General features: G+C 28.8%; 1 protein-coding gene across 1 annotated transcript; it reads right to left on the bottom strand.

The window, feature by feature from the left end:
- Positions 1-11,074: 11,074 nt before the first annotated feature.
- LOC119678218 (protein Optix) lies at positions 11,075-45,633 on the bottom strand. Its single transcript, XM_038089930.1, has 4 exons — positions 45,191-45,633; positions 33,300-33,418; positions 29,766-30,015; positions 11,075-12,477 (listed from the first exon to the last, which is right to left on the bottom strand). Exons 1-4 carry the CDS (start codon positions 45,472-45,474, stop codon positions 11,796-11,798), a joined length of 1,335 nt encoding a protein of 444 aa, XP_037945858.1. The 5' UTR covers positions 45,475-45,633; the 3' UTR covers positions 11,075-11,795.
- Positions 45,634-59,323: the final 13,690 nt, after the last annotated feature.

Genomic DNA, 59,323 nt, shown 5'->3' with positions numbered 1-59,323 from the left:
TTTACAGTGTAAAGAATATACTAAGTTTCATAAGTTTCATAGAAATTGCCAATGGAGAAAGTTCGTATTCAGATCTGGTGATATATCAGTGACTGAAATATTTAGTTAATTCATCATTGAAAAAATATAATCCATGAACTTATAATAATAGCCCTACAGTAAGTAAAATCAAAATAATTAACTGAAACTCGTTTTACTGAAATAAAATACAAAAAATCTAGACATATGATATGAGTACCAAACATCGATATAGTACAATTTCATTACCATGAATGACAATATCTGTTGTGTTTGTACATATATATATGGTTTTACTCAGTTTATATATTTCCACAAATCATTTCAGTTGCTTAAGAAAATTAAAGAAAAGTCATGCGCCATAATGTAAACCATATTGTCCAGAGCGATTTCTTTCTCGTTTTCATTAAACAGTGCTATAAAATCTAATTTTAAAAATAATCCGCTAAATTTATTATCAAAGTTAATTCTTATAAAAAAGTCCTGATATAAAAACTATCAGGACTTCAATATTATTGTTGTGATATTTGGCTTATATAACATTAACATTTATTAATGAAATATATGAAAATATATTGACAGATAATAATATATCAATATGAGAATATTTGATATTGATACGATATTATTTAATATTAATATTAATGTATTTAAGAATAGCTTTGAATCAGTTAGAGTTTCTGTAATCCATAGTACCCAATTTATATATCATTCTTTTTGACATCTTTAATTAAAAATTTTGTCTTAAAGTGCCATCAGCAATTTTGATCATCTAACAATATAGCCTGTTATCTATTATTTTCTCCTGCAACATCTACAACTCGCTATCGGAAATTGGACCTTCGACTTAGCAGACAAAATACGTTTCATTATTAAATATTACTTCGAATACATTACTAGAAAACTGGAAAGAGGAAGAATAATGAAATATGTGTCGCTATAGTACGATCATGAATAGGCCGTTGTTATTATTCCATTGTGGTTTGTTTGTATCAAAAACTGTTTTATTGTCGGCATTAAGGTTGTTACTTTTGAATCTTTATGGTTTAGCAAAATAAGTTTACAAGTCTGTTTAAGTTTCTCGGAAGTTTACAAAGTCTACTAAGTAGAGTAGAGCTCCTAATATGTACTACTTGATTTGAGTCATAGTGGGGAAATCTGTAATTAATCCAGCTTTGCATGAAACTGGGTTATGACGTGTAGCCATGGGCGTACCAAGGGCCGAAATTAGGGGGGCCCTGATATACTGATATGATATTAATATATATTTTAAAGTTATATATATATAATATATATAATTTGCACGTATTGCACGTATAATAACAATCAAAATAAAAATCAGTACATATACTATGCAAACTATCTTTCAATTTTATGTATTTTATTTTATTTTAAATATATATATATTATAGTAAATAGAAAAAATTATACAAATTTTATAACTGTATATGTGTCTATATACATATATACATGCTTATATCTGTCTATTATAAATATATATATGTAAATAAGAAGGTGCATTTTCCAATTTCATTGATAATTTTAAAAGATATAAATAATAATAGAAAAAATGTGTCAAAATATTTAGTATTTAAATTGTTTTTACAAAAACAAATGAAAAAATACTTGAAATATCTTAAAGTATCCTTTAGGAATATTAAATGTTAACAGTCTCGAAGTGTTTTATTGACTTAAACACGTTTTTTTTATTAAAAGTGTATTCCTTTTTAAGTAATTTGTTGTAAATATGGCAAATAAGAAGACAAGTGCATCCTTTTTAAGCTCCACCAGGAAAAGAGCAAATCTAACCACTTGTAACGTCGATAGGTCGTTATTTGCATTAGATTCTTCAATAAAATTAAAATATGCGCTTTTAACAGAAAGTTGAGTTAATCGAGCAGTATGCAAAGTGGAAGAGATGTGAATTAAAGGATTTGTTAAAAGGGGTTTTTCCAAATACAAGAAAAAAAAACAACCTCATTGAATAGTAGTAAATATTTACAGTTCATATTTACATTTGCCTTCTGACAGTCTGCCACAAATATTCGCTAGGAATAACAAACATTTTGCCTAGGGTGGTGTTTTGACACATTTGGGGAATATTGAGGTTATAAATGCTTAATAACAATAGAATAAATAATATGATGAATTTTTTTCAACATATGTAAAAAACTTAACCATTGCGGATGTATCAGCGAAAGTTTCATATTTCAGTCGTAAGTGTTAAGGATATAAGTATGAAGTCGTTGCTATTATCGGTAAAGCTATAAACTTAACAAATTTAATGGAAGTTATATGTATTTATGTGTGCCTATATTTAAAATATATTCTCTGTATATTTTATTAGATCTAATTGTCATGCTAACATGATGAATGGTTGAATAGTAATTATTATTATGTGGGGAATACTATGTACCGCGAATCAAGTGGTCCATTGTGCTAACCCCCATATCTTTAATAAACCTTGGTCTCTTAATGAATGCAAAAATTTTAGAAATTTAACGCTGTATCAATGAAATTCAAACATATTATTGCAAAATGGTCATGCAAAATTTGGACGGAAGAGTATGTTCTTGTCATCAAAGCTCTATCCTGTATGTAGCTTATCGAGTTTGTCTGAAAGGTGGATAAGTATGCTGATGCTTACTTACGGGACATTTACAGGAAATATGTTTAGGCGTTTCAACATCTTTTTCACAGACGCAGCAGATATTGGACTGTTTGAGAAATCTTGTTAATTTTGTTAAGACGCAATTTTTTGTTAGAAACCGTCTGAGAGTTTTAATATGTTCTTTACTACATAATATATAAGACTTTGTTTTGATGGGTTAATAAATATTTTAGCCTTTCTTTCATAGTTGATCAAGTCGTTTTTAAGTTTCAATTTTTTTAGTACATGTTTTTTCACAATATACCCTCTTACAAAACTACAGAATAGATCAAATCCAGCTAATTGACGTTCGGATGCTCGCTGAAGATATATTTAACTGATATAATATTGACTTGACTAATATTACTGTATTAACTGGCTGACTGTATAGTAAGAAAACTGACTGTATAGGCAGTTTTTGTTAAAGAGTAATTTAATTAATTAGTGTTTATATTAGAACTTTTAAACATAGTTTTTGGCATATTAACCACAATAAAAAATGGTATGATGCTTTGTTACTGTATATCTGCTATAGGAATCGATCTATACTTTGATTACAGGTTACAGTACTTATATATATATATATATGATTACAGATTACCTTATATACTTTGTTATAAGGTTACAATACTGCTATTACACTAAGAAGGGCTAGTGTCTGTTTTGATCAGCTCATTGCGGGTTGTAATATGATCTGTCATGCATCAGATGCATGAACTATATAGGATTATAGATCGGATAAACCTTAACCCATGCAGTCACTATTTTTGAAAAGTATCAATAGAAAAATACTCTTCCTTACAAACATCCTTTTACTGTATTGATAAATCCTTTACTTCATAAGTTAAATTAGTAATGCTTAGATTGTCTGAAATTTTAAGGAGTTTGAGCATTGTGTAGCAAGCCGTTAGATAAGAATGACAGTCCATATCTCAATAAGTCGGTCTATACAAGTTAAGTAAGATATACGTCTTTGGCTTCATATGAGTCCCAGATTGATTATGAGAGTTCCATGTTAAATGATTAACTCGCAATAATCTAAAAATTTTAAATATGCAAATACCTATAATTTTTTCTGTTATACATAAAATGGTACATAATTATTTTCCCGCTGAATGTAGGGTACATAAAAAACTCATTTGCACCATTAATCAGCGACAATAATCACAATGTTGAGATAACACATTTTTGTAAGTGTTAAATTGTGCAGAAAACAACCATATTGATGTGAAGTGAAGGGGTGTTTTAACTGCATTCTACACAGGTTATTCGTATTGGTTTGCCATTCCGTTAAACATTTAATCCGTTCTGTTGACAAAAGATGCGACAGCTGAAGTGGGAATGTTGACATTTCATTGTTAAATCTTTTTAGGGTTTCATAGCGATTCTTTTCGATTTATTGCTTGATTATACTCAAATGATATCTGATATACTGTGTCTGATAATATCAATTTAATTATTATAATATATTGCACATGCAGAAATTTAAAAGCAATAAAATACTAAATACTTCAAATGTTTTAAACAAGACATATATTCTTCATAATGTGTTTATTTCGTATATTTTATCCTACTCAAATGTCAAACTATAACTTGACATTATATTCTATTTTATGGTATTCCAGCATTTTGTCCATTATTCAAATATATCTAAAAATATTTCTAAAGTGTTACAAATGATGCTCCCATTTTAAAATTTAGTCTCAATACGTACCAAATAATATATATGAATGTATCTTTTCATTATTGTTGTATTCAGCACGCATTCATTTGTGGTTATTTGCACTAGATTTATTCATTTAATAATGGGTTGTACTTCTGCTCTCGTTTTTATCTTCATTAATGCTTTTACAACGTATTTGCTTCTATCAATAAAGCCACCAAAAAGTCTCTTTTAACAAATTTTCTGCGTAGCGTAAATGATTAAGCCTTTAAAGTTTGTTGATACTGTTTTATGTTAACTTTTTGCCATTTCTTTATAACATTACAGGTACAGTGGAACAAACCAATAAAATTTCAAATTGTTTACAATTAGTTGTATATATCATATGCTATCATTTTATTATGAATTAACTCAAATGTTAGTCAAAACATAATTAATTCTTCGCTGTCAATCAAATTTAAAACATGTACCTGAAATTTAAACTACCAATAATAAGATTAAATTTAATACATTAATTTGGTAATACCACTAGTGCCACCATTTACAAAGGCCAATCTAACAATTAAGTTAAAAATATCTAAGCATAGCTAAACAAATTTGGGCAGATGAAACCTTCTGCCAAATCTCAAGATAAACCTGGTCCAAACTGAACAAGAAACGTACTAGTTATCTGCTTCAACAGAAGCGTACCCTGCTTAGCACTTCGGTATCGGTATTGACAGATTACTGCGTACTAGAAAAATATGTCATGAGATTTGGTCTACCCTATAATGACTTTTGCAGCGGTTGTAGCTCTGCGAATGAGGAGAAGACTATACTTCACCTCGTGTATCAGTATTCAGCGTTGAGTAGCAGATTTAAAATCTTTGAGTACCTTTTCTTACCGACCTGACAGAACTGTTATCTTGCAAAATTCGGGACTTGGCCAAGTTTCGCGATATGCTTCGTAAGACTATTTATATGTTTAACATCATGACTATTTTAATAGTTAAACTTTTTTAAATTGCTAAATTTATCTGAGAGCTTTCCCGAACTAAATTTTTAGCTATGGGCTCGCTTACATTTTTCATAATACTAACAGTAATACTAGTATTAAACGTGAGTTTTAGAACTTTATAGTAATATTAAATAATATTAATTTGATTTTAATGTCAGGTATGAGGGTAGTGACTATTTTACTTAATAGAAACTTTCATATTTAAGAGAGAGGTTTCGAAAAAAAGTGAAGTACAACAACAAAAATTATTTTTGTATTATTTTAATTAATAGAATTTTTGATTGACCATACAGCTGTTTCGAGTTTTGCCAAATACCCATCACCGCTGGTCTTAAATATTTCCTAAATAATTTTTTTTAATAATAACTAATATTTCACGCGTGCATGGGAAAGTTATCACTACATGCATTTATAAGTCTACAGATCCTCAAAATAATATGATATATTTTTATTTTTCGCCACTGTGAGAGTTTTTATATAAATCAACAAATTTTTCGAAATTATTTTCGAGGGTGCATAAATTGAATTTTAAATAAACCTTTTTGAGCTTTTATTGTATTTTGTGGTTAAACTAATTGAGTCGTGCGTCTTTTACATACTTACAACCTTTTTATTGCATTACACGCTCGTACATAAGCTTCTACGTAAAGTCACACAATCACTCTTTTTGTCACCCTTACAAAATCGTCGATGTGATGTGGATTCGTGAATTAATTTCATAAAACAACAGAAATTATTTTTTCAACCTATTTTACAAGATACAGAGGCTTGCCAATCTGTCAGTTTTGTTGGATTGAAATATGCCTCTCTGTTCAGTTGTATGTCTCCAAAGTTTGTGTATCTAACTGTTCCTCACACTGTCTCATCGATTAAAGCTATGTTCGCAAGAGCTGAATTGCTGCTTATTGTGTTGTATATTAAACGTCCGGGAACTTACACACAATATGAAGTGGTAGCTGCCATCACTCCCCGAGTGACAATAATTTGCGTCACTGAAACGTGAATGACGAGGACATATTATGTTAAATACTCGAGGAGAGTGTAAAGTCAATTATTTAGCATTACCATTACATTTCGATAAGAATGCGCATTTGTTTTGTCACCGCACATAGTTGTTTAGTGTTTTGCCAGTTATCATTGCAGTGGCTTGTTGCACTTTTGGGATGTAGATTGGTGAATTCTTGACAAAGCCCTTGCATACCAAAGCAGTGGTTGGATGAGAGTCTCACTAGCGTTTAAATAAAATGAACAACATATTGACTGGGGCTTGTGTGGTAATACGTAGTCAATTATGAGTCGACTGAGTTCCTCGTTTAGTATATGCATATTCACTATACTTTTTTCCACTTGTGGCTAATTGGGCATGAAGAAGGCGTTTCTACTGGCGTAGCTGTGTTGTACAAACATAAGAAAATTGTCGCTCACCAAAAGGTGACATCGATTCAACGACTACAGATGAGAGTTTGCTTCTTTTTTTTTTTAATTTCGCAAAGCAATGTTCACATTATGGAATTGACAAGACACTTCAACAATGTAAAGGAAAGTAAAAATGTCATATCATTCACCCAGCCATAATGATGCAGTGAGTTTTCAAATTTAAATTATAGTTATGGATACGCGCCGATGTGCTCACAATACAAAATTACCTGCCTAAAATATAATAAATTTAGTTTAGATGATTTTGGAGTTAAGTCTATTTCAGATAATTGCTTACTTATGAACCTCAAAATACAAACATATACATTCGTATATGTTAAGATACACAGTTGGCGACTGTTAAAGTGAATGGCTGCTGCTGCTGCTTCTGCTGCTTCTGCTGACTGGTTGTAGTTGATTGGGTGAAGCACTCAAGAGTGCGACTCACCTTGTAATTTGAGCCTAAATTTACAAAATTAAGAAGGAAGCACTTATGTGCCAAGTGAATTGTGATTATTTTGTAAAACATGAAAAATATTGTAAAATAACAAGTCTACTCTGTACTTTCCACGGAATCACAATGAGCCATTGCCTGCCATCAGTGCAGACGTGTATTATTTTTTGATCTAATCGACACAGATTGTAACTCAGATATCAAATAGCTGAAATGGATTTGAAGATCGACTACAGAAGCTTATATGAGCACAACTAAACAGCTAAAATATACAAATACAAACTAAATACAAATGCGTACATACATACCTAAGCATTCATTCAACTAACCTGACAATCTTCCCATCTTCATCAGAAGCAGAATACTCGTATATTGACAGTGACGCGTCACTTTTGGTGCATTTAACAGAAGATCTTAGTGATCATCGATGACGTTTGGCCGCATTGTATTCGAAGTATTTTTATAAAGCAGCTAAGTAAACCAACCACTCAAGTAGTAGGACAACATCATTATCATCATCATTATCTTGACGTTGCAGTTTTTCATAAATGTTAATTGTATTTAAAAATGTATACGCAGACAAAAATGGTGTTGAGAACGGAACGGAGTCATAGCCACCAATGCCGGACGTGTCATCGTTGGCGCCAGAAGCTATATTAGAAATGTTTGAGAAATTTCGATTTCTGCCATTTGTGCGAGTTCTTGACGTTTTGGTACGAATCCAGCATATGATAATGAGCATGTGTTTGTTGTTGATGTTTACACAGAAATTGATATTTTATTTCAAAATATAAAATGAAAATAAAATTAAAAAGTCAGATATTCTCTTCGGCACATCAATGTCTCTGAAATATATGTAAAAATACATATAGATATGTGTATATGTATATATATTCACAGTACAGTACTCAATATATATTTAACTTTGTGACGCCAGAGATATTAGATATAATTTTAAATACTTAATAGGTTTCTTATGTTTATTCAGGAGTATTTCAAAACTCTGATATTTTGAAAATACTACTTATGTTATATCACTTTGGTTACAAAAGAATATGGTTATATAGTAATTTAATTAAAATTGATTTCAGTTAAAATCCACTATTTATTTTGATATACATTTATTACTAGGTTTTGTATTCTTGTAATTCATGCTTCAATTCCTATTATAGTTATATTAAGGCTACATATCTCACCAAATAAGCTAATAAAATTTTTTATTATTATTTAATTTTTTAATGGTTAGTTCTCTTAAATGGCTTTATTATGATAATTCAAATTATCATTGGCATTACTATTCATTTAAGAGATTGTAATGAGTTTTATAAAACTAGTTATACAGAGACGGTACAAAATGGGTAAGCTGTAATGGGCGCATCAGTTAAAGAAAGCCCAAATTATTTATTTTATTAAATATCTCCGGTCCAAATTATTAGAATGCACTAATAATTCCTAAAGTACGTATAAAGTCTGTTAATTTAAAAATATTGTGTCAAAAATTGTGAAATCCATACTTTGTTAAATTGGAGCCAAGAGCTCTTTTCATGCCAATGTCAAGTGGAGTAGAAACCTTGCATATGTTTTGTTCTAATATTAACGAAAACTACAGCTTTAACACTCTATTTTTATTTCTAATATAGTCCATACATATTGTCTAAATTGTTTATCAAGTATGAAGGTAGATCTGACATATAGATAACTGAAAATATATCTAATCTATAAGTTCTGAATTTTAAACATAAAACCTTCACGGTCCTTATTTTATGTGGTGGAGCTAGTTGTCTTTAAATCTTGTGAAAACTGCTGAATGTTTAAAAATTAATTAATTTCAAATTTTCCACTCTTTCAACATTTACTTAACTCGTTAAAAGCAATAATCTATACAACTTAGCAGACATCGAACTCTGTAAGATTTTAAACTAACATTGTCAGTTATACTTCTAGTTATAACATGTTATATAGACACTTAAATACCGCCGTAATAACGTAATAACAGATCTAATTTTCTGTGCACCGATATTAAAAAAAGGTATCTAATATAACTTGGACCAATCGTTTGTGACTTACTAGGACCACATACTAAGATCTTGTATGATCTTATATGAGAACTATGAGTATTTGAATACTCACGTTTATTTGAAATATGTTAACTATAGTTCAACTTAAGATCGTTTATTTTAATGAGAGTAATAGTTGAAACTAATCAGATTAATAGAGTATTAGCTCATAGTTAAATTTACTAATATGCTAAAATAGCATATACATTGTCACCTAAGTCCGAAATAGTCTAGGTAAAGTTTTTTTTTAAGGTATATTATTTGGAAGTAGTTTGATCATGAATGAAGATTTTTTGTGAACAATCGATGTTTTAATATAACATTTACATATTATACTATAATAATTAGTTAGATAGCCTACTTCCGAAAAAGTTTGACTTATTTGGCTCACATTAGACAAGTTCTTCAAGGCAAGTTCATTTTATGATTTTAGTTTTTGTAGTTCAGAAGTTCATTTTTGCTTATGTTAGCTGTGGGTAGCTCAAAATTTGAATAAACCTTTTTAGTCCAGTACTTATTTTCAATTCAAACTCCAAATTTTATTGCGTTATAGAAAGTCCATAAGACTATTTTCAATTCAAAGTCCATTTTGCTTCTTTATGAAAAGTCAATTAGTAAATAAATAGATCCACAACTAAAAATTGTTTTTGGAAAAATTTTAAAAATATTTAGTCTTCACATATTATTAAAAGTACTTATGTAAAAATATTTATTAATTATAGTAATTATAACATTAATTCTGTAAATGGGATGAGTATTTAACATCCATTAAATTTACTTTAAAATATCAAGGCAGTTTAAATTTTAGTTTTTTATTATATGTCTAATACTCTTTTACGCAATTTACCTAGTACTCTACAGTTTTACAGATTTGATTATTATCATAGTTTCTATCTCTGAAAATATTGTATTTACCTTGAAAGTCACATAAGATGAATCTACAGGATCCACTAGTATCAGATATTTTAATTCGTGTATATTAGATCTATCTACAATAACATAGTAGGTAATTTAAAAAAATAAAAACTCCTAATGATTCTCTCTCATTCAGTTTAAACAGATATAGTATATACTCACATATTTTATTATCATAAGTATTGTCGTACATAATTTTTTGTTGTACGACTATTAAAAACATCATCACTTTAAATTTAAATACTACTTAAAGATAATGTAGAATATGTTGTTATCAGAATAATAACAGATTAATCTACCAGCCAATGTGACATCACATTCATCACCACTATATAGTAGTAACTTTGTCGGCATCACGTATAAATTTCTGATCTTACGATTAGCAATCATCTGTTAAGCTCAGATAACAGTTAAGGTAAATGAACATCTGCAAATAGCCAACGTATGATATTGTAATAATGAAGAAGTTAAATTAAATGATGTTAAAAAAGTAACTTTTTTTAATTTGATTTTCGAAAAGGCAAAAAAAGCTTGCTGTTATATTAGCAACGTTGTTGAATACGGCTATAAATGTTTATATTAAATAGATAAGTAGACATAAAAGAAATGGTTGCATACTATAGGCGAATTAGATCAATAGGTTGAATCTAACTTATGGATACAAATAATCACTTTAATGATTATACTAGTCATTAACATAATTATTTCTATCTATAAGTTAGATCCAATCCATAGATCTCTAATCCGATCTATAGCACTATGTCCGTTGCAGTTCGTTTTTACTGTTCCCGTGAAGAAAAGTTTCAGTTATAATTATTTATATTAAAAATATTTCATGATGATAGAGAAATGAGACAAATGAAATATTTTAATTATTAATTTCTTATTTATATATTTTATTGCGTTCTAAATTTAAGCTTTATAATTTATAATCTTATATGCTATTTACAATTGTACACTAAAAATAAAAAATTATAATGAAAATAACTTGATATATATTTTTTGTATATAATTGCTTAGTTCCAAATGCATTTGTTCATACATAATTTATATTCATTATTATTAAATTATTAAAAACGCAAAACAAGGCTAAATTTACACTTAAATAATTTTATAATTATTAAAATTATACTTTTTTTGGAGAAATTGAAACTAAAATAATTCTTTTTAAATCAGTAATTTAATTTTTGATGAATTTTTATATAATATACACAAATCCGTAAAGTTTTAAATAACTAAAATTAATACATAGGTATATGTAAAATAATATATAAAAAATCGTCTGAATTTGGGTTCAACTAACTACTTGCGAATAACTTAAATTGAATTCGTTATATACTTCCTCAGCACAACTGATTAACTTGTATAGATATCCAGAATATCTTAAAGTATGTATTCAAATGCGTGTATATATATGTGTGCTACTTTTAATACTCCATAATATCCCAGCATTATTATTATATATTAACATTTCATTTATTTAATGAAAATGTGATTGAACGTTGAATGGTGCATAAAATAGTTGAAATAAGTGGGAAGTTATAGGACTAGTCCTCATCAATAGTGTAGCGGTGTTCGGAATTTGGATTCAGGTTTTACGTTTTATAGATCTATTTGCATTTACATCATGTAATTTCCGATGGATTGTGTTTTATAATATCTGGTGAAGTGGAAAAAGGCCGGTGTAATAATTGTGAGCTGTGATGAAATGTTGAAGTGTCCTGTAGTGTACCAGAACTTAAATTTGCTGCTATGCAATTTGCTGTGGAATTTAGCTTTTCCGGTGAATTGACGCGAATTTTTGGTGGTGTGCAATCTACTGGATACGTAGCAGTTGCATAGTTCGGATGTAAATGACTGCCATTGAGACCAATTGCTTGAGGCAGTTGTGGATGCGGACGTATGACAATAGGTTGTATAGGAAATTGCTGAGACATTTCTTTTAGATTACTAAAGCTTTGTAAATAACAACCGGCATTAAATAAACTCGTCGCGGCTTCTAGTTTAAATGGTGGCAAACATGCTGTTGGCATTCCTGCTGCTGCTGTCGCATATGAGGATAAGTTTACTTTTAAGGAACTTGACAGGTTACGTGGTTTATCATCATCGACACTAACATCTTCTCGATCGTTGGCACCATTCGATGTCGACCCAGGACTGTGTTGTAGCTGCAGACTGCTTGGAACGGGTGAGTGTGTACCTAATGATATATCAGAATCGGATGTATCTGATGGTGTGGGTGATGGCGCACCATCAGGTCGACGGCTACGACATGAGAGACCAGAGTTATTTTGATTATGTTGTATTCTAAAAAAGAAAATAATAATTATGTTAAACTTAATTAAGTGTTCTGATAAACGAAACTTATATAATTATGTGCAAAAATATAAATGTAAAGTAAATAAATGAGATGTGAAGCTTAACCAAGAAGTCGTAGGTATTTGATATGATCAGAAGAGGATTAATCTTTTCTCAAAATATTCAGTATGGTAAAACATATATATAAATATTTATATATTGTGAATATACAGTACGCACATTAGTAAAGCCCAAAATGTTTGTGGCAAGAAATCTATTTAGAAGCCTTAGCTCTTTTTAAAAAGTTAAAGAGGTATATGATATTGATATTTATAATCATATATGATAAAACTTATATAATGGGTCTATTTATATCTACCATATTTGTTTGTATATTTGTAAGTCGGCAATTTAGTCATTAAAAACATATTTTATTTATTTAAAACACATTTTGTTACAATACAATAATTGATATCCATTTAATTTTAGGAATAGTAAATGAGTTGTTTAGTAATAGTTTTATGTATAATGTTAAAACTGTCATAGCGTTACATTGCTTTATAAAATGTTGAGGTGTCTTAACCTCTGACACCATCAAACAAAATCTGCAAGAATCACGCAATTTCTGAAAGATTTAGTTGAACAGATTAGGGTGTTAAGGCGTTTGCTATTATTACTTAAACTTGCCTGGGAGAGACGAATTACAACAACCGTTGTTATTGTTAATCTTCTAGACAAATTGTCTTCTAGATAAAGCTGAGTAGATCCAACAAGTCTTATTCCGTTATTTTTATCAGGCCAAACTCTTTCTTTGGTGTTCATTCCATTGACAATCACAACAATTGAACATTACAAGTATGTCATGGATGGGTTAAATGATTTGAATTATTTTAAAAGTTTTTCCGCCATAATTAAGACTTAAGACTTTCTAAACTTCTCTATTTGTCAAACTGAGATTTATAAAACTAATTCAACAGCATAAAATTGGAGCTTTTAATATAAATTGCACTTAAGCCTCGAAAAACGTGCTGATATTTAGAGACATATACTGTTAATATGTTTGATATCAACAACTATAAGTCCTTCTATCACTGTATATTGGTATTTCATCTTATTATTGTGTATTGGATAACAAAAAATGAATGCATGAAAAAATTTTAACATTCTAACAGATGAGAAATTTAGAAAATTTTTTTTCATAAAGTACTTTCAAAAGAATGATGATCATATTTCGTTTAAATGTCCAAACTCAATTAATTCATCACAGAAGACGTTTTTCTCAACTGATGAGAAAACTTACAGACAGTCAAGCGAGAGAAGCAACAGGCAATTCATCATAGCCGCACATTAGAAACTAAACGATTTCATTTTTTCATTTGAGATGGACTGAACTGAACTAAATGAAGAACAAAAACACGCTATTGGACGTCGACTTGGTTAATAATCACTGTGGTCAGTAGTAGCAGCAGGAACTTGCACAATGAGCACAGATATGAACTTTTAAAGCTCAAAGCAGCTCATTGGTATTGGTATGAATATGTTGGGAATACAACATTGTGAGTGATACGAATGGTGTGATTGTCATTAATCACTCAACACGAGCAGTTGCCGCGTCTGTAGCTGTAGCAACTGTAGCTGTGGCCGCATAGGAGGCGAGTCGTCTTTGTTATTAATGACGGGCCAATGGTATACTAAATGCGGTAAAATCGTGGTAGTCTAACTGATAATTATGACAGTGCAGGAGTCAGCGTGATGTGTATGATGAATTTTTCCACATTAGTGCTGATGTACCTCAAGAATGTTGCAATTTATATTTACCATCACAAAATAAGCAGCAGATATGTTCGGTTATATGTGTGCATATATGCCATATACATACATATTTCTCAAATAAAATAATAATAATAAAACGGCATGAAAATTTACAAAAGAAAACAAAGCCCTACCAAAATATTACTAAAAGAACTTGATATGATGTCTGAATTAAGAAAGGCCTGTCTTTAAGCCAAATCACCTAATAGAGCTATAATCCAACATCGTCATTAAACGTTCATGTGTAGTTTCTTATTTTTTTTTGTATTGCGTTTTGTTAGAGTTTTTTTTTGTTTTTATTTTTTTTTTGGCTTAGTATGGTTTGATTTTATTGAGCAAAAGTTACCAAGTGTGAGCAAACGGGATTGTTCATTACTTAATTGCTGTGGAGAAAAAAGAGTTCCGACTTAACAATGTGTGAACGATGGTAAACGGTCAATGAGTTGATTGTCGATCACAGCTGCTGCTCCAACTTAACTAATAGTCGTCATAATCATTATCGTGTGGTCACGGGAATCAGTGTTCATCGTCAGGTACGATAACTTTACGTTAATTGCTATTTTAAAATTAATCTTTTTTTAAATGTATGTCCTCAACTTGCTTGTTTCTTGCACGAAAAAGGCACACAGTATCACTATTTCTTAGCCATTTTATATACAATTATTTCTCATTGAAATATACCTATAAAGTATATGAATAAATTTGTACATACATAATATAGGTATATACATATATTATGTATCAACAAGTGTGCCATTATAATAATAGAATATTTTTAATTATTGAAGAGAAATTTGTTGATATAAAAATAAGAAGGAAAAATTATGTTGGGATTTTCAGTTTTAAGTATAGACAATTTTATATAAATAAAGCGTATTTACATTTAATACAGATTTATATTTTTTTATTTATATGTTTTTGCTTTAAGAAAGTATTTTTATTAGCCATTTAAAAAAAGTTTCCTAACATATCAAAATTTTGTAGAATTTTGTAGTTTTATATGGAGTTTTGTCAATTTTTCGTGCGAAAAGGACGTTAGTTCTAGATTTCAGAAATAATAGAACCTAATAGAAAGTTTTAAAATATTTGTGATTTTCAATTCTTTAAAATTCTGAGTTTTAATAAAAAATGTTATAATTCTATCAATCAGAAGCTATTACTTTCTCCCATTGTACTATTGTCTTTTAGACAATATATATGAATGCAACTTTGAAAGAGTGCCTCATAATTATAAGTAAATCAGTTTAGTAGACATTCTTAAAGTTTTTCAAAATTATTTAACTGTTTTTTTATCAACCGAAGCTAGAAGTATTCTGATAAACAATTTCTGACGAATATGGAGAGTGAAGTAAAACTTTCCAGGCTTAGTCTTCCAAAAGATTGTAGCAGGTACAGCAATAAATGCTAGCCATTTAAATGTTTAAGGATTTAAATCGTTTATCATATCTACTTTAACTGTTTTTCAAATGCAGAACATTACCATGTTTGGCATGAATATTTCCTTTTTGTGTTGACTGGTCTATCTTCACCAGACCTTTGGCTTTGGCATATTCTAAAAGATCGTTTTGTGACGCAAAAATCCGTTTCTTCATTACAATCATTTAACTTTATGGTTTTGATATATGTTTGTATCATCGACAAAGGCTTCCATTGACTGCTATAAAATCACGCTTAAATCTTTCATCCGTCGTTTGGCCATAAAAAAACTAAACTATGTTAGGTATCGCAGATGCCTCAGAGTTGACCAGGATATTATTAGTGCAACCAATACACAAAAACACAAAAAGTAAGTCGGTAAATAAGATTACGGACATGCAATTCTAAAAATTTCGTTTCTTTTTTATCACATATTCGCAAATTTAGAAATACTTCGCTTAAGAATAATTCGTTAAGACTCCCACAGACAGATTCCAATTTTTGGGTGTCATGAAATTGTTTGACAATTGTTAGAATATCTATTTTTGGTTTCAAAAGGAATGTGTTAGGAAAAATAATACATAACTACTATAGTATTCCATTTCATATATGCTATTCTCATATATAAAAATCTTTTAAATTTAAAAGTAGCATCAAAAAATATGATTCCGGTAAAATGATCGCTTAAGGCAATTAATTTATTGCCTGTTTAATTAATTTATATTTTCTTCAGTGCATAAATAAAAAGAGAAAATAAAATTTATTAAAATCTATAAAATTGAATTGATAAAGAACAATAAAAATTTGTTGTTTTTTTTCTACATATATGTCGTCATATATATAATATTCGTATTATATATATATAAGACCGATATAAAGTTTAAGGTTCAATTGCTTTCTACAAAAAATTCCATTTTTGTTTTTGTTAAAAATTTGTAATTATTTTGTTTTAAATATTTCATAATTACTTTAAATTTTGATTTTTTGTCTTCAAATTAAATACTTTAAGTCTTTGATGCGATTTATGTTGAATTCAATCTAATATTTCTTTTCGTTTGAAACTTGTCTAAATATAACCGATTTTTCAAGGTTGTTGCTTGAGTTAAAAAATTGAAACGTTCTTGTACAGTTAAAAAAAAAAAAAATAATGCATTACTGAGCGCATAAAAATCAAAATTTCATTGACGAGATATTAAATATTTTCCACACAATTGACTAAACATATCAGAAAAGGGTTTTAAATACTGAAATCCGATACCCTGGCACCTACCTAAATGACACGTAATTACGATATCTTAGAGATACTGACGTCTTGCTGTTTCGTATCGAACGTTGAAATTTAAAACTTAAAAATTTTTTAATCGGCTCATGTCATGCATTCATACATTATTCAGTGAAGTGAAGAGGTTGATGTGGTAATATGATCCACACAAAAAGTTCTGCTCTGCGTTCATTGTTTTTGATTTAAATTTAATTTTTTGTGTTATATTATATATAAATATAATTATGTACATATACGTACATAACTTTTTGTTGTATTCTCGCAGATCTCGTGACAAACATTTTTTTCTTTTATTTTCGATCAAAAATTCTTGGGATAGGGAGCAAAAAAAAACATTATTAGCACATAATTATTATTGGTATAATTAAAATTTTGACTGGTTTCAAATTATAAAATCTTATTAAATCATAAATCAACAAATAAATAATAAAAAAGTGAACATTACATAAAGGAATGTGGAAGGATCAACAATTCGGGCTAGTAGACAGGAAACAAAGCAAATTAATAATGCGAGAGTGAAGGGTTATGTTGAAAACAGAGATATATATATCATATAAATATACACTTATAGAGATTAAAAAATATGTGACAAAGTGCATTTATTCTTAGTATCTAACAAAATACTTGACCTAATGCGTATTTCCAATCATAGATATCCATCATAATATATGATGATATACTCGTATACTATATACAGATAAAGGAAGTTGGGTACGCGAGTCTCTGAGCGGGCACAACTTTTTGAACACATTTAACGTAGAAAAGATCGTGCGTACTTGTGGACGACTTTAATTCAAATTGTCGTACAGCCTTCAAGCCACACACCTCAATAGTGTTCTAGCACCCCATCGATAATGAACTAAAAGTGCGTAGTATCCCATTCTTAGGACTTTAAGTTTGAATTCTGCACAGGATTTGGATCCCATCTTCTGAATTCAGCCGTTAATAAAGGATGTAATTATCCTCAGAAATGGACACCAAATGTAAAGATGACTGGAATGCTTTGTCCGGCCGAAACCCGGTAACCGATTGTTATGGGCAAAGAAATAAATTATAATGTAAGTTAGTAACAGATCGAAAGAAATTTTTAGTTCTATTCAGAGGTTTATCATAAATAAAGTAATTGAATAAAATAAGTATCGTCTTTGCTTACTTAATATTAAAAGCAACAATACGTTAAAAGGTTTGGGGGCGATATAGAGCTACTAAAACATAATAATGAAGATTTCTATAAACAGTAATCGTATATTAACGCAGTTTCATGACTTTACTCTGGACACAAATCAATAGTAACCACCTATAAAACAACCACAAGTAAAACTTAAACAATGAACCCATGATGGCTACAGACATCTTAACGAATACTAGTCCCTAATTAATTTGAATGATGCAATCAAAGAATATAGCAGTTCCAAAAGATATGTGAATTATTATTAAGAGGCAATTAAATAAGTATTACATTAAGTTACTAAGTTACTAGTTACTAGTGCTATTATATTCTGTTAAGTCAAAGCGTAAACTAGCCTATGTGAGTCTGGTGAGTCAAGGTCATTTACTCCAATCGAAATTTAATGTGAATAAGGTAAAACCATGATGGGAAGAGAAAGGTGCTAGCTGCTAACGAGTTTAACTTATACGTTTAAAATGCGATGTTATGGTAAAATGGCCGTTGTAATAGAAACGATAAAATAATATTTCAACATGATATTCGTAGCCCTCATATGGATATACGTCTTAAAAATTATTTAATAGAACAGATCTATAGTAATGAGTTATTTACATTTGCAAGTTAATCACAAATTAATCACATTTGCCGTATTCACTAAACATTTCTCTAACATATTATCACTAGTTCCGATTGTCGAGCAGTATGTTGAATAGACCGTACTCACCAGATATTTCTTTAACAAATTATCGCTACTTCCAATTAATGAGTAGTGTGCTGTATGGACCGGAGTTAATACATATTTCTCTAACAGATTGTCATTTGTTCCGATTGATAAGCATTGTGCTAAATAGATCAGATTCACTAGATATATTTCTAACACATTATTACTGGTTCCAATTGATGAACTGTATGCTCTATTGTGTACATATTTCTGTAACAGCTTATTTTTAGTTCCGATTGATAAGAAGTGTGCTATATGTCCCGGTTTTACTAGATATTTCTCTAACAGATTGTAACTTGTTCCGATTGATGAGCATTGTGCTGAGTCGACCGGATTCACTACATATTTCTCTAACAGATTATCACAACTTCTGATTGATGAGCAGTGTGCTAAATGAACTTTTATTGAAAACCTTGATAAAGCCGTAGAATGTCTATTTGACTGGATTGCTTTCAAAGATAAGGAATATACTTGATGGGGAGTTCTTATGTTTTCTAACAGGTAGAAAACGCTACAGTTTCTGATTGACAATACCATTAATAATGCAATTGTTGTTTGTTTCTAATAAAAAAACTGTTGTTTTAGTTTATACCCCGAGTTTAAATTTAATTTTATTTGTATTTTTTTTTATTGAGAGTAATGCTTATAAGTTCTACAGAGATTTCAGTTTATATGCAAATAATCTAAATTTGGAAACATCAAAGTACAGTATTTTGTTTGTTGCTCTTTCTAATAATTTGTTCAATCAAAATGTATATGTAATGCAAATATTTAAATAAAATCAGAATCCCATGACACTTAATAAACTTACAACGAATCGATACAACAGTCTCGCATAATGAGATACCGGAAACTCCATACACTCAGGCAGACTCAATCAATTTGTCTTCATCTCTTTATGTTAGGCATTCAAATGACAAATTGTTGACATAGCAGCTTAAAATTTCGCTATTTCAATATGAACATTGGCATTAGTGTTCCCGTACCAAGTCTAGAGAGAATCAACCCTAGCCGGTATGAAATTTTTAAACGATTGTTTACACAGTTTTTCTTCTTCATTAGGCTTGATTTGTTGGACGTGTTGGTGCGGATATATGTAAAAGGGAATCGTTGGTAAAATTTTAAGATACGAAAAGTGTGAAAATGCAAATGTCATAGTCAAACGCAAAAAATTTTAAATTATTCAAATTCTGTTAAACTTTATCAACGACAGCAGTTAGCAGTTGACAAAATGATTTTAATTTGAGTTGTCATTTTGGATACGGCAGACATTTTATGTATTCAGAGTGTGTAGCTCATTTCATAGCTGTTAAATTGTTGTTGTTTCGAGTATTTACATATGTTTTAATATCGTATTTCATTTTAATTTCAATTCATTTGAAATCAATTGAATGATGCACTTGTCATCTTTGTTAAATGTGGCATCGATTGCTCTTCCGAATTGGTTTTCGAATTCTTATTAATTTCCTAAATTCATTTCATTTCATTTTATACCATTGAGGTGAATTTATTGTTATGTTTAAATAGTTTTTTGTTGTTATTTTCTCACAATAAGATACAACCTCTGAAACGGTAGTTGTTGTCGAAATACATATTATCGATGAGCATTTATATCCAATGTACTTGGGTTTTCGAGTGTGATGTTCGAGCACAGGAAAGTATCTGACAATGGGTGCTTATCGAACGGATGTGCTGAATAACCATTCAATCGTACGTTACTAAAGAGAGAAATGAAACGAGAAGCACACATGAAGTAAACAAATCGACAGTAACACTTGAGCTCCTCACTTTCCACCATACACCATACCGAAGATAAAGACGAAGATGATTCTTTCTCAAGTTTTTTTTTTTTGTTATAGTTTTATTGAAATTTTATAGCATATAAGTATGTTTACTCATATCTATTAATCGTCGGTAACAGCTCTACATGTTACTACTCAACATCAAATACAAATTCGAAAATTCCCCCGCTCGCATGACTGTTGTACTGTTTTGATTGATCATTGACATTTACAAGATATTTGTCCAGCAGTAATAGTTCTTCTGATTCCTCCAACTACTGTAATTGTTGTTTCGGTTGTTGTAAATCGTGTTTTCAGTCACAAAAAAGTTGTTGATTGCTGAAGTTGTTTACTTCAATGTATATTATTTCTATGTATTTCACTATGACATGTTTTCAATTTGATTTATTTGAATTAGTTGACTATTATTATTATTTTTATTATTATTATTACTTTGCTATGAGTTTTCCATTTTATAACAAAAATATTTTGGTTTGGCTCGTGTGGCCATAATTGAAGTTTATGTATGGTTCACGCAATAAAATCATACATTGTGGTTCACAGTATGAGACTTCTTAAATCGAATAAGCCGTCAACTGCAGTTGGTGTTGTTATGATGGATTTGTTATAAGGAAAATTACTTTTAAATTTTATTAGCTTAAAATATGAATACTCAAATTTTATACAGAATTAAAAATATAAACAATTTTAAATATTAACAGTGAACTTTTGTTCTGCAAAATTTTACTTTAATTATATTTTATAGTTTTTGTAGCTAGAAATAGATGTAAAATGTTACGAATGAACTAAACTAACAAAATATTTATCTTTTAAAATTTTTATTGTATTATAAGACTCTTATATATATGAAAATATCTGTAAATATTGATGAAAGCATAGACGGCACAAACAATCCGTCTCAAGAAAGACGGAAGTAAACCCAAAAAAGCGAACCCTTTCTGACATCACAAAGAAGATCGAAAGAATATGGCTAAGTGTAGGAATTCTACATAAATTCGTAGAATATCCTATAATAAATATCCTATACTTTGTTGGTAAACCGCTGTATAATAATAATAATTGTTACCGTCAATATAAAAGATCTATTGACTAAATCGATGTACAGATTGGAGATGTCATATACAAGAAGAAGTGAAAGGATGTTGAAAACAAAGATGATATGAAAAGATTCAAAAATATATTTAAAAGAAATCATATTGTATTGATAAGATTTATAGAGAAATATAATGTACAGATTGGGAATGTCACATAGAAATTTAAGGACTTTGTATACAAATACGATAAGAATGAATTCAGAAAAATTTAACTAATATATACCTATATTAGATCTATTGAGAAAAATAACGTACAGATTGGGGATATCAGATGAACATTTAAAGACAAGGAAAATAAATATTATAAGAATAGATTTAGAAGAAATTAACTTATATACCATATATAAGATTTATTGAGAAAAATAATATACATATTGGGGATATCAGATGAACATTTAAAGAGAAGGAAAATAAATATGATAAGAATAAATTTAGAAGAAAGTAACTCATATATATATATATGATTCATTGAGCAATTTAACGTGCAGAATGAGGAAATATTGAAGATGCCAAATAGATGTTTATAAACATGTAAAATAAAAACTATAAGAATAGATTTAGAAATAAGAATAGAAAAAAGAATAGATTTAGAAGAAATCAATTTTTATAAGTGGTTTTGAATATATATGTACGTTAGTCAAACTTAAATATATCAAAATTTTAAAAATAATCACAGCATTTATAATAGGCGATAGACTTATTTAGTTTTTAGATACAAGAAACTAACACTAGTTATTCTAATCTCAGTAATACAATACAAGTCAAAAATGATAAAAAAATACTAATAGGTTATAGACTGCATAACTATGAGATTTACCATTTTAGCTTATTTTAAATGAACGAGATTTCAATATTAATATTCATGTCAGATAAATCCTTTCATAGTGTAATTGTATGTTTCGAAATATTATAATTGGTATAAACCATCAAAAAACTGCATGAATGAACAATGATTACACTTTATTAATAAAGTAAATTATTAAGTTTTTCTTAATTATTAATAATTAATTATAATTTCAACTGTTCTAAGATCTTAAGTATATACAACTGTACCACTCCTATCATATTTATCATATATATTTGTAGTAGAGGTGTGAATTTGGGGATCCTGATATTTTAAACGTTCGGAAGACCGGGCAATATTTTTGTAAAAAAATTGTCTTTAAAATTCAGTAATTATGATCGATTTATGTGCAAAAAAATTTATGAGGCTGTCTTTTTAAGGAATTTTTCAACGTTAAATATCATGCTTTATATAGAAATTGTGATGAGCGTTGTCAGTATCTCCAAATATATAAATTTTGAAGCCATTTAACGTTTATAAATATCTTGCCATAACATACGCTGGAAAAGAAAATAGTATTAATGTTTGTATAAGTTCAAATTATCTGCTTCTTATATTCATTGGTGTGTAGACTCCAATTTAAAACTCATGAGATGTTCTCAGAGATTTACACTTTCCAAACATTCCCTCTTTCTATTCTTAAAGTTTCCACTCATATATTGTACAACATATATGGATTCCTACTTTTAAGATCTTTAAACAAGTAATTGTAAAACTATGAAACCCTAAGTTTATTTACATACTAAAGCTGTTGACTGTATATTTAAAGGTGCATGGGAACAATGCTTTTATTTATTTATTAATTTTTATTTAATTTTCTGTTCATATCTTTTTTTTTTACTCTCATACTTACAAAGCCAAACAATCGCAGTAGCAATATTCAAACATTATATCTCTGCTATACAATATACCAAAAATCAGCGCCTGATCATCAACAAAAGCTACAATAAAAAACTGGTTAAATGGTTGCCAGTAGGTTGCAGGCTGCTTAACTAAGCGATCTGATATTTTAGTGTTTTTTTTCTCCTTCTCATGTAGATACTTCAGATCACTTCGTTTTTTGAAAACATTTAACAAACTGCCTGATTCACTGGCTCACTGGATAGGTGACTTTGTTCGCCTTAATAACGCGATGACTCCACGAAAAGTGGAAACACTTAGGCAAAGTTGGTAAGTTAAGTAAGTTGTAATAGCTACAAATATGGTTATGAATACTACCAAGAGTATAACACATCACAACGATCACTGTTCGTTGTTCACTGCCCGCAACTCTTCATCTTCAACATAACAAAACATAAAAATTCTTGTACTTCTACTGGTAATAGCCGCCATAATTTTTAACTAATGACCACTCTCTGAAGTAAGACTTTTGTGTAAATTCATCAAATTTCAGTTAAAGGCGCTTCTGTATTCTTTGGTTGCCTTGTTTTCCTTTTATTTCAATTTGATTTTTATTCATTTTTAATTTGTACAATTTTAACTTTTCATTTACGAGTTTATTGCTTAATTGTACTCTATACTCCGGTTAAAATGGGTGTTTTCAGTAGTTGGACGAGAATATGAAATTGCGAAATATTATTTTTTTCTGAACCCTTTTGACTTTAATACAACTGACCTACTTAATTGACCAAAAATTATATATTGAACAGACAAATACTTTAGCTATATAAAACACATATGGATTATTTCTGAAGGCATTTCCATATATGGGTATTTTCTGTAAGAATGGTTGCTTTCAATAGTTGGACAAAAATATAAATTTGTGAAATAATATTACTTTTTTCTGAACCCTTTTTACTTTATTACAATCGAAGTTGTTTAGCTGATAATATATAATATTTTAAGTAGATTAATACTATACGCTTATAAAGACACTTATGAAGTATGTCCGATGACATTTCCCTATGAGTATATTTGTAGACATTTATAATACTGCTGACTAAACATTTATTTCAAGAAAAATATAAGTTTTTCCCCTTGTGAAGATATGAAAAAGTAATATTCGATCTATGACTATTGAATTATAAAAAATATATTTATATACTACACAGTACTTTCATCAATGGGTATATTTGTTGAGGCGACCATATATACTATTTAACTTATGCACCAAAAGCAGTTAAATTAGTATGGCACCGTCGGTATGACTATTTATCTACTTTTCAATTTGTGTGTATGCCTGTCTATTGCCCGATTCGTACAGACCAACTAGTCTCTTCAAATTTCCTAAAAGCTATTAAAGGATAATCTTTTTTTCTGCTTCTATATATTTGCAATTATCTTCGAAATATATAAATATATGAAAAATTGTATATACTATATAGTATGTACCTTGCTTATATAAGTACTTTGAAATTATTTTGATGGAATTAGTCATTTACTCTCTCTGGGCTCAATAGATGTCGCTGGTATAAAATTCGTAGATAATTTTTGTAGTAATAATATTTTCTTTGAAAAATAAAGGTTATTTACAAAGTAATTACCATTTTGAGGTTCGAAAATCATATATAATACATTTTTTTAATTTACTGTTAAAAAATAAAGAAGAAAAATTGTATTAGTGCCACTATGAGAAAATATCGCCAAAAATCATTTACCGTAGCAAATACAGAAACATTTTAGTGATGCTAAATATTAGCGAAAATACAGGTTAAAATGTATGTGATGAACACTATAATGAATGTTAAGATATTGTTAGAATTTAGCAAATAACAAGCAAAGCTACCAAAACGGCAGAACCGCATAAAGAAATAGTTAGAATTAATAATGATTATTTTATATTTTTGAATAATATTCTTTTTAAAATTTAAATTATATGTAATATTTAATAAAAATAAGACAATAATTTGTTTGTCAATTTAAGAAACTATAACTTTGTTTAGAGAATGAAATGTAACTTTATATATAGAGGTATTGTGAATCCAGGCAGATCAAACGGATGAAAAACTTTAATTGATTTACTTACTAATACGGAATTACTAAAAATATCAGGATACAATTAAAGCTAAATCTGAGAATTTAGTAGTCTCTTATTGTAAAAATAATATGGCTATATAACAATAGCCAGAATATAATAGTATAAGAATTGAAAGAAAGAAAAAAAGTTAGTAAAACCTTGATATAGTTGACTTTAAATAATTAATTATGATTGACATATAAAATGAAGAATCATGTCAAAATAAGATATAATAAAATATTGAATTTCTAATCAAATAACATCATATAATAAACTTCTCTAATTCAAAATCCATTATACAGTACCCATAAGTGCTGTAAAGTAGCACTATTTTTAAATGCTACGTATTTTAATATAAAAACCACACATTTAATTGATGAAGTTGTTTTATTTTAATGAATAATTAGTGTTGATATTTACAATTGCATGTCTTGTACTAATTTAGAACTGCATTTTTATGATGATATAGTTTAATAATTCATGGGAATAGTTTTATTTTATATGAACTGAATTCATCTGAAGTATTTAAAACATTACACTGTGTAAAAAGATAAAAAATTAATAGATAAAAATAAAGTGTTTGAATATTGCTAAATAAAATATTACAATAATATTTTAAAATTTGATGGTGCAGTTACTTTTGACTTATAAAATTACCCTCAAAATGAAGAAGTTATTATATAAGAATTTCAATATGAGCTACAATACATTTTTGATAGTGGAAAGGATCTTAAAGTCGTTTTCGACCAATTTTGATTTCACACCAGTGTTCCAGTGAGTTTTTTCCATATCTATTTATCGGCAAATTTCATAACCCAGGCAGCTCATACAGTTTTCGAACTCCGTCTCTTATCGTATTGGCTCTATTCTTAAATACTTTATATATTTGAAGTTTTTTTACTTGAATAATTTCGCGAATTCACTCGACCTGTCTTATTCCTTTTGCAGGAATTTTGAATCTGCATTGTCATTGCACTTAACATGTTTTTCGTTTGAACAGTGAGTCTTACCAGTGAAACCCTTCGTTTCCCTTGTTAAAATTATTAATAAACAAAATAATAAATAAAAATAATCGGTTATGGTTATAGCGAACAAATCGACTGATGTGTGTACTTAAGTGTTTTTCCACACTGCGTATTCCTGAAATATACAAATAAGAACCGCGCTTATAAAAGCCGTTTAAAAATATCACTTATAATCTTAAGCTACTGGTTAAAGCGCCAATAGAATGATATAGTGCAAATTTCTGAGAATAAAAAGTTTAAAAGAAAACTGCCGTACGAAATTGGAACTAGTATAAATGTATTTAATCATCCGAATATGGGGAAAAGTAAAAATATTTTTAGTTGAGCGTATTCGATCCTTTATTATTTAACATCTATAATATTTTTTTGTGTTTGCTTGAACTCAAAAGATAAAAAATGCATGGGTTTGAAACTGTTTTCATACATTTCATTTAATATAAAAATACTATTTTTCTTCACTTTAATTTAAAATTAAAGTGGTGAAGTTTGCTTTGGCTAAAAGCCGTTAATATTAATAATAATTCTAATAATGATATTAGAATTGGAAAACACCGATTGCCACTTGTAAAGAAGTTGCATTACAGATGATATATCTAAGGTAATAAGTATTATATTTCTTACTACTCTAAGAGACATTATGTATTATAGAAATCCTTTTTACATTTTAGAGAAATTTTGTTTACAATAATAATTTAGGGAATACCACAATCGATCTGTGTCATATTCAGAAAAATTGTAGGAAATTAAGATTTTTATAATTTTAAATATATCTAAATGGAATGACAAATATAATATTAAGTGGAGTGGAAAGGTTTCTCTACTCTCCTACCATTTATTGAGAAACATACAAATGGCGTGTAAAACCAAACTGTGAATATTGAATCTGTAATCAGATTCAATATATAGAACTTCTTAATACTGAATATTAATCAGGTCAAAAAAAATTAAGTGCATATCAGCTTTAGCAATACATTTTTTGCTACATTTTTCACCATTTAATGTCATCAGTAAATCAGCTATATTAATTTTCAATTAAAAACGGCATTGGCTTTATTTCTTGATAAGAATTCTGTTAGTAAAAATTATGGTGTAAAACCTAACTATGTTCTTTGGGTCTAAGCTATCAGACAACCCTTTAATCAGAGTTATCATACGACCCTGCTGCCTGATCAATGGTTTTAAATATATCTTTTTATTAAGAACTATTAATCAGAGTTTAAAGCAAAAGAAATGAAAGATAGCGATAGTATGTATCGGCGGATCTAAGATGAACAGAGGTGTTGGAGCCGGAATCTTTTCCACTGACCTAAGGATTAATAAATTCTATCATCTATCTGATTCTACCTCAATATTTCAGGCAGATATCTTGTCCATCCCTAGAGCATGTTCATTTACTCTAAACATGAACTTTCGTGGAAAAGAAGTCTATATTCTTACTGACAGTCAGACAGCAATAAAGGCTCTATCAGTGGTCTGTATTTCCTTCAGATTAGTGCAAGAATGTAGAGAATTTATTAACGCACTAAGTGAGAGATCCAAGTTAACTCTAGTTTGGGTTCCCACGTATTCTAATATAGTAAGGAAATAAACGCGCAAACGAGCTTGCTAGACTGGGTGCCTCTACGGAAACTCTTATTTCAATCCCTGCTCCTACCAGCTACAGTCGGAGGTTGATTTATGATCATTTTTTGCAACAGACAAATAGTGAGTGGACCCATATCGTTATTGCAGTCAGATCAAGGACTATATGATCAATATATTCCAAATATAGAACCTCTGACTTGATACACATAACCAAATCAGAGATATTTAGTTTAATATCTGTCTTTACAGCGAACTGGTTCATAGAACGACATTGAGCTAAGCTCGGCTCTCAAAGAAAGGACACGAGAATACCTATATGTGTCTATGTCCAGTCTTGACCAGAACTACGCTCAAGTTTTTGGGGGCCCCCTGCCTTAAAACACACTCAGCGATATCTCCAGTATAAGGATTGGTCAGATTCTCGCATTTATTGATGCTTATGGTTGGTTATAGCTTGACCTTCTCGTACTCATTATAACGAGCAGTTATAGCGGTGGATTCCTCCCTCCACCTTAACTATTTAACTAACTAACATAATTTTTGTTATAATAATAATGTTTGTTACTATGTTTTTATTCGTAATAAACAAATAAAATTAATATTGTCCAAAAATGTATATAATAAGCTAAATAAAAATTATGTATTCATATGCCTTATTAATTTTGTCAAAATTAGAAATATAATTTTTTATTATTAATTTTCACACATAGTACAAGTACAAATGAATTCAGTAGTTGTTTAAATACGACGACGGTGTACAATAAATAATTTATTAAATACTTTGTAGGAGCAGAAAACGCGGCGGTCATTTTTATGTGGGAACATCAAACCACAAAACAGAAATTGAGAACGCTTGTAAAACAATTGCCGCCAAAAGTGTGTTCGGCACGGTTCAATGAAGTTGAAACGCCACGGGCGGCATCTGCATGCAACCAAATGCTTCAAAGCTTTCATAGTACATAAATGTATGCATAAGTATCTTAGTATCTTAGTATGTGATGTATGGTGTATGTGATGTAGAAGCTACAAATATAACTTATGTATGATGGCAGTAACCATGTTGTAGTAACTGAAGGTATCGGATTGCCGGCAGTTACACTGGATTTCTTATTTCTTAGCTCATGTCTCAAATTTCGCACAGTGCTTTGGAGCTTAACATATTTCAATGTAGGCGAAGGTGCGTATTGTCAAGTTGCATGTTGAGTGTATGTATGTATGTAATATAGGTATGTATGTACGTAAATTATTAAAACTAATGTGGTGTGTATATAGTGAAAAAATAGTGGCTTTTGTGGTTTAAATACAATCATAGTTTAAGTTTTATATGTAAATATGATACAATATATTTACAAACTTACAAGAAGTTAACATATGATATCATAAATTAACTACTTTAGTGTTAATTTATTGTGATAGCTTCATGTGCGGAATGCCTTTATTCTCATGTATCAATAATAATAATCAAAGCACGGTGCTTTGAAATTGCATTCCCTTCTAATTGTTGTCATTATACCAGTATAAGATATTGATTACATTATTCAATTAACTATTATCTATTAAAAAGATTTCATTTAAGAAGGCATATTAACTTACCTATTTTTTGCAGCTGCTGCACGATCTCTTTGCCTACGATTTTTAAACCAATTACCAACTTGTGTTGGATTAAGGCCTGTTGCTTTTGCTAGTTCACGTTTTTTCGTTGGATTTGGATAAGGATCCTGAAGGTACCATTCGCGTAAAAGACTTCTTGTACGCTCTTTAAAACAATGAGTTTTTTGTTCTCCATCCCAAATTGTTGGAGGAAGAGGAAATTTTTTTCTCACACGATATTTATCAACGGGACCTAAAAATTAATATGAAACAGGTATTTATTTAATTTTTTTCTGATATTTTTATTAAATATGGCTGTTCTTAAAAAAAATAACATATTAATGAAAATATATATAACGAAGTAAGATATAAGTTTAATCACCTTATATCTTACAGCGCTAAACAAGTGAATTCTAATTTTAACAGCAAGAAAATATACTGATTTGCTTTTATAAATACATATTTTCAATAATCTTTATTAAATTTTAATATTACTAATATTCATTATACGAAACTCATTTGTATCAAATTGTTGGAATACTAAAAAAATCGTTTAAGCCATTCAAATAGTGTTAAAATCGAATAAATTATAATTCTTATTTGGTACAAATAAAAAGCTGTATAAAGGGTTAATGTGGTAATAATTATGTTGTTTAAAAATTACGTTATTAATTGGGTTAAAAAAACTAGATTTCAGTTTTGCATATTACGTGTACAACAAAAGCAGCTTTCCTTTTTTATAAAAAAAATTTAATATAAAAATAAACATACTAAATTGATTCGGAATTGTGAAAACTATGTGAAATAATTCGGCTTTTAAAAAAATTGAACAAATTATTTAAAAAATTTTGCTATCGAATAAGTCATAATTCTAATTTGTTCACAAATAAATCTTCAATAAATTTCAAATTTCACAAACAACTTAATTCGGATTCATTAGACAATGTAGAAACTGTATTCATAACTAAACCGATCCTGATAAAATATGAAGAAACTATTTATAGCATAATTAAGATTCACATTGACTTCTCACATGAAGTCCAGAATTTTAGTGAGATATCACTTATATTTGCATTCGAATCTTTTCCACTTTTCTTGTTGAGCTCCAAATGATCCTGGTATTAATGCGACATATGAAACCAATTTGATGAATTTTTATAAAAAAATAAACTCATGTATATATAATTTTCGACTTTTTGAAACAAATTCAATTAATGAATTTATGTATGATAAATAGATATTTCTTGAAATTGGAATAATCTATGGTAACTGTTAAAATTTATATTATTTAACATTAATATTAAACGTAAAGTGTTGTCAATAACGAACGTTTCTTATAGACAGATTTCAAATAATGTCATATAACAGATTCGAATAAAATACTTTTATAAATAATAAAAATACTTACTCTTATACAGTAAGTAAGAAAATTAATTATTCATTTTTCATCTGCTACATATAGATCTAGATCCGAAAAAATACACTTTTATTGCTTTTAATATTCAATCAGCTTAATTATAATCCAAAGATTTTATATAGTACTAATTTATAATAAAACAAACATAAGTCGGTAGCTACACAAAAGTATTATTTACTCATCATACCTTCATCATAAGCCCTTACTTATTACTACTTATAATTCTTTTTATTAGTGAATATTATATACCATATTTTTTTAAAGTACTAAACTTGTAGAATCGCCAATTTATATTACTTTTTTTTTCTTGTCATTAAAAGACAACTACTAAGTTTGCTTGTGATACCTTAAAATCGTAATAAATTTGATAAGGATCCATTTAGTATTGCCTTAACAAAAAATTTGATATTAACAAAAATTAAACCAATCTATAGAACTTTCAATTGAAATAATAATTTATATAAATTAGCATGAATCAAGTACTAGTATATTACAAAAGTATAACGAATAACGATATATTGCATAAAATTTTAGTAATAATAGTTAGAAAATATCTAAGTTCAAAAGAAATTTTTTTAATTAAATAAATTCTTGGCTGACCATACAGCTGTTTCGGATATTTCCACATATCCATTATCAGAGGTCTATAGAAAATTCTGTTACTTTGTTTTTTTTATATTGTAGTTTTTATCATAGTGTGATGAGACATTAGTTTTTGACAAGTAACAGGGTTTCTGAATAGGTATAATTGTGTGAATATATTAAAATATGTTGGTATATCTACAATAACAGCGACTGCTGCAGAAGTCATTTATTATTGAGTAAGGGATCGTGCACTGCGACCTAAAAGATCTATTGTGCCTGCAGAAGTCATTAGTAAATATTCTATTTTGCGATTTTAATTTTATAGATTTTAAGCTCCTTTTCGTTTAATTCCCCCATCTTATTCATATTGGTTAATTTTAAAAAAAATTGAATATATCATTTTTACTATTTTACAAGCAGTAAAAGGTACTAAAATTAAATTCGTTTTGAATATACCGTTTTTTTGTCACTACCATTAAAGAGACATAACTTAGATCTAACAAATTCAAATAATACTTCAATGACAATGACTTGCAATATATCAATTCCACGCGAACAAGTGATCTCGTGAAAAGAACATATCGTGTACTGTTGTCGATGTCCTGAGATAATAATAACGGATAATGAAGTAGAGAATTTTAATATTTTGAAATGAATAAATTAACACCAGAAATTTCATTTTGATTCACACCATATGACAAATTCAAAATATAATATTACTTGCTCTTCACAGTGACAACGGCACTTTAATCTTTACACAATTAAAAATGTGAATGAATCTCTACACAGCTAAAAATTTAGATGTAATCATAAAATAAGTGACCGAACAGACAAACCAATATAGTACTATGATTGCCGTTATTTGCTGAAAACATGTTGTAGAAGGAATGTGATATGAATAGAAAAGAAACTTTCTAGTAGTGAATATTAAGGTGCATTATATAGGACATTTTGTATATCTTTCCAAATGATATATATGATATAGAAGACATACCAGGTTCGAAAGCATTGAGTTTACACATCTAAAATGAAATCGTGGTGTCCAATAATGCTCGATGGAGACAATGAGAATACAAGTGCTTAGGAAAAACAAAGTCGAGTAGAGTTGTAAGGTGACAACTATACTTAAAAGAAAAAAAAAAATATGGTGGTAGCATAAGTACATATGCACTTGTTTTCAAATGATCACAGTTTAGTATTTTCGTTTAATCATGAAAAAAATAAATTGTTTCCATTTCTCTTGAAAAATATATACATATATGAGAAAAAAAAATTAATAGAAGAGTTCGAATGGAAATGAAAAGGCAACAACAAAAATTTAGTCAATTTTCATTGTCAGTGGTGTTGCAATACTCCATAAAATAAATATCAATAAAATTAACTAAATTTTTGTTGTTGTCTTTTCGTTTCTACCCGAACTCTTCTAACTTTTAAATAGTTTCTTTTCGCCATAAAAACGCGTCATTCTTGGCAAGAAAAATTGTCTTGTAAAAGATATCTTTTAAAAATTAATTCCTAATTATATATTCACTTACCTAGCGATCGGCCACGCAGTTTCTCTGCTTCAATGTAATGCGCTTCTAACCACATTGCTTGAAGTTTTCCATATGAAGCCTTTGTAAATTTATGATTTTCTATTATTGCATAAAGTTCCCTGTAAAGAAAAAATAAAAAATTTATATTTCGAAATCAATTGAATTCAGAGAGATAGTTTTACAAATATATCATGATATTATACTTTTATAACAAAATAAAAATTTATTTCCATTGGAATAGTTCATATTTTTTTATTTTGTTCTGATTTATTTTTGTCATAATGTCCTCTTATCTTAACTATGCTCCAACTTATTTGATTATTCTAAACAGTAAACTGCCTCATAGCCTTTAGGACATTTAAACGAACATAACCTCTTCAATTGTTATGTAGTTTTGCCCTCTAAGTTACTTTTTTAACTTTGAAAACGCAAAATTTTCGCTGATCAAATTATCAGATCATTCATTAGTCAGTCTCAAAATTATGTGTGTTAAATGTCGAATACTATCTATTAAATACGAACGACAACCTTAACTCAATGAAAATAATTATATACACATCTCCATCACAAAATAATAATGGGCTGTGAAAACTTCATTAATGTTTTTTTTGAAGCACTATTTTTCAAAGATTATACACAAATCCCTATAGGAGCCAAACATTAACTTAAAGGGAAAAAAGTGTATTATTATAAGAAAAAAAAATATTAAAGTCTCTGCGACCAACAAGCTTTACTTATCTGCAGTATTGTTTAAATTTTTTGTGAAATTGTTAAAATTTTATGTAACAGTATGAACAATTAAATAATCTAATAATGGTTTTAAATCTCACTAATTCACAACCTAGTATATATGTTATTCTGAAATAACATAACTGAAATATATTTTTAAAACACTCTCTTCCCTGAAAATTCTGCTTATATTTACTTTACTCTTGGTATACGAGTATGCTGAAAATTATATATTTATATATTTTATTTAAATTATAATAATAATTCCTGTACATTATATTTTTTAATAATTGACCTAATAGATCTTTAGTGTAACAACTGGCCCTTACCAAATGAAAGATAATTGATCGATCATAGAAAAATTCCTAATATATTTTTACCAAACCAAAGCAGAAAAGTCACAAATAATATGACTACAAACTCCATTCCATTTCAAGCAAAAACGACATTCTGTTACTTTGGATCTATCTATATCGTTTAAGCGGTATTGCAGGTTAAGAGTATTAACAACCTCAACTCAACAACTGAGGAGGAACTGTCTGTTTGTAGGTAAAAAGATGGTAACTGTAACATGTAACACAAATTTATTGAATACATAATAATATTTATTGAATAATATACAAATTTAAACAGGGAACTATATATTCATATCTAGTTTAAGCCGACTGCATTAATTGAAACGTTCGTATGATAAGTTTCATTCACTTAGTTTTATTGTCGAAATCCAAATAAACATAGGAATATTATTATAAAAATTTATCTGGTAGTGCTGATTAAAAATGTAGTCGTATAGAGACTTATACAGTCTTCCAGATCTCCTCCTTTGTGTTACAAACCTCTTGTGAAAGGTATATAAACATATTTTAGGCTTTCTAAACCAAAATGATATTGTTAGAGTGCCAAAATAGATTACATTTCAATTATACAATACATAATATTTGGATAGTGATATATGTAATATAAGAACATATAATATAAAATTTGATAAAATGTTTGAAATTCTGAAGAGGACATGACCATAACATAGTAAAGGCATATCAATATAGTTCGGTTTAGTTCTGATATTAAAATAAAATATTCCTTATTGTTTCCAAAATGGATCTGTCCGAGGAGACGGAGTGTCGACTCTGCTTAGAAGCAGACGAGTCTACCAGTCACATTCTCTATGACTGCCCAGCCTTGATCTGGGCAAAGAGGAGGTCACTGGGAGGAGAGCTGCTATCTCTTACTGACATTAGGAGGTCCTCAACGGACGACATTCTGGCTTTCATTCGAAAAGCGGAATGTCTTCTGTTCGGTTAGGGTCAGTTGCAGCACAAAAGATCAATCTGGTCGCAGTGCTCTGCTCCGTTGGGAGCTTGTGCCCCATTTATTTCTATTCTATTCCAAGATGGGCTTATTTGCATTTATTTTGGACGCTACACAAAGGGATGCCAATCTCAAAAAGTTTACAAAAAACGGTATTTTACTATCTCTCTTGATTCAGATAATACCGAATTTTTATCGTCTTATTTTAATTCTTCCACACTGTGCGTTGCCCTGCGGTCGATCCGTATGTCTGTCTGCCTCTTTGTCTATTGTTTAATTATTAAAGCTAGACTTTCAGTTTTTAAACTGATTGAACAAAGCTTAGTACTGCGACTTTTAATGATTTTAGATAGTTCAAATATGGAAACGAATAAAGCCTCTAAATTATAGCATTTCTAGCTTACTCTTACAATAACTGGCGAATACATATTATTTATCTTAATTTTAATTAATTAATATTAATTAATATATTATTTATCTTAATTTTAATCTTAATTTAATCAGGTTTGCTAGTCATATATATAACTTTTCTGAACATTATAGACTGGAGTGAGGCAATAGCAGACAAATCTACATGGAAGAGGAAAATAGGGAAGTTCGAACTTGATTAAAGAACATTTGTCATAGAAAGACATTTTTATGGAAAAATATATATATACATATATATAAATATATTTGGGAAAATGTTGCATATAGATATAAAATCTTTCAATTGTGAAATAATTGTATTGATGAAGAGTATTTGCTTTTCTTTTCTTGTTAATTATTTCATTATTGAGAACAAAATTGCTGTCTTTCTGGAAAATTCACAATTATAATGATTTTAACTAATAGGAACACTTTCAATTATTTCATTGCAAGTTTATTATTAGTTATAGGTAAAAAGTAAATTTCTAAAAATTAATTGAAACTACTGTAGAGCTGCATATATATTACAAATATTGTAACTAGCTGGATTAATTAATTTACTTTCGTGTGAATAATACTCACTCGTTATTACTGAAATACTTAGAAAATAAAATAAGCGGAAGGTAAATTAATTAATATATTTCGAATCTGTTCACACTGCTGTAAATGAAGTAAATAATCACTTTTGCTGGTCGCTTCATTATTAATTTAATTTTATTTTATAATTAATAATATTTTAATTAATTAAAATATTTCGAATCTGTTCACACTGCTCTAAATGAAGTAAATTATTACTTTTGCTGTTCGGTTAATTACCATACAATATACTTTCAATAACAAATATCACTTTCTGTTTATCTCAACTAAATTCTTATAGGATAGTTTTCTATGTTGAAGTTGCTTCTGAAATATGCTTCATTTATATCTGTATATAAAATGGCTTAGCGACGTATCTTCATTTATTTCGATACTTCAAAGGTGTTTTTGTGTAGAAGATAATTAATTTAGGGTTAAAGAAGAATGATAAGGATTTTGCGAAGCTATGTTTGAATACGTTTTAAATACATTTTAAAAAATACATTTTAAAATATTTTTTTAAAAAATTTGGCATAACTTTCTATAATTAATTTCATAATGATTTTTTTTACTTAATTATGAATATTTCCATTTATCGTACTAAATATAATAGAGTTTTAGTAATTTTTTAATATTTTTTATATATTCTATTTTCATCGACTTTTGATATGAAAATTAGATTGAATTATACATTATTAAGGTAACTTATGATTGATATTAGAATTAATGATGTATAATTTCGAAAATTCCGGTAATATGAATGTAATGTGTGCATAACTGATTTCATACTTTTTTATATTCAAAAACATAAAAATCAATCAATAAGCACATATGTCAAAATATCCACAATTGAAGAACAAAAATGTTGAACAAATCATGTAATGCTCGCCTATACGGGAAATCATTGTAACTTAATTACATCAAAGGCAAAATAGAAAGATTTAGTCACCCCCCTTTAGCACACCAAATCACTTCGTATCGGTTGGGTAAAATACATAATTCACAATTTATATAGAAATTTTGAACACCGCGGGATATTCTATATTTTCGTTTAGAAATTGTTACTTTTGATTTTGAAAAGAAAATTACAGATACATTTTCATTTGTCTGTTGGTGGCAGATACGATTTTTATTATTGAAAGGTGAGAGAAACGCCACGCCGTATTTGATGAATAATTGTGTCATTATAATAATTCGAATAAATCGAATAAATTGTAAATTATGTATAAAATGGTTGCAATAAAAAAATTGTTAAAATTAATATGTTACAATATAAGTTCCATATTTTATGCATAACTACTGAATATATAAAAAATTTATATTATGAGCTTTTACTTTTAACAACTTTAATTTACTGACATATATAACATTATAATTAAGTTTCTATTTATATTTAGAATCTGTAAAAACAGAATTCTAATTAACAACTATTACCTTATTACTATAACCTTAGCTATCTGTAAACTAACACAGCACTCAATAAGCTCGGAACCTTTAAAAAAACATTTATGACATTAGTCATAAATATAAGCTCTCTCAACAACAAATTCAATGCCTCTCTGGCAGTTCTATGCTTTTCTTGTAAGAAGATTTATATTTAGTTTTAAAAAATGCGTTTGTTTTCACTTCATTATTGAAGTAAAATCTTTTTCACTCGGGATCCTTTTGAGATCTCCAAATAAGTAGTAGCTTATGACTATTTGGTAAAGGAAGAAAAGCTAGACGTCTAATTTATACAATTTAGTCAAGTAAATGATAACTTGTGATACGATGTGTGACAAGTCAGTTGTTGAAAGTGCAGTTATATCTCTTTATAAACCGTAATTTATTTCTCTTATTTAAATGCATCAGTTGCGCAATATAATTTTTCATGTCAAGTTAATACATGAATATTAATAAGGTATGCAACTCCAAATACGGAACCTATATCGTTAGCAGTGGAAACCTACGTTTTTGGTATACTGTAAGCAAACATCAGACTAAATTTGAAACATAAGTTTCACAGTATCAAATATTTATCGAAAACAGTGTCGCACTGCTTTCTGATAACTACTAAAGTTTAGCATTCATTGTGTTCAACATCATATTTCAATTCAACAAATCAATTCAGTTCAATTCAGACAGATAACCCTTCAATGCAAATTTTTTTCCTTTAAGAGTTTATAGATATGAAAATGTGGTCACTACATGGTCACTTAAATAGTTGAAATCAATGAATATTGATCGAAAAATCATGAAATTTTTAAGAACATAATTTTTATAAGTGGTGATACCTGATGGTTATTCTTGAGATGTGTTCACCAAAAATAATCAAAAGAGGAATTCATGAGGGAATCCAATTAATACTGAATTCTTTATACAATATATATTAAAAAGGCTTTTCTTCAATGTCATTGATTACTACAAAAGTTGTAGCGATCAGGATGTTAACGTGTAATCCTTAGTCATAAATAACAAGTTTTTTATAAGTCAGTGTTAAATATTAGCTGTAGCTTAGAACACTTATAAAGATGAAAGATGGTATACCTTACTTTTGAGAAATTAACTTTTTAGGTGGTGATGATTATTAACTCTAGGGGGAAAATACTTTTCTATGTAATGAAGTAGCGGGTTTAACGGATAACATTCGCAACCGAAAATTTATTTTTGTAGTTAATACAAACTATAATTATTATTATTGATATTAAACGTAACTCCCAATATCCATAAAACAATGACAATATTGAAATTAAATATCGCCCCCTAAAATATGTTTACGGAGGCATAGTTAACATAAATTATCCTACTTACATTTAGTAAGTAGGTAAGTGCATAAAAATTCTTAATCCCAAAAATCAAATAATAATACTATTTCGTTATATAATTCTATTATTAACTTAAGAAAAAAAATTAAGAAAAAAAAGAATTATATATTACAAATCATAATAGTAGCTATTATGAAATGTGTATTGATAGATTGGTAGGCAAATTTCATATTATGAAACTTAATAAGCAAACAAGTGCACTATTGATCCGTACTCGCTTGATCTGCTGTATGATAGCACTATTTATATCAGCAATAATTATGACAGCACAAAATGCAATGCTCAGCAGCACAATTTTTTCAACCAAACGTTTAGTCAATATCATTACATTATTAAATATTTGTCAAAACTTTAAAATTATAAAATAAAATATTAAAATTTAGTGAAAAATCCAAACTTAAGAGTATTTACAGAGATATTTTTGTAAGTAACTTGCTTGTCTTGGAATGCAATTTTGTATCGAAAACAGAGAAATTTATGCGATAAATTCATTTGGTAAAATTTTCGCGTTTGTGTTTTCATACAAGATATGACACTTAACTTATAAAGTAGATAAATTTATATGTTTATTAGGTTTATAAGGCATTTATCAGTTTATAAAGTACCCTTATTAACATTTGCAACAGTTATAAATAATAAACAAACTCTTCTATCAACAACCTTTATTCTCGATATATAATATATAACACTTGAAATACGATATATTAAGCGGCTGAGCAAATAAAAATGTAAATGAATTATTATTAATTACTGAATAAACAAAAATAATATTAGGTTTATATGCTTATATGAAACCTTTTTCAAAACCTCTTATTCTAGAGTGGTAATTTAATTTAAAAAAAATTAAAACATCAATTTAAACTATAACTAGTGTATATGATGCTGGTCGGATGAGAATTATGTTGTGTTTGGACAAAACATAGTTACTGGATTATCTTAAGATAAACTCATATCATGAAGTTCTATGATCCTGCGGCTTCATAGCCGTACGAGCAGGGTCTTTCTATATATTCCTTTGTGTGGTACTGATTTAGTTTTCTAACCGTTTCACAATTATTTCTAAACATTTTTTAACTATTGCGAAAGAAAATTATTGTAAGATTCGGAGTGGAACATTCTGGAATCTTCAGAACTGTGTCTGGGAACAAGAAAAACAAAGTGTAAACTGTTCTGTGCTTACTTAGTGTAAGATTGTTCAAACTGCCGTCCACTCCAATAATACCATTCCATTTCAATAAGTTGCATTGGTAAATATGTCGACATGTATTTCAATAAAAGATTTTTTTGCAAAAACAATATACAAGCGAAAAGAAAAATAATTTACTCTTAAAACAAAACTGTATTGGTTACTGGGTTCAAGATCTGAATTAAACCTTAATGCTACAGTTCCTGTATACAAAGTACCATTCTGAATTAATGGAATACAATTGTGCAGTGCAGCTAGAGCTCTAATATAAAAGAACTAAAATGGTGCAGGATATTCAGTCCAAAATGCCTAGATTAATTAAGCAGATCTGGATGTTCTCTACATATGTGAAATATCTAATTTTAAATAAGAGTTCTAAATTTCATAAAAAATTAAACAACCATATAATCTCATAAGTTATGTCACTGTTGGATTAGGCTTAATATGTTCCAAGAAGAGATCATACATTTAAGATATCTTTAAGTGATAATAAGATATAAATATATATTTAATTATTATTGAGAGCATATAAATAGTTATAAAATATTAACTAAATATAAATATATTTATCAAGTTTAGTGCGCCACTTTACAATCAGTTAACAGTTTATAAAATTTAACTATGATTTATATAAATAAATAGATTATAAATAAAATATTATATAAAAAAAAGTAAGAATCATTCTGCTAGATACGAAGCCAAGTGTTCTGAATTCTACAGGAATACCCTTGGTTGGATAAAAGGAAAAGAGAGCATTGAGCTAGTTCTTTCTTTATTATAACACATAATGGATCGCTTTTATATGTATTATATTACATATATTTTATATTATGTCATATAATATATTATAATCTCTATGGTATAGAGATCTTATAAATGCAGATCTCTGTATAAGGCTCACTGTCATTTATCGACGGCGCCGGCAGGTAGTGAATTGGGGTTGCATGACATTATGTTTGATAATTGAGAAGTGCAATACCTCTTGCAAATAAGAAGAAACACCATGGAAGTGAAATTTTTTATGCTTGGGAATACAAAATCAAGCTCGTTGTCAACGACATCAAGCTATGAAGCTAGTTTTATACAAGGATATCGAATGGTGTATTCAATGGGGAGATGGTGTTATTGCTGTCTTAAATTCTATACAAGAATTTTAGGAACAAATAGTTTAAAAAAAGAGAGACAGATTTACTACGATCAAACGTTAGCAGAAAGTGTTCTATGGATCGATTAAAGTTGATTTTCAATCATATCTACATAACCTAACCAAAATATTAAACTGGTCCTATATTTACTGGGTTCAAACGTCAGTACAAAGTGTCTTATGGTTTCATTAAAGTGGATTCTTAGAAATAATATCGACTTAATCGCACCAGAGTATCAAATCGAGAAATTATAAAAATTATAATCAATTCTAAAATTCAAGGTTATATAAATACCATTCATGGCACTAAAAGTTATTTAAGATAATTCTTATAAAAAATTATATCTGCAGTAATTAAAACCGAATTATTGAGAACCGCTATTCAGTATTTATACATCACTAAGTGAATTCATGATATTTTATTTGCAAATTATTGTTCGAAATTTGCCAAATTCAGGCATTGAATTTAAAATTTTTTAAATTTTAATTGAAATGTGAGCATTTCTGAAGCGGAGACGGAAGCTGATCTCTGTTATGCGCTATGCGCTTTCCATTGTTCACCGGTGTTTGTTTATTAATGAAACGACAAATGGTAGCGGAAAGTTGAGGTTCCCACTTAGGCTCTTGCCTCTTGCTTGGGGTCTTTAATTAGTAAATTAATCCCATTGTTTATTAATTTAGTTTCATTGTGTTCTCATTATGTTATGTGCTCATTTATTCATTCAATCGTTTAATGAATGCAAAAAACTATCAAATATCATTTTTCCCAGTTAGCAAATTATTTGCGTTCAACTAAGTACAAGGATCAAGTTTGCTTCTGTAGTGAAAAGGGTTTGTTTGATCAGTTTTGGTTTTTTTTTCTTCAGGAATTTTTTCTTTTGCTTTTGGCAGATATTCATTCTTTAAATGAATGTAATTAATACAGAAGGTTAAAAAATTAAAACAAAAAGTTTTTTCTTTAAATTTAGAAAGAAGTTCCTTAAGCCAAAACAAGGAAAAGTAAAGCCATTGGAATTAGTTTCTACATCATTGATGCATTCTGATTTGTTTTTACAAAATGAATTCAACATGTGTTAAATTTTATAAAAAAAATAAAAACTAATTATTAATTTTGAAAAAATTGAGTTTAAATATTATTAATATAAATTAATGAAGTCTCCCCTGATTCTTTCTAAATAATTTTATTGAATAATTGAACAACTTCGATAACTATTCATTTTTATATATCATACTAATAGGTAGGGTTAAGAACCTAGAAGTCCAGTTCTTTATTCTTCATTAACTCAAAATTTAATTTAAATCTCAACTCACGAATAAATAAATATATTATACTCACATATTTTTCTCGTTTAGTAAATCATATAGGCTATTGTATCTTCAGTTTAAAAAGTATCAGAACTTTACTATAATTTACTCGATATTTAAATACCAGTATTTCAAAGTCGAACAAAATTTTCTGTCACATTACTAGCCTTTTTAAGGGTTACCACATCAATTATTTGTTTATTTGGACTATAAATTACACACAACATGTTAAAATTTTGGAATTCACTGCAGCGGCGAACTAGAGCAGCAATTAAACTGCGATATTATCATACATTCTGTCTAATCTGAATATATAAAATAGCTTGTCCACATTATCTAATAACTAAGTGACAGTACACTTGAACTCATTCCTTAAAGAAACCAAGAAATGGTAAGAAATCTTTAGGGTAAGAAAAAGACCCCGCGAAATTAATAGTGAGATAAAGACAATTAATTGTGTACTTTTAAATAACATAGTGATTAAAGTTTAACCCATACAAATCCTAATAGCAAAAAATCATGATAAGCAATTATGTGTTTGGTACCATTTTCATTATATTTCCATCATAATTACTACTATTAGGATATAGTAGGATGTAGCTCTTAAATTCTAAGGTATTGAATTATACTTGTTAGAGAAAAGGTTTTTGAAAACTGGCTAAAAGTTCATATGAAAATAAAATCCATTATATCTAGTGAAAAATGTGCAAAAATAATTTATGTTGAGTTTAAACCCTAAAACCTCTTTTACATAAGACACTGCTCTAAATTTATTGATATGAATTTAATAATATAGTTACAGCTATATCAAAAGAATTAATAATTAACTAATTATTTAACTTTAATTTAAATAGTACAATATTCTTTCCAGTATGTTTTCAGCACAAACTCTGAGTGAGTTAGTATAATGTAAATCTCAAGAAAAGAGTGTTTAATCATTTAAGCTTCGCCACTTCATGTTGAGAATAAACATAAGTATCTCTACAATACTATCTGATAGCACTTTTTTACAAACTAGATTATAAAATTATATATGCACTTAAACAGTTTGATGAGTCGACTAAACCCTGAATTTAATATATTAATTCGACAATTAGATAAGTAATTATGGTCATTCCTAACAAAGTGAAGTGCTTGATGGAGGCGAGTATGATATAAGTAAGGTAGCACTTATAGAAAACAATGTAAAAAGATTATAGTAGATTTATTAAAACTTTTATAGCGCATTGAAGGAAAAGTCGCAGGCCCTATAAAATATATATATTCTTGATTAGCTCAATGAACTAAGTTCATTTGGACTTATCCGTATATCCGTCTGTTTGTTTCATCCCAAGCCACTCTCTCAGCTTTCCAGCTATCGAAATGAGTGAATGAATCTGATCACTGGTGAATTTGTTAAAATTGCACCATTATGTTGTATAGCTGCTATATAGACTAAACATTCTGAAATGAATTTTATCGGTTTTTCATAAAGATATTCAAATGACCGAATGTAAAGATATCGAATGTACTAATTTTTATACATAACGACACATAAAATTTTTTTGTATGGATTTAGATTCAATTATCCTGCCATATAAAATGCCGAATCAGACACAGATTTTGTTATATAAAAAAGAATTATTTTTGGTATGTTCATTGTTTCATCAAGATAAAACCACAAAAAGTTTTTTGCTGCTTCAACTGCTTATGTCAAATCAAATTTTAAAGTATCAAACATTCCTATTACGGAGCGTTAATAGCTTATAGAACTATCAGCTCGCATTTAATATCGAAAACAATATCTTTCTTAGTGCCAGTAAAGGGTTAAACGTAAATCAGTTTTATCACAAGTAGTAATAAATGCATAACACTCAAGAAACATTGAGAGAGCACAAGAATAAGCTATTGTCTGAATATGGGTCACTCTAAAATATATTTTTAAGGTTTTAATTATTATTGTTATTATAAGATGGTCGTATATCGCTGACGAATAGGACTCTGAATCCTTAGAAGAAATCAGAATGGTTTCAATTCTGGAAGAACGATAGGGAATCGATCACTAAACACCATAGAGGGCTTTTAGTCCATACAACATTTATTAAGCACAATCGCATAAGTATGATTATCACAGAATGATAAAGCAGAACTAGAAGTTTTCCAGAGAAAAATTGTTTGTAAGATCTATGGTCTTCTACGAATTAGCGACGACTACTGTATCCGAATGAACCACGAGCTTTTTTAGGATATTGATATGATTCAGCGGATTGGCATCCAACGGCTTCGCCAGCTTAGTTATGTCGTAAGAATGGATGAAGATGTTCAAGCGAGAAAGTTATTGAAAGCGATAGTTGGAGAAATAAACTGTAACTAAGTCTCTGACAACGGTGGGCTATAGGGTCCATTAAGCATTTTACCTTCTCACCACAAACGAAAAAGAAAGAAATCTTACCTGAAGTTTCCGACGTGATAGGCAACAACAGCTCTTGCTCTGAGGACTGCTTCGCAATTTAATATTTCATGCATATTAGGCAAAGCTACCGGCAGACTCCATAAAAATCTAGCTAAACGCTCAATATCACCCGAATCCTCCAAAGTTTTGCATACGATCTCCACTTGTGCAGCAGAAAATGCCAGTGTGGGCACAGCTAAAATCGGGCTTGGTGCTATAATCTGATGAGTTGAGGCGAATGTCTCAGATGGAGGCTGTTTACCCTCCGTCGGTCCAACGGCCATTTTATTCGTCGAATCCACTGTGAACGAATTCGCATACTATTCCGAGAGCACGAATATATAAAATTAGCGTTTGGAAAATTTTCCAATTAAGGATTAAAAAAATTGAATTCAAATTTAACACACGGATTATATAGGTAAACACTTTGGGGCCTTGGAAAACTTCAGAGTTTTAGAACAAAGTCGTTTTGAAGCACATAAAATTATTAAAATAGTAATTGTTTTTTTCAACACTTTTTATTTACGATTTGAATTAAAAAAAAATTTATTTATTATAAAAAAATATTATTTTATATGCATAAACACTGCGAGACACTTTTCTATATGAAAATATTTTATATTTAAATTAATTCACAATGCATTGATTTTTTTCAAGTGTAGTTTAATTTTGTAACTGATTAATATGAGATTAATTATATCTCAAATAACTAATTTAAGAATTTTGGTTGTAACTGGTAATATTCGCTATATTGCACTTATCAGTAGCTGCTGGGAAGTATCGCTGGATATCGTGGATATCGTTTCACTAGCTCGCCAACACCGAATACGAGCCAAAGACTACTTTAGAATAACTAACTGCGCACTTGCTTCGCTTTCATAGACGTCGCCGATGATGATGATGATGATGATGAGGCATTTCGGTAACTTATACGTGTGCAGCCGATTTTTTCATATAGACAAGTACCATCGAAACACTTAGGGACTGAGAACGTCGCAGAACAGCAGTGATTTAGCTTTGCATTGGATAATAACAAAGTAGCTGTAAGTAGGTGGATGCCAATGAGCTACGATACGAACATGATCCGAGTTTTGTGTTTTTCTATTTTTTTTTTAAATTTTTTTATTTACTTCTATTTATTTTCGCCTTCTTACTATTTGTTTTTTTTTTTATATTTTTCTTATTTTTTCCAAATCCGTTTTCACATCCGCTTCTATGAGCACAAAAGTATCGCAACCATTAACAAACAAAATCGTATACAATGTGGCGATGTAACTGAGATGCCTTAACAACAAAAATTTTTTTCTCCAAATTTCTTATATTATTTTTATTAGATATACGTTCCGCAACAATAGCAGCAAGCAGCAATACGCGCGTAACTACTGCTTCTTCTTCTAAGAGTTACGAACTACTACCAAGTCTGTGGAAGAAGTAGTCCAACAACCCAATTCAAAGAGGCGTTTCCGTTACAACTGCAATGAGTATATCCATCTCATTTGCTCTAAATACAACATAAACAAGCGTATGAAAGCAAGTCTCGTTCTTCTAACAAACGCAGCCATAAACACCACCAACACTAAGAAGATAGCTTGTATATAGTATTAATGGAAGTAGAATGCAAAAAGGAAAATGAAAATTAAACAACATTGCTAATATACAGTATCGTGTTTGGATATCGTGGATTTTAAGCTATACATATTTGTGTCTGTATATGTGGCAGTGTGATGATATTATGCCTTTGTTCACGAGGCTGAGATTGCAGTGAACAACCAACTACAGTAGTGCGACAACAACGTGTTAAATTAACAACGTCAGGCAAACAAGACAAACAGGCCAAAAGGCAGTAAGACAGAAAGGCAGCTGAGTCCTTACGTTACTTCGCATATACATGTTCCTGTACATAAATATTTCCTTTCATAGATTTTTTTTTATTTTTGTATACAATGTTAAACGTGCTCTTCAATGTTCCTTTTTTAGTTTTTTCACTGTTATTTTGTTAGGTGAGATCTATTTACTTATCGTTGTGATAATTCATTAATGGATTACCACTGAGCAGCAGTGAGCTTACATACCAACCACTTTATTTTGACATACAGTGGAACATGGGAACATGGAAAGTTAAACCATTTAGCTTAATTAAATTTGTACTAAATTTTAACATACTTTGAAAATATCAAAAAAAAAGAAAAAAATTGCAGCAAATGTCGTAACGGATACAAGGGATAAAAAATGAGATAACGATAACACTGATGAATATTCTCAGACATAGAAAATACATTTCATGTTGATTATAGGAATCATTACTAAAAATTTTGTATTAGATTCACATGTTCCATATTTCGCCAACTCCAGGACCTTCCTGTAAAGAGCATTTTAGGATGTTTACACGTTTAAAATAAGTTTAAAACCTCTGAGTTCTTATAGGGTACTATAGTAGGCCTAAGTGGAGCGTTAGGATTGCCGGTATAACCTAACCTCAACTAGAATATTGTTTTGAAAAACCATATATATGTTAGTAGTATTCGCTTAGCTCCAAGATCTACCTTTTAAGCGCAGTTGAGGCTTTGTCAAAGGTTTAAGTTGGTTTTTAAATTTTTGAGTTCTATAAGGTAACACAGAGCAAATAAGCTCTTCCGTCAGAATTTAAGATCGACCCGGTCTAAATTGAAGAACAGAAAACGTAGCAGTCAACTGCATCAACTAAAACGTTATTTGCTCAGCACTATAGTGCACTACGGATCACTGCTTACTAAGAAGACATGCTATGAAACTATTTACCCTATAATGACTGCTGTCGTGTTTGTGGCTCTTCGCTCTCCTTTCTCGAGTTTTGGCCTGCCGCAGCAGCTGGTGTATGTATATATTCAATATGCCACATTGTAAAAATGTCAGTAAAGGGAGTTATTATTATTAAAGTTTCAAAATCAACATTATTATTATAATTATACAACTGATAATTAATCTTTTTTTTGACCCATTATGGAATGATCTTGATCAGCTACTATATTTACATTCAATTTTATTACTTAACCAATTTCTCCTCAAAAATTTATCTAACCGTGGTCATTGTTAGAGACCCCATAACATATGGAGGAATATGAAATTGTTTTGCAACAGTTTTTGGTTAAAAATCCAACAAATAAATTCCATCTAGCGCCATCTGTTTTGCACCATGTAACTTTCTATTGTGCCTAAAACTAAAATTACCACTTCGAACCACTTGTGGCATTTTGAATCGATAGCTGCCACAAAAAAAAACTTGCCGAAGGAATTAAAGGCAATATCTTAATTAATATATGAAAAACTTGTTTGCAAATTAAAACAAACCCCCTGGTATAGTTTTAAAATATACAAAATTAATATTAGTTAATACTTCCAAGTACGTCGTTCATAGAGTTTATATACAATTGTTGATTCAATTTTAATGAATAACTCAACTTCAAAGTGAAGTGAGCTTATGTAATCCATACATAAATCTCTAGAATTTGTAAAACAAGAATTTTCTCAAAATTTTATATAAATTAGTCTGGAATCATTAGAGTTTGTGCCTTTTTATCGTTTTTTTAAGGATTGATAAATTCTTCCTATAACTTCCTTAAGTTATAGAGCTGTACTCCATGCAGACAGTTCGAAAATACTTGTAAAAAAATATGAACAAGAACGACAACTCAGTCATGTTTAGCAGTAAATTTAGTTAAACTTTTGCCGTGTGAATAGGTTATTACTTTACGTGTTGAGTATTGAGAGTATTGTAATTTAAGACGCACCTATCTGGTAGAAAAGTTTTATCGTGGACATATTGTGGACGTTTTTTATTTACTGTTAATATATACTATTCTAATATATTATTATATAAATAATATTAAATAAAATTTTTAAATAAAATAATTCGAAATTTTAAAGTCAACAATTATATATTTAGTTTAGCGTGTTAGACGACCAGGCTGATATTCTTGCTGATAGATAGGAACAGAAGAAATGTCTTTAAATTGATAGCAGCCAAAAAATTTTTTCTGGTCTATTAAATATCAGACATTTAATATAAGAACTCTACGTAATAATCATTGCCTTAGCCGTAACTAACTTTGTAGAAAATAAGCACACTCTTTGTTATTTTCCTTTCCCTTTCGCTTTCTCATTTTTTTTTTTGGTAACACAGAACGGCCACCTTGAGTAAATTACTTCAACAATCTGGAAACTAACACTAATAACATCAAGAGATTCGGATTAAATTTAATGGAACTACCTACACAAACCTAATAAACAATTACTATCAGAGGCTTCGGAATCACTAATTAGAGCTATTGATACTTTGGAATTCTTGAAACATACTAAAAATGTAAACAACGTTACTAAGGTTTAATTATTTATATGTAAAATAATTTAGACTAAGGGAGAAAATGAATTGCATATAGAAATCAATTCTTCACCCAATTTAAAACCATATTTTTACCTATACATGCAAATACACTAAAGCCAATGTTTTTCAAATGGATCAAAGAAACAATCCATATGTTTTGAAACTCATAATACATATTAACGATATACAATTATAAATGAAACTAACGATTACATTTATATAGAACATAATCTAAAGTAAGTGAGAACTGTAATTCACTTATATAATATTATAGTGTACGAATTATTTATGTATATTTATAAGATAATATCATATAAGCATAGAAGACAACAAGGGAAAAATTGATTTGTATATATACGAGTAGCTTCCTATAAATACAATATTGAAATTGACAATTCTATGTTTTAAGTATTGCAGCTTAACATAAGATGGATAGAAAGAGAGAAATAGAGCGAGAAAGAAAGTAACTTCTTAAAGCAATTTTGGGCTAAAAGTATCTTTGAAAATACATTACACTTATACACTGATTTGCTTTATATGTTACATATACAAGTCCACTTTTAGTTTATAGAATCAGTTATTTAACTTATATACTCTGACGAAGAAGTCAAAAAACTTCAAAATGGCACTTAAAAATTAAAATAATTTTATAATAATAATATTTATATAAAATACTGTTAGGAAAGTGTCTAAACAACTTCGATTTAATTTATAACAAACTTCATCCATTAAAGTTTTTGGCATTTGATAGTCTTGTTCGGTACTAGTTGCTGACTGTTCGTATTGCTTTATACATTGATGACTTGTTCAGTGTATTGATAATATATTGTTCAGTGATGATTTTGAATTTTTGCAAAGAAGCCAGTAAATGTAGCACAATTTCAGACCCAGTTGCTTGCGTTTCGGTGTTTTCAGGTGAGGCGATCAAGATGAACTCCCAGATACTTCACGTGACCGAATTGTTGGTAGAACGTTATTATTTAGAGTAACTAGTGGACAGTAACCATGGCAAAGAGTGAATGTGATTTGTGCAGATTTGTTCGTTGGATTCTTGGATGCTGCCTATATTTGTTTGCAACTGATCAAATTAAATTGGACAAATTATTCGTTCACGCAACATATTAACCAACATGTAACCATAAATCCACCGACTGAAACCATAATTTGCTTCAATATATTATAATTGTATATTATAAATATTTATTAAATTACTTTTATTAAATTTATATTATGTGGACTTATTTATATAATTATTCCACTGTATGAAACTTTTGAATAATATTCACTGAATATAGCTAAATTTGTTTAGCGCCGTGTGGTTGCACTTCCCCTGTTCACATTGCCATTTGGGAAATGAATATTTTTCCTTATACGTCTTTTTTTGGCAAATAAAGTAAAGTAAATCTTCAGTATTCATTGGGTTTTGCGTGGAACAGATTGTATGCAATGGCAGGCACACACATGAAGAATATGGATACAAAATCTAATGTAAATGAAACTATACATTCGGTATAAAAAATCAATGAGGAGACAACAGCTGAAGATAGCAGACAAATATGTTATTTGGCATGATGGTATGATGATATGGTGAGAGAATACAAAGGAGGAAGGCTTCTGAAATTTAACTAACGTGTATCGGTTGTTTGTTTTATTGTTGTAATTAGGAAAGTGTTGAAAGATTAGTAGTTTTGCTTGCCATATAAAATGAAATTCACAATTTTTTTGGCAGAAGCTCCTTCCATACAACTTAGTATAGAAGAGTTTCTATTTGCATGTGCCAAGACACCAAATGTAAATACATACCTATGTTTAAGTATTGTATATTTACTTTTTTATTTATTTGTATATTTACATGCGTCATATGTATTTATATATAAATTTATTTGTAGATACATATGCTTATATGTAGTATTTATTTTTGTATTTTTTTAAGTACATTTTGAGTTAATGATGGCCTGACGTTGCTTAAATACGTTCCGTGCCATGTAGATTGTTCAGTTTGAAATGTAATAATTTTGGAGTGTGTGCATGTTTTGCTGCTTCTGTGAGCATTTCAAGTTATTATCCAACGTGATTCTCTTGACTTCTTCATAGGATTGATTAAACACGTATTGAAATATACAACAATTCATATTTTATTTGGGGATTATATGCGACAAATTATAAAAATCAAAATTTTTTATATTTATAAAGTTTTGAAGAAAAAATATAATAATTTAATCATATATTGTATTCATATTGACTATAAATCTACGGGAAAAACTGATGCAGTCCAGTCATCCACCTAGCATAAGCACTGCTGTCATCAAGAAAAACTGTATAAATCTTATTCGAAAAAAAATGGTTCACCAATGAAGGATTTATACAGTTCTGTTTCAAATCGCATAACTGATATGAGTCTATAATCCAAAAATCGAATATATTAGTGTGAGATACTGTGAGATAAAATAAGGTTTTATTATTTTCATAAAATATTATATATTTATATTTTATTAAGTGATAAATATATGAAAAATTAGAAAAAATTGATACAATATCATACATACAATATAATAATAACATACGAGTATAATAATACAATATAATAATACAAATAAAAATAAATTGTAAAGTGTTATGTTCTTCTTAATTATTGGTATATATCAATATTTGTAGTATATATTTTAGCTATGAACCTGCAGCAATGACATTTAAAATTGTCTGCTGGTGTAGAGCCTATCATGATCAAGAAAAAATGTATATAGTCTTATTCGAAAAGGATAGTTCGCCTATGAAGTATAAAAACTATACAACTAGTTTTTTCACCAAATCGCATAACTGACATGAGAGAGAGGTTATTAACCAAAACTTCGCTGTTTTATTACCTGTATTCTTTTCGTCTTACACTCTCTATCAATTACATTTATTAAATTTATTTATTTCTTTTACATGAATATGAAACTACGTACAAGACACATAGAAATAAAATACATAAAATACAAAATGAAAATTTAAAAAGATAAGAAAAATCAATTAAATTATAATGGAAATAAAATTTGAGAACGCTGCTCTATCTCGAGCTGTATGAGTAAGTTCCTTCATTGTTTTTAACCCACTTGACGTACGCATATTTCTAAGCTAAGAGATCTGTTAACGTGCTATATCCTTATTTTCATTTGTAGTAGGTTTGTAATAGGTTACGTTTAGTACTACGAAGCATTATCTAAAATAAGCTGTTTTGCGATGTTTAATAGACCTATTTAAGCCAATAAGCGATATACCTCAAATATACTGCCTTATGTCAATTGATAGTATTGAGCAGTTCTCACTCTTTTTGACAATGCATTAGATATGCTTCAATTTATATAGTTATAACTTATTAAGTCCACAGTATTTTTAGTAAGCGACTCATTTCAAAAGCGTATTTTTGTTTATTGTCACAATTTTAAGTGTCACTCTTTACAATAATACAGATAAGACATAAAATTTCATGTGTCGTATTTGTAGTTTCATATTCCATAAATGGCTAGTCAAACCTTTAACAAATTTAAAGAGAATTATCTTGATTAAGCACCTTATATCCTTATCCGGTTTCCATGCATATTGAAGCAGCAGTCCAGTTATATAGAACACTACACACTTAATCGGTCAATTGTTAATAATAATCATGAATTTTTTCTCTTTATTTACGATTAATACAAATAGGTTGCTCTTTTGATTTATCATATTTCTTTAATATTACAAGTCGTAGTATTGTATAATACACAGTGCTTCTCGATTTATTTTACTCGTCTCTCAGCTTCTTGGTTCCAATAAAAATTTTGTATGCATTGTATATATCAACATTTAACTTCTGTCAATATCTGTTTTCTTTTAAACCATGTAATTAATAGATTTGAGTTTTTGATCCATGAAGTGAAAATATCATTAGAAGAAAGGTGTGGGAAAATATACTTTCGTTTTGTTCTCTGCATTACTGAATTTTTAGATATAAAATCCTGTTTCATGTATACTCACTCATTCGTATTCCTACGTGACATTCACATTCCGTTTTATCTAATTTCCTGCGAAAATAACTATAAGTTATTTGCTTAGAACCTCGTCAACAATCTTTAACATTTAAGTAGTCTCTATCAACGTTTTTCCGTTCCATAACCTAAATAGTAATATCAAATCGTTATGCTTTTTCATTATAGGAGCCGTTAACTGTATGTTATTATGATTATGATACCATCTCCTTGACACTACAGTTGTTAGTTAATAAAACATATGGAATTCTTCAGAATAAATCACAAAATTTATCAAAAATATATTATTTTTTTAACTATTTTCAATATAGTTAAAATATCTACGGATATTCCGTACAGATATATATGTTAAATGTATATTTAAAATCTTAAATTGATCAAAATTTTTTGCAATGATCAATAAAAATAGATGTCGCAAAGAACAGTACATGAAATGCGGAACCCCTACTTCACGTACTTGCATTTTGAATGTTTAAAAAAAAAAATTTAATAGAAATATAAAATAAATAAAAAATATCACAAAGTATGTATTTCTATTATCCATAAAAAAATCATTCTTTTTGTAATCTTAAAACGATGAAATGTAATTTTGATCCCTTTTGTTATTCATATTAAATTTAACCAAAATTGCAATAAAATTTATTTTGGTAGTCAGTCCTGTTATGATTTTTATAAAGAACCAAATAGGAAATATTATCAACTATGGTAAAAATCATTTCAATATTAAAGGTTTTTGTTTTATGGGGAGTTTTTCATAAGACAAGTCATAAAAATTTATTTGGTATCAAATATGAGCTGATAATCGGTTGTAGTCAGATAACGAGTTTCGTGGTTGTAAAGTTTTACACATACAAGAAATTACTAGCGCTAATTAGTTTATGGAATTTATAAATTGATTACGCCAATGGTGTAACTACTTGTATTTGATTAAAAGCAAAAAAAAACTTTCGATCCCAATAAAAAATTAAACTATAATTACATATAGCCTAGGGAAAAAAGTTGTTCCAAACTGCTATTTTTACCAAAATTAATTGCCAAATGGTCTTGTCTGGAAACCCATAACCATTATTATTAAGCTTGTCATAATCATTGTATTGCGGTGAAGAACATATCGCAGATAAAATAAATTATATATATTTTTTTATCAACATGATAAGATGAATTGATATGCCGGTTTGTCTACTTATTAATGTGCAAATCGGACTCTCATTTCTTTATATTTTTTATATTGTAGTAGAGGATAAGTTTTATGTGAGACGTCAACTCTCAAAACACCTCTAAAGAATGCATAAAGAAGAGTTAGATTAAAGTTATATAAAAATTAATCAATATAGGACCAATAATTAAATTATCATTTAAGTACTCAAAACGAAGAAAGAAATTTATCTAATGGAGAATGTTAAGTCTTTATCTTAAGGAATAAGGAATAAACTAAGGAATTTGAAATGTATTAGTAGAACATTTTATGGGATGTTCTAAACATCCCATTACTATACACACAGTTGTATAGTAACAGAAATTATTGGATATATACCACCTTATCGAGATAGTAACGAGATATTAGAGCGGTATGAACCCGAAGGCAAAAAAGTTTTGATGGTAGGCTTGGACACAAAACATGATATCTTCAGTTTAGGGACAACTCTTTATTCTCTCTAAGATCTGTTTATATAGTTAGTACAGTCACGAAGTATATTTCATTTAAATACCTGAAAAAACTTTTATACATAAATAATACATAATCCATTTTAAACAATACGAGTTTAAGTATTATATGTTAAAGTTTGCTTAGCTTTGGTTATGTGTGGAAAAACACGGGTTCTCCTTTCTAATTTGACAGACACTTGTAGTCCAACAAATTATATACGGACTATTAACTAATTAAATAAAAGATTCTAATATTTCTTAAGATTACTGATGAGGAGTACTGAGCAAAACGGCGTTGTAAAAATAATTAAATTTTTATTGTTGTTGTTTCTTCATTACTGTTCGAACCCTTTCAGCGCTCTTTTCGTCATAAGACACGTCACGTTCGATAAAAAAAAATCTTCTAAAGTTACATATTTTTCAGTTTGAAGATATTACTTAAGTCGTTTGGTAAATTCAAGAAATTTCCTAACGGGCAATAGTATAAAAATTTTATATTTGAGGTACAATCAAATCAGATTATCTTAAATAAATTTGAGTTTAAATAGAAGCGGTGAACGTGCAATGACTTTTACACATATTTATGGAACATGCGACATTTTGTAACTAAGAACTACAAAATATTCATAATACTCAAAAAACCTAAAAAGGACAAGTCACAAAATTGAAAGTTAGGGGTTGGTAAAAAAATATATTATAAATTCATCATACCACGGAGTGGTTGCAAATTTGACTACATATTATACCTTTTTCATATATTTGAGTTATGACAAATAATTTGCGAATTGTATGTTTGAAGAACAGTTTAGTTACTCAAATGCAGATGAATTTACACCATCCTCAACAGAAAAGTATTTGTACCTATGAATAATTCTGCTACATATACTAGTATCTTTAATGATTGATTAAGACACGTGTAGTTTTCATAAACATGTATATTATATTGATTTTATATATCAATATTGTTGAGTACATTATTATAGTTAATTGGAGAAATATAAGTTTAGAGAGAGCAACATAATTTCTATAATTATACTAGATTATAGATATAGTATTTGTCAAGATGTATGTAACTCAGAAAGGAGACTTTTAATACTACACAAACGACAAATAGTTTTCATTAGCGTGATGAGAAGAAACATGAGGATTATTAGAGCACAAGAAAATAATGACTTTGTTAGGTTATTGTGAACTAGAAGACAACGCATGTGTTACTAATATTTCTTTACCAAGATTAATACAATTTGTACCATTGAGTCCGTATAATATTATTCTTACTAAAACCATAGTCATATCCTTAGTTAATTAAACTAGAGTGTGACAGTTTTCAAATGAAGAATGCTAATAACCATACGAACCTAGAAACCATACTTTGAAGAGACCCAACTCTTTCGATGTAAGTAATTCACTTTCTTTCTTGCGGTAATTTCATTTAGCACTAGCAGTTCATCATATGAAATTTTGTATAAAGTCATATTGTGAATACAGCTAGATTAAGTTTAAGTATGAATGAAATTAACATAACATAACATAAGGTTCACTCAAAATAACTCAAAATACACAAATTCAGATTTCGAAAAATCATTAAAATAAGTTGGGAATTAGTAATTGAGAATCATTAAAAAGTTCCCAAAAAGTTCCGAAAAAAAACATAAAAAACAATCACATTATAGAAAAGAAATGCAATTGAACATTCTCAAAAATGCATTAGTAAATGGGAGTGGAGGAAGAAACGAATTCACCTCAATTCGAAAAGAAAGCCATTTTAAATCCACAAATCCTTTTAATAATGGGTAGAAGAAGTTCGAAGTAAAACCAGCTAGATGCATTTATAAATGCGAGAGTATGGGCAATGCTAATATTGGAGATATCGCTGACTAGGTTAAGGGACCCCCAAAAACCTGAGCATAGTTCTGGCCAAGCCTGGACATAGACACAACAGCTATTCTGAAGTCTTTTCTTCAAGAGTTGGTAATCATGCATTTCAGGAAATACCACAATGTAGGCCGAGTTCACCCCTATTCCATCTTATGAACCAGTGCCCCATAAAGACAGATATTGACCTTCTGTCAAAAATGCATTACATTTAAAAGAACTTTAGTTACAAAAACATTAATACATCAAGGATAATATCAAAAATTTGACGTTGTCTATCACAGCAATATATCATCTCCCTCTTTCTGAATTAAGTTCACGGTAAGTCATCCTTCACCCCCCTAATTTTACTTCTGGGTACGCTCAATGTTCAAAGTAGTTGCGTGTCAACAATTACTGATCTTTTTTTGCCAAATCCTAGTAATCTTACCATAATAGTTCTGTTATATTTTTTTTAAATGTTTTGTTTGTCTCAGTATCTTGAATTATGTATTAATTTCTGCCCATTATACCTATAACGTTTTCCTTCATCAGGTTTCTAAAAAGAAACACTATCTGCTGTAACATAAACCTTTCTGGTACGAATTTCATAAGATACATAAGTGTTTTTAACTAGTAGGTACTAACCTCTACTGATTAGTATTGATTTCTTTAACATACCGACTGTCGGATATTAAAATTAAAATATTTCTCCATACATTTGATACTGCTTAATTTAAATAATCACCTCATTTGGTTTATTTTATAGGGATATTATTATTTACATATTATAAAAACTTTTATAAATTTTAAAAATCATAATTAATTCTTTAACACTTTATACGGATATTTAAAATATTAATTACTTTTTTGTAGGATACAAAATAAAGTCATTATAGCTGATATTCTTACTTCTTAATATTCATTTTATGAAGCTTTTTTTATTTGTAAATATGCAGTGCCACTATAAAAGGTAAATTACAATTATGCCTTGGACTCATTGTCCTCTTGGAAAACACTTTGGGGTGTGTCACTTCAAGATTAGTGGCAAATGACTAAATGAACAAATTAAGGGTTTCAACAATTTAATTGCTTTTTAATTGTTTTTACATATCGTTAAAAATATTTATTCAAAGAATGTTATGATTCCTTCAGCACAAGTCAATTTATTACTTTGGCTTTATGGAATAAATTGTTCATTTGTTGAACCACTGGGCATGTGATTCGATATAGATTATTGAATTTTTCTGAGCTAGTGACACAATTTCAGACTTTATTATCCTTTCGCTAACATGAAAGCTGTAGCCTAGGGGCTTCACATACAAAATCTAATTTAAAAGCAAAACGATATTCGTTATCAAAGAAAGTTTTTGGTTTACAGAATTAAATATAATATTTAAAGACTCAATATTTTCATTAAACAAAAAATAATAATTTTTTATTGAGATTACTTGATATAATAATATAATTTAATATTTAAACAAACTCCTTATAAACAAGGTTTTTATGTGTAACTACTATCTTTTTCCATTGCGTCAATTTAATAAATAAATCGACTTTTAAAAATGTCCCCAGGTCCACATCAATTTTTCCATAACAATGAACTAAAACCACATTATGAAGTAATATATTAGTGTATTAATTATAGTAGTCAAATTAAATTTTTTTTTTGAAATCTTAGTTTTCGCTGAATAATATTGCATAAATTTTATTGTATTTTTATACAACATAGAATTAAAATCAGGACACGATATGGAAAAGAGGTCAATAGTCGCACAAAGCACTAAAGTACGCATCTCGAGTAGTAATTCAGCTTACAATCAACCCTTTGAAAGCCTTTAGTATCATTTTCCTACAAGAGAAAAGTTTTTCTTTGTAGAATTATACTTTAAATTTCCAAGACAATACTTCCAGAACACCCATAGGAAAATATATTACAATTTTTCTGGGAAAAGACAAATTTCTATCGAAATCGGTATTATAAAATACCACAAAAGGTATTACAAAAGCAAGGGTTTTATTGTATAATATACTTGAATAGCAAGGAAAACATAAAAACTCACCAATCTTTAGCCATTCAATCCAAGGGCCATTCTGGGTATCTGGTTATAAAAGTTTTGATGATAATGAAACAGCTGACAAGCTTATGAAGTAGATAGGACCAACTTTTTTTCATAGGACGGTATAGTATCGTTTTTTAAAGGTAACCTACTTGCCAATGAGGCAATATCTGGTAATGGAGTAGTGCAGGCAATTAATGTACTC

Source organism: Teleopsis dalmanni, chromosome 2 (assembly GCF_002237135.1).
Source record: "Teleopsis dalmanni isolate 2A chromosome 2, ASM223713v2, whole genome shotgun sequence".
Classification (NCBI taxonomy): domain Eukaryota; kingdom Metazoa; phylum Arthropoda; class Insecta; order Diptera; family Diopsidae; genus Teleopsis; species Teleopsis dalmanni.
This window is presented reverse-complemented; position numbering and strand designations above follow the sequence as displayed.

Excerpts from the sequence above, each read along its gene's own strand:
- LOC119678218 (XM_038089930.1), bottom strand. The coding sequence starts at position 45,474 with ATGGCCGTTGGACCGACGGAGGGTAAACAGCCTCCATCTGAGACATTC. Across the intron at positions 30,016-33,299 it reads ACTGCGTGGCCGATCGCTAG|GTCCCGTTGATAAATATCGT; the intron begins GTAAGTGAATAT and ends ATTAATTTTTAG. Across the intron at positions 12,478-29,765 it reads GCAGCAGCTGCAAAAAATAG|AATACAACATAATCAAAATA; the intron begins GTAAGTTAATAT and ends TTTCTTTTTTAG.